The following is a 70,640-nucleotide window of genomic DNA, read 5'->3' as shown; positions in this document are numbered from 1 at the left end:
TTTTCTGGAGTTCATCTATTTTGTTACACTATTCTGATACTGTTTTAGCTTGTTCAGCTAGTTTTGTTCTTAACTCAGCTATTTCAGCTTTCAGCTCTCTAATGACCATGAAATAATTAGTGTTTTCTTCCACAGTCTCATTTGTTGTTTCTGCATTTCTGATGACAATTCTTTCAAAGTCTTTACTCACTTCTGTGATTATTTCCTTAACTAGTGTTTGGATGTTGACCTCATTATTTTGTGGTTCAAGCTTTGGGGGGGCTTTTAACTGGACTCTTGTTCTGGTTCATTTCTCTAATATTTCTTCTTGTTGGTTTGTCCAGTCTATATATTATGTTATGAGGTTCCTCTCTCAGTACTTTTCAAATTACGGACCACTCTTACCTGGATTGATTTGTGTCTAAGTAAGGAAATTAAAGGGTTCACAGTTGTGGAAGTTGATAGTTGTTTCAATAGTATTTTAATCCCTGAGTTGGCGATCAGTAGCTTAAAAGCCTCTTGTTCTTTTTCTTCCCTGTAGGCTATGGGAGCCTGAGGGTTTTTAAACTGTAAGTAGGCTTCTTAGCTTAATCACTGACTTCTGACCAAGAGATAAAGCAGGGTGGGGCAGAGATAATCCTGTGGTTATCTAAAGAGACTCTCACAGCCCCACCATTAGGCCACCGAGGTATAGATCTTCTCCTGAGTTTCCTTGTTAGTTCTCTGTCCCCTGGTGTCAGCACAGGGCCTCCCTGCTGCTGCTTCAGATTCTGAGGGCAGTAGCAATGGAGACTCACAGTTGCATTTGGTGAGTCTCAGGGGAGTCCTCTCCTCCCTTCAGCTGTCCCCTTATTGGTAAAACAGACTGGAGGTGGTGTCTCAACTGGTGAACTGCTGGACTGTTACCAGCCACTTAATCTCTCCCTAGGCTCCTCTCTGTCACCAGCCACATGTGTTTGCACTCACTGATGATTTGGTGGGTTCCTGAAGTCATTCTAGTCCTGTCTTGTTGCAGTCCCAGGTGTTCTCCTTTGGTATTCTTAGTTGACCCAGGAGAGGAGAGGAGAGAAACACTGTTGCCTCCCCCTTTTTTCTATTTTTCTTTTTCTCCCAGGTTGAGGACCTTTGTGTTTGGAGGATGTTAACCTTTCATGTGTTGTATCCATTGGCATGTCTTTCCCATCATAGATTTCTCAGTCCAATGACCCAGTAGGAGGCACCAAGGCTAGAGTGTTGGACTTGAAAGCATGAGGTCTTGAGTCAGATCCCTGACATTACATGTGCCGGAGTAATGCTCTGGTTCTCTCTCACTCTTCTCTCATGTAAATAAGTTAATAAACTTTTTTTTAAAAATATCTCTCTGTATCATTTATTCCTGGTTCAGAAAATTCAATACCCTTCACCATGTGGGAGAAGCATTCCTAGCCTGTTACCCATCTTCTCTTCAAACGGTTCATTCCCCACACCATAGAGTTGTAGCAAGGTGCTTTGCCGCTATGAAAGGCTGGAACTGAAAAGTCAGACTCCCTGAATGAATGACACGATTGGGCACAGGACTGGGGACTGGCATACATACCATGTGATCAGAGCTGACTCACACAGCACTTCACAGGATTTGCTTTCAAAGCAAATGGGAGGTATGAGCTGCCCTATGTTTTTGAAAAGCTACCTGCTTTTTGAAAGGTTACACTATAGAGGATTTACTTTTGATGCAAAAAGTTAGAGTCTGTAAAGACACTTATTCCATGAGGTGATTTTTTTTTTTTTAACAGTGCTTGCAGTGGCAAAAGTCGAGGGGAGGCTAGAAAGAAACTGTAACAAAGTGGAAAGTCATTTGTGGTGTCACAGGCAGGTACCATAGGAATAGGTAAAATTCTGGCTGCTGGGTGGGAAACGAACTGTAGGGAAGCAGACTGGCAGTGAGGAGCTCAGGGATGAGGCCATTACTGCAATCTGGGTGAGGGGCAGGCACAGTTTGGGCTAGGGTGCCTACATCCTGCATAAGGAGAGGGTGACACCTGAGTGCCTATCAACAGAAGACTGGGTGAGGGAGCCAGGCAATGGCACATCTGGCTGAGCGCACATGCTACCCATGCACAAGGACCTGGGTTTGAGCCCCTGCTCCTCACCCACAGAGTGGACACTTCACAGGCTATGAAGCAGGTCTTCAGGTGTCTATCTTTTTCCCTCCCTCTCTATTTCCCCATTCCCTCTCAATTTCTCTCTGTCCTATCAAATAAAATAGGGGGTGGGGTGGAAAGAATGACCAGTAAATTTGTTGTGCTGCCACCAAACCCCAAATGATAACCTGGGTGGCAATAGATAGATAGATAGATAGATAGATAGATAGATAGATAGATAGATAGATAGATAGATATGGAAAAAGATAAAATTGTGATATATATACACAATGGAATATTGCTCAGTTGTAAGAACTGATGAACTCCTCTCTTGCTACAATTTGGATGGAACTGGAGAGAGATGTGTCAAGTGAAATAAGGCTGAAGAAAAGCCAATTCCAGATGGTCTCATTCATAAGTAGGACCTAAAAGCAAAGAAAGACAAAATATCGCTTGGGAATTTAATGAGCTGCCATCTGTCACAGCAATCCAAGGACGACTCATAAGGAAGTTGGGTATGGAGGGGTGGGGAAGGGGAGGGGGTGAGGACCCAGTGTTTTTTAGTGAAGGAAGACAGAAGTTCGGTGGTAGGTGAAGTATACTGATGTCTATCTTGGAAGCGATGTGGAACTGCACTCCTCCTGCCCCCCTGTGACAACAACAACCCTCTAAATCAGTATTTCCTCAACAAAGTGTCTTAAAAAAAAAAAAAAAAAGAGGAGAGGCTAGGCCTGGTGACAGCTGGTGAAATAGCTCACTTAGTGCACTGCTTTGCCATGACTGCACAAATTTGGTGACCACTGCATTGAAGGAAGCTTCATTTGCTGTAGTCTCTCTCTCTCTCTCTCTCTCTTTCTCTCTTTCTCTCTCTCTCTCACTTCTCTGTCTATCTGGAAAAATAACTGGAGAGGCTGAAAGATAGGAGTCAGAGACACAGAGAGCGGGAGAAAGAGAGAAAAGGAGAGATGTCTGCAGCACTGCTCCACTGCCTGTGATGCTTTCCCCCTGCAGGTGGGGACCAGGGACGTGAAGCCGGCTCTTTCTTGAAGTGGTCTTTGGATGCCACCCCCACCTCCTTACCTTTTATTAATTTTCCAGTTCAGTCCAGTGCACACCCTCATGCCTCAAAGATGCAAGTGAATCTGTTCTTGGGAAGGGGCCTTCTTTCCTCCCAGATTCCATCAACATCCCTCAGCTCTCGCCTCATGTTTCCTTCTTGGCAGCTTCTCTTTGCTCTGTGCTGAAATCTTCCTTCTGTGGCCTTCAGTTGGCAGCTTCCCAGTCTCCTTTATCAGCTCCTCCTCACTCACGTTCAAGTCCCGGGTGATCTTCTCTTCTCTCCAAGCTCTCTTCCTGGGAGGCCTCATGTTCTTCCTTGGTGTGAAACACCATCCATTACCAATCAGTTCTAAATTCTTGTTGGAACTCCTCACTCTGACCTGGCTGTTTTGCAGATATCTATCTGTGTTGACAAGGTGAAGACTGAATCTTGCTTTTCCTCTGACACCCCTCACTTCTACCCCCAATCACTCTCACCCTCTATAAAGAAATAATGGTCACTGGAAAAAGGTGGAAAAAATAATGGTCACTGGAAAAATGCAGGCACTGAGCCCCAGAAATAATCCTAATGAAAGAAAGAAGCGGAGAAAGAGAGGAAGAGAGGAGGGAGGGAAAGAGAAAGAAAAAGGAAAGGAAGGAGTCGAGTGGTAGCACAGTGAATTAAGCACAGGTGACGCAAAGCACAAGGACCGGTGTAAGGATCCTAGTACGAGCCCCGGTTCCCCACCTGCAGGGGAGTCTCTTCACAGGCGGTGAAGCAGGTCTGCAGTTGTCTGTCTTTCCCCCTCTCTGTCTTCCCCTCCTCTCTCCATTTCTCTCTGTCCTATCCAACAACAACGACATCAATAACTACAACAATAAAACAACAAGGGCAACAAAAGGGAATAAATAAATTTTTTTTTAAAAAAAAGGAAAAGGAAAGGAAAGAGAGACTAGGTGGTGGTCTACCTGGTTGAGTGCACACATATTCCTATGGAAGGACCCAGACTCTAACCCCTGGTTCTCTCCTGCAGGGGGGAAGCTTTATGAGAGGTTAAGCAGTGCTGCAGGTGTCTCTCTCTTTCCCTCTCTATCTCCCCCTTCCTTTTCAATTCCTCACTGTTCTATCAATACAAAATAATAATAAAAGTAATTTTTTAAAAGAAAGGAAGGGAAAGAAAAGAAAAAAGACTTAGTTGTGGGTAAAGAGTTGAGGAACAGGGAGGCGGTGGTAGCACAGCGGGTTAAGCACATGTGGCACAAAGTGCAAGGACCAGAGTAAGGATCCCGGTTCCAGCCCCTGGCTCCCCGCCTGCAGGGGAGTCGCTTCACAGGTGGTGAATCAGGTCTGCAGGTCTATTTTCTCTCCCCCTCTCTGTCTTGCCCTCCTCTTTCCATTTCTCTTTGTCCTATCCAACAACAATGACATCAGTAACAACAACAATAATAACTACAACAATAAAACAAGGGCAACAAAAGGGAATAAATCAATATTTTTTTTTAAAAAAGAGTTGAGGAACAGAGTTAGGTAGAAAGAGTGTAGAGTCAAGAAAGAGGTGTTGTGTCTGCTTAAGCAGAGGTGCTTGAGCAGGGTGGAATGTCAGGTGACTGAGTGCCCCTAGCAGAAGCAAGGGAAAGGTTCAGAGCAGGAGGAAAGGGCAGGGAGAGGGTTACCGCTCAGTCACAATAGAGGGGACACAGGAGACCATGAGTCAGGTGAGGAAGCCTGCAGGGGAAGTGACTAGAAGGAAGAGCAGTCCTGTTTTAGGGGGAGTTAGAGGAGGGGGATTCTGGGACAGAGGCAGGAAGGGGAGTGAGAGAGAAACTAACAGAGAAACATTTACCAGAGCAGAAGAAAGAAAATGTTCTTCAGAACACTCCTGCATTGCTGGTGTCCAGCCCTGTGGAGAACAGCCTGGAGAACTCTCAGGAGGCTATAAGTGGGCCTTCCCTATGACCCTGCAATTCCTTTCCTGGGGATATATCCTAAGGAACCCAACACACCCACCCAAAAAGATCTGTGTATACCTATGCTCATAGCAGCACAATTTGTAATAGCCAAAACCTGGAAGCAACCCAGGTGTCCAACAACAGATAAGTGGCTGAGCAAGTTGTGGTCTATATACACAATGGAATACTACTCAGCTATTAAAAACAGTGATTTCACCTTCTTCACCTCATCTTGGATGGAGCTTGAAGAAATCATGGTAAGTGAGATAAGTCAGAAACAGAAGGATGAATATGGGATGACTTCACTCACAGACAGAAGTTGAAACTTGGACTGGAGTTGGTGTATTGCACCAAAGTAAACGACTCTGGAGGGTGGGGTGGGTAGGGGGAAGGCTCAAGTCCTGGATCATGATGGCAGAGGAGGACCTAGTGGGGGTTGAATTGTTATGTGGAAACCTGAGAAATTGGTATGCATGTACAAACTATTGTATTGTACTGTCAACTGTAAACCACTACTCCCCCAATAAAGAAATTTAAAAAAGAAAAGAAAAGACATTCCTTAGGTTGCTAAGAGCAAAGACAAATTGCTGAATACCCAAAATAAAGAGGAATAAGAGTGAGCTCCAGATTTTCCTTAAAGTAATGACAGTCATACTAACCCTTCACCCCCTCCAATCATCCTTCAGTGACAACACTAGATGTTATATAGAGGTGAAAGGAAGAAAAAAAACTTTTTTTCCATGCTGAAGTCTCGTGAATGCACAATTCCATTGTTCCCAGCAGAAATTTTATTTCTGAATATCAGATAAGGAAAGACAGAACAAGAGAGGAAAGGAGACACCACAGCCACTGCTCCAACACATTCATGGAGCTCTCCAGATATGAGCTATCTCCCAGACTTCTGAGTGAGTGAGCTATCTCCCAGACTTCTGAGTGAGTGAGCTATCTCCCAGACTTCTGAGTGAGTGAGCTATCTCCCAGACTTCTGAGTGAGTGAGCTATCTCCCAGACTTCTGAATGAGTGAGCTATCTCCCAGACTTCTGAGTGAGTGAGCTATCTCCCAGACTTCTGAGTGAGTGAGCTATCTCCCAGACTTCTGAGTGAGTGAGCTATCTCCCAGACTTCTGAGTGAGTGAACTATCTCCCAGACTTCTGAAATCTCTCTCTCTCTCTCTCTCTCTCTCTCTCTCTCTTTCCCTTCCTTTCCCACCTCCTCATCTTTTTAGATAGAGACAAAGAACCAGAGAGAGGGACTGCAAAAGACACAGCACCACCAAAGCCTCCTTTAGTGCAGTGGAGACTGGGCTTGAACCTGGCTCACACACATAGCAAAGCAGGGCACTCTCCAAGCAAGCTATTTTGCTAACACAAAGAAATTTAACCTTTGAGCTCAGTATTTTACACCAAGCCAAAGTATCACTCAATAAGAAAGCACAAACTCAAGGCATTTCAGTTATCCAAAGATTCATAAAGTTGACACACACACAGACATGGCTGGAAAATTTATCCAGAGATGAAGTCCCGTTAGTGAGAAAATGAATCCAGGAGAAAGATATGTGGTAAAGCAACTAAATGGAGGTAGAGGACAGGTTTATAGTTATGTATAAACAATTGCAGGGAAAAAATTGCAGGATTGAAAGCTGGGGGGTAGTGTATCTGGTTAAACGCACAAGGATCTGGGTTCAAGCCCCTGGCTCCCCACCTGCAGCAGGGACACTTCACAAGTGGTGAAGCAGGTCTGCAGGTGCCTATCTTTCCCTCTCTCTCTCTCTCTCTCTGTCTCTCTGTCTCCTCCCTCTCAATTTCTCTCTGTCTTTTCCAATAAAATGGAAAAAATGGCTACCAGATGAAGTGGATTTGTGGTGCCAGCACCGAGCCCCAGCAATGACCCCGGAGGCAAAATAATAATAGTAAGAATAATGATAATGATAATTGCAGGATTTTTTAAAATGGCAGTCTGGAACTCGAGATCAGATCGTGTATATATGAGAGGTGAAGGGGAAGTAAAAGAGGGGGGAGGAAGTGAAAGTCCAGTGAGTTCTTCTTGCTCAAGGATAGAAATAGATACTGATTGCTTCTTGATATTGACAGCAAAGTCTGGATTTGTAAGAATGTAACCATGGGCCAGGAGATAACTGTTCTGGTAGAGTGCTCACTTTGCCATACATGAGGACTCAGGTTCAAGTCCTCAGAGACTACAATGGGAACATCACGCATGGCAGCTTCTTGAACTGTTGAGTGGTGCTATGGTCTCTCTCTCTCTCTCTCTGTGTCTCTCTCTCTCTTTCTTTCTCTACCACTCTATCTGAAATTAAAAGGATTAAAAAAAAAGTCCTCCAGGAACAGTGGAGTTGCACATGCCAGAATAAATAATAATAAAATATAAGTATAGTCAGAGTCTTGGGAGATGTCTAAATTCTTTATTTCCAATTCCTAAACAACTAGAACAAAGAAACCCTATTAATTAAAAGAAAGCAAAAAACGGAAGGAATGAAGTGAGGAAAGAATAGTGAAATAGCTCATTTGTATAGTCCACTCCTCTGCCATGGGCAGACCCAGCTTTGAGCCTAACCCTCACTGCACTGAAGGAAGCTTCAGTGCTGTGGTCTCTCTCTCTCTCTCTCTCTCTCTCTCTCTCCATCTGCTTCACCAATGTGTGTGTGTGTGTGTGTGTGTGTGTGTGTGTGTGTAAGAAAGAAAGCAAAAAGCAAAAGAAAGACAAAAATAAATTATTATTTTTCAGGAGTTAGAAAGATGATATAAACTTTCTCACTGAGGAAGTGTAAGGATGAATTATTAGAGAAGCACAACAAACATTCCACTCTTTCCCATCTCAACTGGAAAACGTTGGGAAACACCTCCACTATCCACTTTGTTAATACATATGAACTCATAATATCGTGCTCCATCAGCCCAAAGTCTAATGGCATAAAAACAATGATTGCTTTTGCTCATGGATTCTGTAGAATCAAGAATTGGGGCCGTTGCAGGAGGCCCGAGAGATGGTTTGGTGGATAAACTGTTGGACTCTCAAGCATAAGGTGCCGAGTTCAATCCCTGGCATCTAATATGCCAGAGTCCTTCTCTGGTTCTTGTTTTTTGTTGTTTGTTTGTTTTTTGGTTCATTTTCTCTCTGTTATAAATAAGTAGGTAAGTTGGAGGCAGAGTACAGTGGACGTGGCCCTTTCTCTGCTCTGTGTCTGAGACCTTCACTTACATATGTATCTGGCATTTGGCACCGGCTGTTGCCTGGGAAGCTTGGGTTTCCTCTCTGTGTCTGGGTCCCCAAGGGAAGCATCCTAGCAGCCAAGGACTCAAGTAGAAGCTGGAAGTCTCACCACATGTCTCCATTCTACTCACCAGAGGTGAGTCATTAGGCCCCCTGATACTCAGGGGAGGAGAATAGGACCCTGTTGATATGCTTCTAAATTCTTCTTCTAAGACCCCTTCTGTTTCATTGGTTTAACCCCCCCCAACACCGTATTATATTTACATAACCACTGTTAACTAAGCACCGCCCTGCCTCCAGGGCATTGGTTTAATCCTCACTGATTTACACGCTTTTTACTTCTCCCCACCCACTATCCTACGTACATCCTCTTCGGACCTGACTCTTCCGCCTCAGGATATATAAAGACAAGATTGTGATTAGAGATAGTTTAGATTGTGCTGTGTTCCACATGGATAAAAACTGAACTGCGTACCACTCAGCCATGAGTCCCTGGTCGTCTATCTCTCCTGCCCTCGAAGCTAGCCCAACAGGACCCCATCTTTTGTGAGAAAAAAGATAAACTTAGGCAGGATAGTCATAAATATGTATGTATCTAATAAGAGAAGCTCAAAATATACAAGGTAAAAATTGACAGAACAGGGAGTCCAGCGGTAGCACAATGGGTTAAGCGCACGTGGCGCAAAGTGCAAAGGACCAGCTTAAGGAAGCTGGTTCGAGCCACCGACTCCCTGCCTGCAGGGTAGTCACTTCACAAGCGGTGAGGCAGATCTGCAAGTGTCTGTCTTTCTCTCCCCCTCTCTGTCTTCCCCTCCTCTCTCCATTTCTCTCTGTCTCAGCCAACAACAACAACATCAATAATAACTACAACAGTAAAACAAGGGCAAAAAAAAGGGAATAAATAAATAAATAAATATTTTTAAAAATTGACAGAATGAAAGGGCATGATTGGAGGTTGAGGATGAGAGGGAATATAATTTTCTTATTTCCCTCTTGCTTTTGCTGTCAAGGTTATTGTTGGGTCTCAATGCTGCACACAAATCCACCATTGCTGGCTTTTTATTATCCCTTTGTTTTCATTTGCTAAGAAAGACAGAAACTGAGAGATAAGGTAGGCATAGAGAGGGAAAAAGAACAAGAGACACCTGTAGCACTGCTTTACCACTTTTAAAAATATTTATTTATTTATTTCCTTTTTGTTGCCCGGCTCTTAGTTTTTATTTTATGTTTTGTTTGTTTTTTCCCCCAGAGCACTGCTCGGCTCTGGCTTTTTGTCATGCTGGGGGATTGAACCTGGGATCTCTGAGTCTCAGGCATGAAAGTCTTTTTGCATAATGATGCTATCTAGACCCATCCTATCTTTATAACTTGTTGATCTTTCATCATTATGAGACAGCCTCTTTCCAGAAATAATCTGCCTTGAAGACTATTGCATTAATGCTGTGATAACCATTCTAGCCTTCTTAGGTTTACATAATATATTTTTCCACTAATGTATTTTTAGGCTAGATGAGTCTTTATATCTAAATATATTGCTTAGAAAAGCCAGAGCCAAAGAGTCCACCAGGTAGAGTGGATCCATATGTCCTGCCTGCCACGGGGACAACCTAGTTTTAAGCCCTGGCATCACATTACTGTGACAATATGACACCAGAGGAAGCTCTGGGGTTGTGGTGTCTCTGTCTCTGTTTATCTCTCATCCCTTCTCAATTTGAATGAAGAAGCATCCTGGAGCATCCCTGGTCTCAAAAAAATAAATGAGTGAAGAAATAAACCACTTTCTGTGCTGCTCTTAGGTATATAATTGGGGCTTACATCTTATCCATGCTGTCGACTTTTGCCTTTTCATGAGAATGTCAATATTTCTCCGTATTATAGTCACTGATAGTTAGACCTCAGGCTGCAATTTTACTAATTGCTCTATTCCTTTTGATCTTTGTTCTGTTCCTCTTCCTGTCTTTTGATTGGCTGTGTTTTAGAATTCCATCTAACTAACTTATCTGTTGGGTTTTGTTTTTTTTTAGCTTATTCCCTTTTGCTTATCATTGACTATTGTTTGAGGATTATGACATGTATTTTAATTATTCTGCTATGGGTTTGTATTGCACAACTCCATAGAACCAGGAAGATAATTCACTCTGTTAGAGCTCCAACTTCCATGCCTGAGGCCACAGGTTTAATCCCCAGCATCATTTGATGCCAGAGCTGAGCAGTGCTGTGGTCCTCCTTCCCTCTCCCCTTCCTCTCTCATTCTTTCATAATAAACACGTTAAGTTTTTTTATAAAATATTTTTTCAATATTTATTTATTCCCTTTTGTTGCCCTTGTTGTTTTATTGTTGTAGTTATTGATGTCATTGTTGTTGGATAGGAGAGAAATGGAAAGAGGAGGGGAAGACAGAGAGGGGGAGATAAAGATAGACATCTGCAGATCTGCTTCATCGCTTGTGAAGCAACTCCCCTGCAGGTGGGGAGCCAGGGGTTCGAACCAGGATCCTTGTGCTGGTCCCTGCACTTTGCACCACCTGCACTTAACCCATTGCACTACCACCAGACTCCCAAGTTTTTGTTTGTTTGTTTGTTTGTTTGTTTTATGTAGACCTGTCTGGGAGGTAGTACAGTGAATAAAACAGGACTTTTGAGTATAACAGTTCCAAGTTCAATCCCAGAGTGATGCTCTGGTTCTCTCTCAAACTATATATATATATATATATATGTATATATACATATATATATATAGTTTGCAGCCATAGAAAACCATTTACATCCTCTGTCCTTTATGCTATATTTGTTATTATCTTCACATTCATTGTGACTCCAATAATACCATGATATCATTTTTGCCTTAAATACTTATTCCCATGTTAAAGAAATTGGGCCAGACATGCTAAAGATGCTGTTAAACTTGTAAAAGTTTAAACCAGTGAGCTGGGACATGGGATAGTAGATAAAGTATTGGACACTGGAGTATGAGATCTTGAGTTCAGTTCCCAGCATCACAACTGCTATAGTGATACTCTGGTTTCTCTCTCTTATATAAATGTTTAAAAAAAGCTTAAACCAAACTCAGTTAAGAATTGGACCCCTATTGTACTAGTTTAAAGAGGAAGTTCAAATTAATGGAGAAAACTGAACAACCATCTAGACAAACAATTGTCTTCATAGTTAATAGTACACACTAGGAAAATTCCAGATTTATCAGTAAAAAAAATTAAAATGATGTTCAGATGTCTCTTTCTATCTGCATGGAAAAGTTACCTAGAGGCTCCACCTCTACAAAAAAAAAAAAAAGGTGCCTTGTGCAAAATAAAATATAGCAAAAACTAAATAGAAACCCAAATGACAAACTGGAAAACAAAACAAAAAAAAAGGAATAAAGAAGAAATTGAGGGTTGGGGAGTCGGGTGGTAGCGCAGTGGGTTAAGTGCATGTGGCCCTTCAAAGCGCAAGGACCGGCCTAAGGATCCCGGTTTGAGCCCCCGGCTCCCCACCTGCAGGGGCGTCGCTTCACAGGCGGTGAAGCAGGTCTGCAGGTGTCTGTCTTTCTCTCCCCCTCTCTGTTTTCCCCTCCTCTCTCCATTTCTCTCTGTCCTATCCAACAATGACGACATCAACAACAATAACTACAACAATGAAACAATAAGGACAACAAAAGGGAATAAATAAATAAAATATTTTTTTAAAAAAAGAAGAAATTGAGTTGGATAGCTAGCATATTGGGTAGGATGCCTGTCTCTATCCAATAAGTAATAAAGATTAAAAAAAAAACAGAGCGAAAGAAAGAAAGGAAGAAGGAAAGAAAGAATCCAGGTCCTGGTGGAATTGGGTTTCAGAGTCCTCTGGTCATCTTCCCCTAACATTTCCCTCCTCTGCAAGTATGGACTAAAATTCTTTTTGTGGTGCAGAATCTCCCTCTCTATTTCTCTCTGTCTTATCCTTTATCAGAGAGAGAGAGAGAGAGAAAAAGAGAGAAAGAGAAAAAACAATGAATGCAATGGATGGGGATAGATAACATAATGGTTATGCAAAGAGATTCTTATGCCTGAGGCTCCAAAGTCCCAGGTTCAATCCCCCCCCCCACCACCATAAACCAGAGCTGAGCAGTGTTTAGTAGAAGAGAGAGAAGAGAGAGAGAAGAGAGAGAAAAGGGATACAATAGCTGCAAAGAAGAGTGGAGCTTTACAGGCACCAAACTCCCAGCCATAACCATGGTGACAAAAAGAAAGAGAGAGAAGAATGTAAAAAGGAAGGAAGGAAGGCGACTAGGCCATTGGTAGTTAGTAACACTTTAAGGAGGGTCAAAGCACTCAGCCAAGAGTCTCGAACCAGTTTCAGTGGCCATGGTCTTGGTTCTGCAAAATAGCTCGCCTGGATAGTGCATCTGTGAGATATTCTTTTTTTTTTTAATCATATAGAGACAGAGAGGAATTGAGAGGGAAGGAGGAGATAGCAAGAGAGACATCAGCAGCACTACTTCACCACTCAAAAAGCTTTCCCCCTCCGGGTGGGGACCAGGGGCTTGAATCTTAGTCCTTGTGCATTGTAACATATGTGTTTAATCGAGTGCACTACCGCCTGGTCCTGAGATAGTCTTACCATGCCTGAGATGCAGATTTGAGTCCAGCCTCCAATGCACTGGGGGAAAGCTTTGATCCTGTGTTGTAGTCACCCCCGTCCACCCACCGAGGCCAGGTGGTGGCGCACCTGGTTGAGCGCACATGTTACAATGCACAAGGACTAAGATTCAAGCCCCTGGTCCCCACCTGCAGGGGGAAAGCTTTTCGAGTAGTGAAGTAGTGTTACTGGTGTCAGTCTTTCTCCTTCTGTCTCCCCCGTCCCTCTTGATTTCTGACTGTCTGGATCCAAAATAAATAAATAAAATTAAAAAGGAAAGAAAAAAAAATCAGCCCAGAGCAGTGAAACCCCAGTCACACAGAGAGGAGGGGGGACCTATGGTGCCCTAGACACCCGCTGACTCCTGGCCTTTCAACCCTGAGTGAAGTCCATTATCACCTACTACTTCATGTCCCTCACATGGACCCTGATGGCTCTTGCTAGTAGATGCATTGTCAGACCCTTTCCAACCTGCCACACCCCACGTCTTGCAGGAGACAGTGAGTGAGCCTATACAGAGCATTCCCTGAGGGCATTCACAGACCACCAGGCAACTGATAAATTCAGCCTATATGCACAGTCTATGTCAGCCGCCATGGGGAAGGGGCAGACGCCTAGTGACCTGTTTTTCTTGTCACAGTTTCTCCCAGGCAGAGGCCAGGCCTGTGGGGTTTAAGCCTCCCTTACAGTTTTCCTTTTGAGAAAAAGCCCAGCTCTGTAAGCAGACAGTTACAGGAGCATGACTCATGCTGGGTTGTGTTTAAGGGTTATTGCCTCTTGGTGATGATAAAAATGACTGTGCCTGGAGCGAAAGCTAGGCTTTCTCACCAACTCTCCTCAAAATTAGCTCCCAAGGTGTGCTGGGAGAAGCTCTCGATTCCTGCAGCCACCGACTGTTGTTTACCAAGGAGTAGGATTTTAACTGTGCTCCCTGATTCCTGAGACTCTGCATTGGGCCATGTGTATGTTTGTGTGAGTTGGGGGGGGTGTTATCTAGCCAAAAGGGAGTGTCTACACAGCTTAGTGGGTTATGTGCTTTCTGAGTGACCTTTGGAATTTTGACTGAAAATGCCGGAGACAGAACCAATTGGAAGAATGAGGAGGAATAACCCTGCCCCCTCCCACCCACCTTGGTCTCTGAACTGCTGGATCAATATGGACAGGAAACTCCATTCTGTATTTGGGAGAAATGGGTTTATGTGGCAGAAAAGAGTTAGATGGTAACTGCCCTGTTTATAGGTTTACCTGGGGCGAGGGGAGGGGTGACCATGAAAATCAAAGACTAGGAGTTTGTAGGTGATTTCATTCTGTTTAATTAAACTGGGTTTCCATATTATCAGAAGTGTCTTGGGGGGATATACTCAGCAGTCACATGTTTTAGAATTTTTGAAACACTCTAGTTCCTCATTGTGTGACTATTAACCTCTCTCTCTCTCTCTCTCTCCCTCTCTCTCTTTCTCTCTCCACTTATTTTTTTACGTAAAGAGTCAGAGAGCCAGAGAGAGGGGCTGAAAAAGACCACAACACCAAAGCTTCCTTCAGTGCATTGGGGGCTGGGCTCAAATCTGGGTTGCACACAAGGCAAAGCAATGCACTATCCAAGTGAACTATTTCACCGGATCTAGTTTCTTTTTAAATTATTATTATTATTATTTACTTACTTACTTACTTATTTACTTATTGCCTCCAGGGTCATTGCTGGGGCTTGGTGCCTGCACTACAAATCCACTGCTCCTGGAAGCCTTTTTTTTTTTTCCATTTTGTTGCCCTTGTTGTTACCCTGGTTGTTGTCATCATTCATTGTTATTGTTGTCATTGCTGTTGATGTTGGATAGGACAGAGAGAAACAGAGAGAGGAGAGAAAGACAGAGAGGGAGAGAGAAAGATAGACACCTGCAGACCTGCTTCACCGCTCATGAAGCAACCTCCCTGCAGGTGGGGAGCCTGGGATTCAAACTGGGATCCTTACTCCGGTCCTTGCGCTTTGCGCCATGTGCGTTTAACCCGCTGCGCTGCCGCCTGACTCCCCCTAATTCATTTCTATGTCTTCATGCATCAATAAAAATAAAAAAGTTCTTCAACTATTTGCAAATCCCCCTCTAGTTTCCTTCCTGAGTTTTTTGGGTGGAGAGCAGCATAATGTTGACTTCACTTCTCCTCTTTTACACAAATGGAAGCATAATAGACACATCTTCTGGGGGGGGAAATGTTATTCATATGCATCGATGTTTGTATTATATGTATCAATAAATGAGTGTTAATATACAGATTTCCCCTTCTGTTTTTTTCTGTTTTGTTTTGTTTTTTTTCCCACCAAGGTTATTGCTGGCGCTTGGCACCTGCACGAATCCACCACTCCTGGCGACTACAAAACCTAAATGCACCAATCACAGACAAAGAAATTGAAACCGTTATTAAGAATCTCCCCAACAACAAAAGTCCTGGACCAGATGGCTTCACAAACGAATTCTACAAAACTTTCAGGAAACAGTTAGTACCCATACTTCTAAAGCTTTTTTTTTTTTAAATCTATATTACAAAGTCAGAGAGAGATAGGGAGGGAGAGAAGAGGAGAGATACTGAAGCATAGCTCCCCCTCATGCGCCCTCCCATAGGCACTCCCATGTTTTGGCCAGGGGTTCAAACCCAGGTCCTGACACGTGGTGAAATGTGCACCCTACTGAGCAGGGTCTCTCTCTGCTCTTCAGGATGGAATGTCTGTAAGAGGAGGTGCTAGGTGAAAGGCAAATGACATTTTCAAAGTAGATCTGAGTTGCCCCACTGTCCTCAAAAGAGTTGGGATCAGGAATCATAACTCTACCCGTTTGTCCTCTCCTTGTATCAGTCCAGCGCCTCATGCAACATTTTCCTTTTAACCGGTCTGACTAGTGTGATTTTCATCTACATATCTTTCACTCAGAGAGTTGATGCTTTTAAGCAAGCCTAAAACCCATTTGCATTTACAAGCCTGTGTTTAAATGTTTATTTGTGAGAGGGAAAGAGAAATAGAGGAGAGCCCATGGGGGAATTTGCTCCAGGTATGGGAGAATTTAACCTGGAGACTCACACTTGCAAAGTACGTGCTCTACCCACTGAGCACTCTCCCCAGCACAGAGTGTGTCTGGTATTTCTTTTTTTTCTTAATATTTATTTATTTCCTTTTGTTGCCCTTATTATTTTTTATTGTTGTGGTTCTTATTGTTATTGTTATTGATGTCGCAGTTGTTGGATAGGACAGAGAAATGGAGAGGAGGGGAAGATAGAGAGGGGGAGAGAAAGACAGACACCTGCAGACCTGCTTCACCTCCAGTGAAGTGACTCCCCTGCAGGTGGGGAGCCAGGGGCTCAAACCAGGATCCTTACACTGGTCTGGTTTTTCTTTAAGTCACATTTTTGCCCATGTCTATCCTCTTTTGGATTGTGATTCTTCTTCGTAGTCACTTGTCAAATTCTCTCTGTAGAAAGAATGGAGCTCTTACTGAAAATGATTATTTGTGAAAACATGGAACTGAATGTGATTTGTGTCTATAGGCAGCTGTAACTCTTCATAGGAGTAGAATCACAAATCAGGAAACCATTCATGATTAGAGAGTACATGCTTCCATGTTTGCTTATTTAGAAAAATGGGATCATTCAAAAGGATTTTGACCTGGATAATGAGCTGTTTTGCCATGTGTGAGACCCAGGCTCAAGCCCAGCTCCTGCTGCACTGGGAAAGGTTTCATTGCTGTTGTGTCTCCTCTCTCTCTCTCTCTCTCTCTCTCTCTCCCTCCCTCCCTCCCTCCCTCTCTCTCTCTCTCTCCCTCCCTCCCTCCCTCCCTCTCTCTCTCTCTCTCTCTCCCTCCCTCTCTCTCTCTCTCTCTTTCTCTCTCTCCCTCTCTCTCTCCCTCTCTCCCTCTATCTAGAAAAAAGTAGGTCATCTCAGGAATGATTCCCTCACTCCCCCCCTTCAAAGAAAGTATTCTGAAGTTATTTACAAAACACTACAATCCATTATGACTTTATTATATATTGGTAAAGTGAACTATGCTGACTTTAAAACATTTTATAGTTTATGAAACTATAAAAATTAAGCAACCATAAAATTAAGGTGGCTTAAAATATTTTGTGGCTTGTGAAACTATAAAAGTCATAAATGAGGGAATCGGGCGGTAGTTCAGCGGGTTAAGCGCATGAGGCGCAAAGCGCAAGGACCAGCCTGAGGATCCCAGTTTGAGCCCCTGGCTCCCCACCTGCAGGGAGGTCGCTTCACAGGCAGTGAAGCAGGTCTGCAGGTGTCTGTCTTTCTCTCCTCCTCTCTGTCTTCCCCTCCTCTCTCCATTTCTCTCTGTCCTATCCAACAATGACGACATCAATAACCACAACAATAATAACTGCAACATCAATAAAAACAACAAGGGCAACAAAAAGGAAATAAATAAATATTTGTTTTTTAAAAAGTCATAAATGCATACCCAGCTGTTGAAAAAGCCCAATATACATACACGGGGAAATTCAAATGTATGTATTAAGTTGTCTTCCTTCTACCAAGGGGTCCCACCTGTTATAGAATCCCTCCGACTTTGTGTGTGTATGTGTGTGTGTGTGTGTGTGTGTGTGTGTGTGTGTGTGTGTGTGTATACCTCTCATATATGCTGAAGTAGTAATTTTATTTGTTTGTTTGGGTTTTATTCTATTTGCTTATTTTTGCCTGAGAAGTGGAAGCCATATGCTGCTCAGCAACTGACTTTTTTTTTTCTTGCTGCTTCTTCTTCTAGCGTTTGTCCTTCTTCCGTAGCCAGTCAACAGCGTCAGGTTGAGCCTGATGTCAAGTTTCGAGACCTCCTTTGAATCTGGAGAGGTGGCAGTCGTTGACTATGTGGGTCATAGTCTGTCTGTAGCCGCAGGGGCAGTTCGGGTCGTCTCTGGCTCCCCAGCGATGGAACATAGCTAGCGGCGCACCGGCCATGGCCTGTTCGGTAGCGATTGCTAAGGATGAATTCCAGATGGCAAACTTTAGCACCTCTCTTTCTCTCTCTCCTCTCCCTCTCCCTCCCCCTCTTCCCCCCTCTCTCTCTCCTTCCCTCTCCCTCTCCCTCTCCCCCCTCTCTCTCCCTCCCCTCCCTCTCTCTCTCCCTCTCTCTCTCTCTCCTCTCCTGCTCCCTCTCCCTCTCTCCCTCACCACCAGGGTTATTGGTGGGGCTTAGTGCCTGCATGACTCCACCACTCCTGCTTTTCTTTCTTTCTTTCTTTCTTTCTTTCCTCTAAATAGAGGGTGAGAAAACAGAGATAGAAACAGAATGAGGGCGAAGTAGAGGAGACATAGCAGTATCGATCCGCCATTCATAAATCTCTCCCCCGCCCCAGTAGTTACTCTTAGGTGGTGACGTGGGGCTCCAAACTAGGTCTTTGCTCATGGTAACGTGTGCACCCTACCTGCGGGCCCTTAGTATTCGTATTAGTTAAACATGATGTTTAACACCTACAGGCTGAGAGTGTGTTGCCCCAGCAGAACCCCAGCAGGATTTCTGTGAGTGATCTAGTCCTAACTAGCTGATGAGACCTTTGCATAATAGCCAGTAGCCCGCTGTGTACACCTCCTTCCTTCTGCAGCTTCAATGCCTGCTTCTCACACTGTGTTCAGGGACTTACATCTAAAGGAGGGACTTGGTGGTTTCACACCCAGTAGAGTTCACATGTTACAGTGCGCTAGAACCTGGGTTCAAGCCCTTCGTCTCCACCCCACTGACAAAAGTTTTACAAGTAGTGCTGCTGGTTGCTCTTTTTCTTTCTCTCTATCATTCTCTTCCCTCTATATTTCCCTCCCTTTTTAGTCAATAAGTAAGATATTTCAAAAAAGAAATAAAATAATTAGATTTAGGGGAGATTAGATTGGTGGAAAAAACTGAGTAGAATCACAAAATCACAAAGAAAGAGAAATTAAATCTCTACTTTAAAAAAAAGTCATTTTATCATTTGTTAATGAGATAGAGAGAGAGAGAGAGAGAGAGAGAAAGAGAGAATATCAGAGCATGACTTTGGCACATTCTATGCCAGGAATTGAACTTGGGAACTCATGCTTGAGAATCTAATACTTTATCCACAACACCACAATCTGGACCACTTTTCTGTTTTCCTTTTTAAAGCTCTTTATTGTTTTTAATGAGATAGAGAGACCAGAGCTCAGTTATGGTTTATGGTGGTGCTGGGGATTGAATTTATGACCTCATAGACTGGAGCATGAACTTCTTGCAGAACCATTGTGTTGTCTCCTCCACCCTCCTTTTTTGTAATTTTCAAAAGACTTGGCTTCTCAACTTAAAGATTTCTTTATTATTATTATTATTGTTATTATTATTATTAGTTGTTATTGGATAGAGACAGAGAGAAATTGAGAGGAGAAAAGGAAGTAGAAAGGGAGTGATACAGAGAGACACCTGCAGCCCTGCTTCACCACTTGTGAAACTTTCCCCCTGCAGGTGGGGACCAGGGGGCTCAAGCCTGGCTCCCTGAGCGTTGTAATATGTGCTCTCAACCAGGTGCGCCACCACCCAGCCCCCAGATTTCTTTTAAATGTGTTTTGCCAGAAAAATCCTTGGAATCATCAAAGAGAATGAATGGGTCAAGTGGTGGGTTCACAGGAGCCCCACCTATCTCTTGAGTGTTGGGGTTCAGTCAGGTCGACTGGCCTCCTATGGTGGGGAAGTGGGAGTTCTATGGCCAAGATGGAAGGAGTTTCAGGACTATCTTGCCCAACTGAGATGTTTGTTCAATTCAGGAACCCCCAAGATTTGTGTCTGGCTGCATCTCTCCAGAGAAAGGAGTCCCTCTGTCCCCGGTCCCCAACAAAGAAAAACCCATGCTCCCATGAAAACAAGCCCTCCAGGAACCTGCATCATCCTGAGGGGTGCTTCTCTCAGAGCAGCTCCAAAGACACTGCACAGACTCTCCAAGCCCTGACAGTCTGCCTGGCACAGCTACAGAAGATTCCGGAAGAGTCTGCCCTAGGGAGGGAGCCATGACCCAGGGGGCTGGGTCTTCCCCAGTATCCTCTGGGGCCACCCTTGAACAGCCCTTCCCAGCTTGGAAACAAACTGAGTTCTGGGAGGGTGGCTGGGGAGCAGCTTTCTTGAATAGAATCCATTCTGTGTTCATTCAACAAATATTTGAGGCCCTACCATATGCCAAGGCCTGTCAGAGTTCTGGAAATAGGCAGAACAGGACAGACAAGGTCCTGTCTTTATAGAGCTGGCACTTAAGTGGGGGGAAGCCAGACAGGGAGCAAGTAAAATAAGTAAACAAGGCCATTTTCCAGAGAGTGTTAGGAGGAAAACAAAACAGAAGGCAGCCTAGGGAGGGACTGGGACAGGGTGGCAGGGGTGCACTCGTCCCCAAGAGAAGATGAGACTCAAGTGACTAGACAAGAGCCTGGTCAACATCTGAGCAGAACATTCCAGGCAGGCAGAAGAGCAAAGGGCAGTGGCTCAGAGGCTAGGAGACAATGGACTTTGCAGAGAGCTCAGTGGGGAGCCAAGAGGAGTCTGAGCTGTGGGGGCCAAATTGTGGGGGGGGGGGGGGAAGGCAGCCAGGCTGAGACACCATGAGGCTCCCTCCACCCGGGGCATGGGTGTTCATGCAGGATTAAGTGGGTGAGTGGCAGTACATGTCTAAAGGGACATGGAGAGACATGGGGGCCCAGGTGGTAGCAAAGAGGGCATGCACTGATGATACTGTTCGAGGCTGCTACAGTAAACCAGGAGAAAAAACATGGCGGCTGGAACCAGGACTTCTAGTGAGGTAGAGGGGGGATATGGGTTTGGAATCACCTCCAACTGACATGTCCTCCATGTCAGAATTGGGTCCCAGGGCCTCCACACGAGGCCAGGGCAGTGGTGTCACTGTCCTGTTTGTACTGGTGTGGTGTGGGCCTTGCCAGGGCACTTAACCTCACCCAGTAGAGCTCAGGTGCCAGCCTAAGACTCAGGCAATAGTCACGTTAGAGGGGCCCACTCATGCCCATCCTTCCCACCAGGTGAGAAGACAGCTGGAACATGGAATTTCCTGCTCAGAGTTCAGAGCTATTACCTGGGCCTACAGAGATCAGTTCAGCCGGCACTTACCAGTGGGCACACCCCTGGGATGATGAGAGGAGGAGTTTTTCAGGGAGAATGGGCATTATTTGAACCCTGTACTAAGAATCTCTACCCTCCTCCACCCCGCCCCTCCCCCATTAAAGACCATTCCTTGGGGGTAAGAGGGACAACTTACAAGGAGTGGGAAGAAAAGAGGGTAGTTGAGTCTCCTGGAACCTCTGTGTTCCAGAATCCAGTTTTAAATTAAAATCTGGCCTTCTAGGACATTACAAAGATATATTTGTTAAGGCCAGAAGGTAGAACATATTTTACCTAGCAGATTCCCATTTGATTGACAGTGTTTATATCTCAACAGATGGCAAGGAGGCCGCCATTTATATTCCTGTCCCAGATGCCACAGAAACTGGAGTGTGCCTACCCACTTCCACTACTTGCTTTCTTCAAGGTTCTCCAAATTCTGGGCAGGGGATTCTGAGGTCCATCCTCTATTAGAGGTGCTGTCTAACAAAACAGAATTTAAATTAAAAGAAAAAAGTTCAATTTATCAAACAAAATTTAGATGATGGATAGAATTTTCTGAATTTTAAACTTCTTGCCTCAATTTTCTTTCTTCTAAAGTCTGCAAGTACTGTAGGGCTGGGGAGACAGCATAATGGCTATGCAAACAATGCTCATGCTTGAGGCTCTGAGCTTTCAGGTTCAATCCCTAGCACCACCGTAAGCCAGAGCTGAGCAACACTTGGATTAAAAAAATAAATAAATAAATAAACAAAATAAAATCTCTAATTCCTGCTCTTTCTTAGTCTGCCAGTAGTTGCAAATAAATAAAAGGAAGAAAACCATGTACATCATAATAGATGAAAACGGAGAGCAAACTGGAAGCAGCTGATTCTCATGAGTCTTAACCATGTGACTTCTTTTTATGGACCCGAGCACTCAAGGGTGTGATTTTACATGGTATGACATATAATATAGTTGCTTTCCCTAGCAATTCAACCATTTCCTGAGCATGATGACTGAACTGGTTATTTCTTGTGATGTTGTGTGGCTTCAAGGTGCTTTGTCACAGAACAAACTGAGAATGTACTGAACAATGAATTATGGTCTCCAGTTTACAAAAAAAAATAAAAAAGGACTTCGAGAAGTCCACAAATGGGCCCAAGCTCACCTAGCCTGCAATGATGAAATCAAGATTTTAGTGTCTGTAAGGACTGTCCCTCACGCCTCCTGGTGAGATTGAGCATGCAGTCTACATGATTAGCATGGCCTCCATAGATGCCTGGAGTTTGCCAGTGAGAAATACAGAGCTCTTAGCTGACTATCCAATGGGTCTGTGTGACTCATATGTCAATATCTAAAGTGTGAATGAATTAGCAGCAGCCAATGCACTGGCAATAAAAAGCGACTAGCGTTTTCTTTTCTTGGACTAAGTTTGAGGAATAGTCTTTGAGCATATTTCCCTGATTTGTGGTACTAGATGCACTGGATTAGATTTTCATATGTCTTGGTCAGACACAAACTGTGCCTGAAAATGGAATCAGTAGTTCTAGCCTTTTAGCTTGTCTTAATTCATTTTTGTTTATTATCTTAACTAGTCTGCTCTGGAGTGGTCACTTTGACATGCACGTGGTTCTATGTCGAGTTAGAATTTGATGGGGGGTTGGGGGGACATAGGAGGTGACGCACCTGGCTGAGTGCCCACATTACCATGCTCAGGAACCCAGGTTCGAGCTCCTGGTCCCCACCCACGTTGGGGGTAGCTTCACGAGGCAGACATCTCTTTCTCTCTCTCCCCACCCTCTCTCTCACCTTTCTTTCCCTCCCCTGTTAATTTCTCTCTGTCTTATCAAATTAAAAAATAATATTTAAAAAAAATAAATCGATGACAGAAGCAGTTTTGCTCTTCAGAAGCTGACTAACTTTCAAAGTCACATACTAATTCCCACAGGTGTGTTGGATTAGAAGTTTCAATCCAGGTAAAAGAAAAATGTCCTAAGACTGTCTTCTCAAAATAACAAGCGTTATACGTGACTTTGAAAAACAGGTGCCAGCCTCCTCTCCTCACCTACCCCAAACTCAAGGACCAAAATTCACAGAGCACCCCTGCTCACCCCTACCCCACCAGCCCTGCCTGCCCTTAGCTCCCCCACCCCCCGCAGCCTCCTCTTCCCAGATGTTAGACTGCATAGTTCACACCTACGAAACACCTACTTCTGCTGCTGATTTTCTTTTTTTTTGTAAAAAAAAAAAAAAAAAAGGAGGAGGAGGATGACAACAAATGATGACCAGAGTCAGAGTTGACACTTCACTACTCTGGTCTCTACCCCCTCAACCACCCTTCTTGGTGGAAAAATCATGCCCAGTAAATTGGCAATCCATGGGAGCTGAGGTCCCTGCCCTTCTAGTCATTCCATTTGTTCAACTAATCAAGGGTATGCTAGAGCGCTCTCTCTCTCTCTCTCTCTCTCTCTCTCTCTCTCTGTCTCCCCTCCCCCCTTTAGGGACTGCAAAGTTGCTAGCAGTTAAGGGAAAAAGGGATTTGAAAAGTGGTCAGTGAAAGGATTGATATATTTATTAAGATACAGAGGCAGAGTAAGATAGCTAGAGATAGACCGACAGACTTCAGCACTAAAGCTTCCTTCAATGCACTGGGGTCCAGGCTCAAACATCAGTCCACAAAGCAAAGCAACACACTATCCAAGTGAGCTATTTTGCCAGGCCAATGAAAAGGTTTAGTGACTGTTCTAGCTGTGACAAGCCACAGAGCCATCCCCCTCCACACACACACACACACACACACACACACACACACACACACAAAGTGATTCCAGTCCAATGCCAACTGCTGACCTGTCCAATCAGGCCAGACCCCTCTCCCACCCTGGGGAACCTCCCACAGAAAGTGGCTCCGCTGACCCTAGGAACTCACCCAGGTTCTACCATGTATTCTTGCCAAAGGGTCTGGAGAACTGAAGACTCTGCGGTCTCAGACTCCCCTGTAGACACTTCCTCCCCTCTGGGTAGCCCACCCACTACACCTTCTAAACTGCTTTTGGGTCATCCCAAAGCATTCTTAGTCCTCACAGGGAAAAATCAGAAGGCTGGTGTTGGTGGCTATTCCTGCACCAGGGTCCTCCTCTCCCCCAGAACCAACAGCCAGGTAGGTGTCATCAGGGACCTTCTATTTCCTCTGCATATTATGGAGCAGTAACCCCAGCTAGAAGCCAGGCATTCAGCCCTTGTCCATGCTCTGTGTCTTCCCATCTCCATATGGGGTCTTGATTCTCCAGAATTTTTCCCCTGGCCCTTCCTTCCTCAGCCTCTGTGGCCCAAGTAGCCTTTCAAGAACCCAAACTGAACCACGAAACTTCCCTGCTAAAAGCTGGATGGCCCAAGTCTGTGAGATGGTTGTCTCCTCCACCCTGGGGTTGAACCCAGCCCCATCTGCAGATCCAGCCTTATCTAGGCCCCTCCCCAACAATCCCTACACTCCAGTCACACATTTTGTCCTTTGTCACCAGGACACACCAGGCACTTGCAGCCTCGCCACCTTTGCACCTGCCATTCTGCCCACCTATCCTTCTAGCAAATACTTGCTCATCCTTTAAGATGAAGCTGCATGAAGTGCACCTCTCTCCTTTCCCCTCTCTCCTCTCTTTCTCTTTCTTTCTCTCTTCTTTCTCTCTCTCCCCTTATGCATAGCTCAGTTCAGGCTGCCATACCAAAGTGCCACAAATTGGGTGACTTAAACAACAGAAAGGAATTTCCTCAAAGTTCAAGTTCAGGGTGCCTGCATGGTTGGGCTTCTGGTGAAAGCCTGCTTCCTGGCTTGCTGACATGACACTACTTTCTTCCAACCACCTTGCATGAGAAAGGAGAAAGGAAGAGAGTAAGGGAAGAGGAGAAGGAGGAGGGAGAGAGAGGAGAGAGCAGAGAGGAGAGAGAGAGAGAGAACTTTCCTCATCTGTGTTCTTCTTACAAGGCCACCAATGCTATCAGAATAGAAACCTACCGTTTGAACATCATTGAACAATATGATCTTCTAAAAAGTTCAATATCCAAATATAGTCACATTGGAGACTAGAGCTGCAGCATATGGTGGAGGGGATTGAACACACTCTAATCCATATCCCCTCCCCTCCCTATAAATTACTTCTTCCAGTGCCCCATGGTCCTATGGACAGGACGTCCCTTTACCATGCTTCATTTGTCCCTTGTCCTCATTGTGTTTCTTAACAGACATGTGTTGAACTGATGGACAACATTCTTCTGTCACATCCCCTCTTCTTTCAGTGTCACCTCCTTGATGAGGAGGCTCTTGTCCCCATCAGGTTTTGCATGGAGATGGATTAGTCTTCTCCACTGCCAGCTAAGTACTCTGCACCCATCAAGCCTCACAGGGAGAAGTCTCATTCTATGATGTAAGGACCTACAGTTCCAGAGGTGAGCCCCCCCCCCCCCCCCCCCCGCCACTTTGTGTCTCTCTGGAGAAGCGGCCCTGGGCAGGAGACCAAGCTTAGGGACTCTGAACAGGATACTACCCTAGACTCATTTTTTTTGGGGGGGTCACTATACTGTGAGACAAAAATGAAAACCCACTCTTTTTTTAATCTTTGGGGGGGGGGGGTTGGTGGTGGTTTCCCTCCAGGTCTCCACAGATTTCTGGGGGGTACAAGTGTGTCCCACTATGTCCAGAAACCCAGTCCTCTGCTGTCTTGGGTTTTTTTTTTTTTATTAAGCATTTACTATTTCTCTCCCTCAGAGCATTAAGCTAAAAATATCTTGTTATGAACTCTCAACAAAATAAAATTAAAAAAAAAAGAAAGAAGCAGTTGGATCATCAATCACTGGTCATATGTTGAATAGGAACCTGATTAAAGCACAGTGCCGCGCTCCCCACAAGCTGCCTCTTCCTTCCCATACACCCCAGTGTACCCCCCTCCACGCTCTCTCGCACCCTCGACCACAGTGGCAGCTCAGCCTCCAGGCATTTTCGCCTGTGCTCTTTGAGGGGCTCCAGGGACGGTTGTGGCACCTAGCCTTGCCCCTGGAGGCCGGTGGCGGGGGATACGAAGAGGTCCTCCATCTGCGCTGCTGGCCAGTGTCAGACACACTGGCGACCAGCACCCGGGAGCCGCAACTAAGGAGCTACCTGGAGCGCCCCTCCCCTACCTCGATGCAGAATGTGCTAGTAGAGCCTCCTTAAGCCCCCTTGCGCCTGGCTCCCTGGGCACCCCAGAATCACAGCCCCGCCAACCACCGCTCCACCCCACCTCCAGATGGATTATCTCAATAGGTATTCGCACCCTGGGCCACCGAGACTCCGAAGACTCCCCGGCTCTTTCGACAACCATCCCCTGCATAGGTGCCCACCTGGGTGAGAAATAAGGGGAGAAGATCAGACAGGATCCTGACCCCAAGCACCGCTAACCTCCCCCTCCCAACCAGTTCACCTCCTCTCTCTGTGTGTACCCCTTCGCCCTTGAACCCCGCGATCCGCTTTGACCCAGCCCGCAGGGGAAAAAGAAGAAGAAGAAGAAGAAGAAGAAGAAAGACTGGCCGCCCAACGCATAGCCAGGCTCGCCCGGAGCGTCTAGCAATCGCAGCGCTCCGGCTCCGCGACTTGCCCAGGAAAAAGTGTGCGGGCCGAGGCTGGGTCCCCGGGGCCGGCCGGCCTCCCCACCCTCCGTTTCCCGCTGGGTCCTAGCGCCGCGGCTCCTCGGCCCGGAGAGAGGCGGAGCCCAGGGGAGCTGCTTCTGTGCCTGAAAGTCTGAGATCAAACAGTCCCTCTGCGCCTTTCCACACCGCACGTCCAAACTGTCCTCTGCCACGCCCTGCGGTGCCCCTCACCCTAAGCCCCCTAGCCTGCGCCGCCACCTCCCAGCTCCGGGCCTGCAACCCGAGTGTGAGCCGCGGGAACTGGGGCACCCAGCGTTGCCTCCGCCGCCCCTGCGCTGGGCTGGGTGCCCTGGGGACAGGAGGGGAGGGGATGGTGGCTGGAGAAAGGGCCCGGGTCACGGATTTGGGAGAGCACGCTATTGCCGAGGGCGATCTCGGGGTGCAGCCCCGTGGGGGCCGCTCCACCGCCTGTGGTCGCCCCTCCAAGTGCCACCGCGCGCCTTTCAGAGACGACTGGCGCTAAGACCCAGGAGGCGCCGCTCCGGGCGGGTTTGGACACTAGAGGGCCCGCCCTTATAAGCGCGGGCCCTGCGCGGGCTGGGCCATTCGCCACGGGGAGCAGCGCGGGGCGCCAGTGGGCTGGGGCGCGGGGCTGGGGCGGGCGGTGGAGTCACGGCGCCCTTGCACGGGCCGGAGGCCGCCGAGGCTCGCCATGCCGGGAGGACTCTAGCTCCCCCATGGAGTCGGCCGACTTCTACGAGGCGGAGCCGCGGCCCCCGATGAGCAGCCACCTCCAGAGTCCCCCGCACGCGCCCAGCAGCGCCGCCTTCGGCTTCCCCCGGGGCGCGGGCTCCGCGCAGCCCCCAGCCCCACCTGTCGGCCCCGAGCCGCTGGGCGGCATCTGCGAACACGAGACGTCCATCGACATCAGCGCCTACATCGACCCGGCCGCCTTCAACGACGAGTTCCTGGCCGACCTGTTCCAGCACAGCCGGCAGCAGGACAAGGCCAAGGCGGCCGCGGCCCCCGCGGGAGGCGGTGGAGACTTTGACTACCCCTCCGTGGGCCCCGGCGGCGCCGTCATGCCGGGAGGGGCGCACGCCCCCCCTCCTGGCTACGGCTGCGCGGCGGCCGGCTACCTGGACGGCAGGCTGGAGCCCCTGTACGAGCGCGTCGGGGCGCCGGCGCTGCGGCCGCTGGTGATCAAGCAGGAGCCCCGCGAGGAGGACGAGGCGAAGCAGCTGGCGCTGGCCGGCCTGTTCCCCTACCAGCCGCCGCCGCCGCCGCCGCCGCCGCACCCGCACCCGCACCCGCACCCGCCGTCCGCGCACCTGGCCGCCCCGCACCTGCAGTTCCAGATCGCGCACTGCGGCCAGACCACCATGCACCTGCAGCCGGGCCACCCCACGCCGCCGCCCACGCCCGTGCCCAGCCCGCACCCCGCGCCCGCGCTCGGCGCCCCCGCGGGCCTGGCGGGCCCCGGCGGCGCGCTAAAGGGGCTGGGCGCCGCGCACCCCGACCTGCGCGCGGGCGGCGGCGGCGGCGGCGGCGGCGGGGGCGCGGGCAAGGCCAAGAAGTCGGTGGACAAGAACAGCAATGAGTACCGGGTGCGCCGCGAGCGCAACAACATCGCCGTGCGCAAGAGCCGGGACAAGGCCAAGCAGCGCAACGTGGAGACGCAGCAGAAGGTGCTGGAGCTGACTAGTGACAATGACCGCCTGCGCAAGCGGGTGGAACAGCTGAGCCGCGAGCTGGACACGCTGCGGGGCATCTTCCGCCAGCTGCCCGAGAGCTCCCTGGTCAAGGCCATGGGCAACTGTGCGTGAGGCGCGCGGCGGCCGCACCGCCCTCAGGGTTCGGTGCGGGGTTGGGACCCAGGGATTGGTTTTGGGGTCTCCGGAGCTCAAGACTGTCCAAGCCGCGCGGAAGCCGGGACGGAGAGAGCCCAGTGCCTCGGGAAAGCCTGGTCTGTCCCGAGTGCCCCGCGCCTTCCTTGGCGCGGGACTCCGCTGAGAGGTAGTTTCTGCCAGAGAGAGGGGAGGAGCGTCGAGGGGCTGAGCCCGAGCCCAGCAACTCAAGTATTAAGGGCTAACCTGTGCCTTGGAAACGGAAACTCACTGCTCCGATTCCTACCGAGTAGGGGGAGCAGACACGTGCCTTTGTCATTTTATTTTGGAGGGTTCTTGCAGCAGCCCCCCCCCCGCACTCCCCACGCCACCCCACCCGGGGAGAGAAGGAAGGGTGTGGGACTCACAACAGGCAGGAGGAAGGTTCTTTGGGGAACAGAAGTCCTGCCAAGCCAAACCCAACTGCTGCTTCGCGCATATCCTAGGAGAGAAGGAAACGCAGAACCAGTGACTCTGAACCTAAGGCTGGCTACAAAAGTGGAGAGCTCCCTTGGCCCCCTCATTCCTGGCTTTGAATCTCCCAGCCTTCACCAGGCCGGGTTTCTCGGAGCAGAGCTCATTGAGATGAGGGAGCCTGACAACCCCCAGTCAGTTCAGGAAGCGAAGTCACTGGTTAGCTCTAAGGAGTATGCCCAAGAGCTGGGGGGATTCTTGGAAGAGGGGTGGTGAGGAGGCTGGGAATGGAGGTGGGGGAAATGAAGGGTCACCCCGGCCTTGTCTGTACTGTATGCCGCCAGCCATGTCATCCAAATATGAAGCTCAGCAGTCCAAACCCCCCCCCCCTTTCCCGGGGGACTGGAGCAATGAGAAGCTTTCCAAATATTTTGCTTTATCAGCCGATATCAACACTCTGTATCTGGCCTCCCCCTGGTCCTGTCACAGCCTTGTGCAATGTCCATGCGTGCCCCATCTCTCCCCGTGCCTCGATGCGACACCACCATCTTCTTTGGTTTTTGTTTTGTTTGGGTTTTTTGCTCAGATACTTGCCAAAAATGAGACTCTTTTTGTCATCGTCAGCAGCTGCAGGGAGAGGCTGTGGGCTCACTTTCCTTTTGGTTTGGGGATTGCTTTAGCTACTCACCCTGGGATGGAACAGGCAGGGATGAGCTGCCCCATTACCCCTCCATTCCCCTACCCTGGGGGGGGTCCCATAGCCTTGTCCTCCCTTCCATCCACCCCAACCCTCAGAGGCCCCTTCTCCTCCTGCTCCCTTGCTTCCTCTGGAAGAAAGGCGTCTTCCAGGGATCCAGAACAGTACAGCCCCCCCCCCCCACCTGGCCCAGGAGCAGGGAAGGCCAGCCTGGTTCTCTCCTTGGGGATGGGGGCAGTGAATGCAGAGATTCATGCTCGATGTTTTATGTATTATATCTATAATATAAACATATCAAAGGAAGTTTTGGTGTCTCTTTAAAACCCAGAAGAGTTCCTCCTGAGGTCTTGGGGGGTTGAGGGGAGGAGGTCACATTTGTAAATAATCACAGCACACAGTTTCTGGCTGAAATCCTGACTCTCCACCCATCATGAGCCCCCTCTTTCCATTGGGGAGGGCGGGGGCTTGCTCCCCACTGAGGCAAATAAATGACAGAAGGACAAAGCTCCTAGCTGAGAATGCCAAAGCCCAAGAGTAAGTCTCCTAGTGGATCAGTAGGGGGAGGGGGGAGGGAGGAGGGGTTAGTGTTACAGGGTGTTGATGTGACCCTGGGATGGCATAGAGGGATTTGGAAAGGGACCCCTCCACTGAAGTGGTCACAGTCTCACGGGGTCCAGGCAGGCCTGACCCAGCAGCTGCAGGCTCCCTCTGGCCACACTCCCTCGCAGCTGCCACTCCAGGGCAGCCCCACTCAGCCTTGACTGGCTGGGTACAAGCAGGCTGAGTGGGCTAAGAATTCAAGCCCTTTGCTCCTCCCCATGTGCCCTGGGCCATCTGGATACAGGGCCCTGAGAAGCAGCAATCAGGCTGAGCACCGCCACCCAGGGCCCACAGCAGGCCTATAGCTAGTACCTGTCCCTGCCTCATATCCCACCCAGCAAGGAGATAGCCCCAACATCCACCACCCCCTATCTTGAAGCCCCTCTCCCCGATCCTGATGAAGACAGGGACCCCAGGGGCTCCAGAGCTGGCCCTCATGCTCAAGGGAACAGTCCTGGTGAAAGTAGCCCAGGGGGGCTGGCAGAGCTTAAGGCCCATCCTTTCACATACACACACCCCCAGCCAACATTCACTAGAATGGTTTACAATTTATGCCACCATGGGCTGGGGCCCTTGTTAGAGAAACTACACACTCTTCTTAAATCCCCACAGCTTCAGCTCCACCTGCCCCAGGAATACGAAGGAGTTGGACCCTGCCTCAAACCTCTGCCTGGGCCCTGCTGCCTTCTCACCCATGGCCAGCCTTGGCAGCAGAGGCAAGGAGCCCACTGAGGAGGTGGCAGCAGGCCCTGCCGCCCTGGGAACCAAGGAGGCAGAGCCGCAGCGCCCGCCCAGAGGCCTGGGGCAGGCCCCAGCTTGCTAGGCCCCAGCAAACCTTCTCTGAGTTCAGTGCTAATTCCAGTTTTTCTCGTTTAAGGGGGCCAAGCCTCGGCTTCCCCCTTTGCCCCCAGAACAGAACCCAGGAGGGGGAGGAGAGGCACTGTTCAGGCCCTGGCTCCTCCCCCTGCCCCATCCCACTGTCCCATTCCCCTGGGGTTCCTCTTTCTAAGCAGTCAGCTCAGGAAGGACACCCCTTCTTCTGCCAGTCTTGAAGTCTAGGGCAGGCCTTGTTGGGGACCAGACTCAGAGGACCACATCCAACCCAGGGAAGGAGTGGGGTGGGTGTGATTCCCGGGGTGGGTGGGATCCCCAACGTAACCCACAGCAGACCCAGCAAGCAGCCTGCCTGTGGCAGTGGGGTGTGTGTGTGTGTGTGTGGGGGGGGTTGTCATCACGGGGGGAACCTACTCACTCAGAGCTCGACCCTCCACACTCATCCCTTGCCACTGGCTGCTTTCTACGAGAGGAGAAGAAGCACAGGTACCATGTGTTGTAATCTGATTGTAGTCTTCATGAAGAACCACTCCAAGAGCCTGGCATCAAATGCACCCTAAGTTTTTATTGGCTGCCCACTGTGTTCCGGGGCCTGTGCCAAACAAAGATGGGACACACAATCTGAAACAAGCAGACAGACACAGCTCCTACTCTCGGGAAGCTCACAGCCCTGTGCCCCCTAGATGTGGTATTAAGAGTCACAAGTGTGAATAAATGGGGAGCCCAAAGAGGGTGGGGGAGAGGCCAGTGGGGAAGGCTTCCTGGAGGCAGGTTTCACCCAAGACAAGGGAACAGGGGTCCCTTGGAGGTGGCTTAGCAGATGAAGCACATTCCTCCATGTGTGAGAGCCTGGATTTGGGCCTCAGCACCATGGAGGACAGAGACAAAAGCACATAGAGGGGCCAGGAGATAACTCACCAGAGAGAGGGAGAGCACACACTTTGAAGGGCCTGATTCAGGTTCCCCAGCACTACATAAGAATAGCAGGCCCAGGAAGAAAGCTTCCCAAGTGGTGGAGTGCTGTCTCCTTCTCTCTCTTTCTCCCTCTCTGTCGCTACCTGGTAATGAATGAGGGAAAGGAGAGTCCTCTAGCAACCATGGTGGTGGTGGTGGGGGGTTACACACAGGCACAAAAGGCCCCAGTGTTACCATGTGCAAAGACCCAGGTTCAAGAACCCAGTCCCCACCTGCAAGGAGGAAGGTTCACAAGTGTAGAAGCAAGTCTGCAGGTGTCTGTTTTTCTCTGTCTCTCTATCCTCCCTCCCCTCACAATTTCTCTCTATCCTATCAAATATAAGAAAAATTTAAATATATTTAAATTATATATGTATATATAATTTTTAAAATATTTATTTCCTTTTTGTTGCCCTTGTTTTATTATTGTAGTTATTATTGTTGTTGATGTTTTCATTGTTGGATAGGACAGAGAGAAATGGAGAGAGGAGGGGAAGACAGAGAGGGGGAGAGGAAAACAGGCACCTGCAGAACTGCTTCACCACCTGTGAAGCGACTCCCCTGCAGGTGGGGGAGCTGGGGGCTCGAACCGGGATCCATATGCCGGTCCTTGCGCTTTGTGTCACCAGCACTTAACCCACTGCACTACTGCCCAACTCCCTATATTTTTTTCTAAGAAATCAGACTGTGGTCCAACATGTCTGCATACCTCTGCCTTGAACTTGCCTATCAGAAGTAGCAGTGAAGAGCAGGAACCTCACTCCCTCTCCCCCACCCCACTTAGCCCAACATCACCTGAAAGCCAAGCAGCCATGCTCATGGGACCCAGCCACAGGCAAAAGAACCAGGGCAAAAGGGAGGGAAGGAGAGAGGGAGGTTCTCTTTTGCTGCCAGGTGCTGCCTGGTGCTTCAGCTCTGTCACGGATGTCACCCTTATCTCCAGCATCTCCTGGGAATCTGTGAACACCGGGTTTGGCCCTGACACCTGCAATGAGCCACGGGCACTGGAGAGGTGTGCCTGCCGCTCCCTGGCCTCCCGCCCTCTCCTTCCCAGGCAGGGGCTGCCAGTTCTTCAGCAGGAGCAGCTGACTCCATGGGAGGAGAGGGGCCCTCTTGGTGCAGGTCAAGGAGGGCAGGGGGCAGGAACCTTGACGTTGTTCACAGGCCTTCTGCAGGCATGGTACAGGGGCCCAGTCTGGACAGCCACAACATCACATACTGGGCAGCTGGGAGAGGCAGGTTTTCTCTCCTTTATGTAAAATGAATAGCACACTTGGTTGAGAGCACATGTTACAGTGCACAAGGATCTGGGCTGGGGAGACAGCATAATGATTCTGCAAAAAAACTCTCATGCCTGAGACTCTGAGGCCCCAGGTTCAATCCCCAGCACAACCATGAGCCAGAACTGAGCAGTGCTCTGGTCTCTCTCTCTCTCTCCATATATATACCTCTCATTAAAATAGAATATATTTTTATATTTTTATTTATTTTGGACAGAGAGAAACTGAGAGGGGAGGGGGAGATAAAGAGGGAGAGAGACAGACACCTGCAGATTTGTTTCACTGCTCATGAAGCTTCCTTCCTGCAGGTGGGGACCAGGGGCTTGAACTAGAGTGTTTGTGCACTATAATATATGCGCTTAACCAGATGCACCACCACCCGGTCCCTAAAATAAAATATCTTTTAGAGATTATTTTAACAGATTTCTTTAAAATGATGAAAGAAAGAATGAATGAATGAACAAACCACTGGCACCTTTGAAAGATCGTGCTTTTCTCTATGAATGCCTTGTCCCATCTCCCTCTCTTGACACCCCCTCTTCCTACCTCCCTCCACACCCCACTGGAGCATCTGACATCAGCAGGGGCAGGAAAGATACCAATTCACTATCAAAGCCTCCTCGGCCCTATCCCAGAACAATTAAAAAGCCAGATGGAATCTCTGGGAAAATGGTATTAATAACGTGAACAGTCTGTTCAGGCCGGCAAGGACCCAGAAGCTGCAGACGAGGGCTGGGGGGCTGGGAGGGAGGGACAGAAGGGGAGACTGGGGTCCTGAAGCCCAGCTTACAGCACATCATGGCCAGTGGGGCTGAGGCTGTGGCAAGGGGAAGCCTGGGTTGTGCCCTCCAGCCTTTGCAAGGCCCAGGGACCATCTCGCATCCTGGTGGCCACAGACAGAGCCAGGCAAATGTGGAACACATTACTCAGGCAACCACAGCCCTGTTCTGGCACCCAAGTGCTTCGCTTCCCTTCACTTCTGTTGTTATTTATGATTTTTTCTTTCTGGCCTTCTCCCCCCCCCCCCCCCGGGTGCACAGCTCTTCAAAAGTTCCTTTTTTTTTTTTTTTTTTTTGTCTGCTGTATCCCGGCCTGCTGCCTGTGCCTGAGCCATGGTGTTGGGGGGCAGAGGGGCTTGTGCCCCAAGGGCTCACCTTCCATTACAGAGCAGGGTACTGGTAGCCAGAACAGCTGATTCAGATGTCAGCTTGATTGCTGGGGGGAGGGGGGTCTTGGACTCATGGGGTCCTTACTGCCTGGTTGACTTGAGGACCCACAGGGACTGGATAGAAGCCACAGAAAAGCTTTTCCTGAAGCCTGTTCTAAAGAAAGTCAAGAAGCCAGACTCTTCCAAAGTCCCATGTCCCAGATCCTGATCTGGAAACCCACTGAAGTGGGTATGAAAGTGGGGAAGGGGCAGGGCAGGGGAGCGTGTAGAGGAGACTCAGCAGGACAGTACCTGCCTTGAATGAGTGGGACTCTGGGTCTTATCCCTGGCATTACATAAGAGTGACAAAGAGAGGGCCCAGCTGGTGGCACATCTGGTAGAGGGCATGCATTATAGTGCACAGGGACCCAGGTTCAAGTCCCTGATCCCCACCTATAGGGAAGAAAATTTACAAGCAGTGCTGCAGGTGTCTCTCTTTTTCTCCTTCCTTCTCAATCTCTTCCTCTCTCAATTTCCTTCTGTCTCTATCCTATATAAGTAAACAAATAATTTTTAAGAGTGGCAAGGAAAACTCCAAAGATATACTTCTCTCCCTCCCTCTCTCTCTCTCTCTTATTATAAAAATTTAAAAAAATAAGCCAGAGAAGAAACAAATATAAAAAACCTTGAATTTTTATCTCCTTTGATACATTAAAAAAGAAATATATATATATACACACACACACATATATATATACACACACACACACACACATAGGATGCAAATAGGCTTGTTTTAAAATATATTTTCTCTACTTCCTACATACCCAGGGAACCATCGTCTGAACTTCATCTTTTCTGTCTTCATCCCTGTCTCGTCGTGCTCACCCTTTCTCTTCCAGGAAACTCTTCTCAAATTTTCTCCTGGAGCCAAATCAGATGAGCTTGACTGTATCCTGCCTATCTTGGCCTCCAGTGGAACTTGGTTCTAGCAGATGTCCAGTGCCTGGGCCCCCGGCAGAACGTCAGTACATGTATCTGAAAATCAGGACCCTTGAGAGAGATACTGGGAATAAGCTCAGTGCAAGCCCACTCTGCATGAGTCATTGCTTCTGCAAAGCAAACTTCAAGATGGGAGAATCCTAAGAGAGGTAACCTCCTAGGTTCTAGATAATTCCTAATATTACCACTGTGTGTGGGGGGGGGGGATCAGTTTTCCAACAGAACCAAGGTCTGGAGGGTCCCAGTCTATAGGAGAGGATGCAGGGAGGAGGTAGGGTATCTGGAAGTGGGAGAAAGGCTATAATACAGTATGCCCATGGCAGTTGGTGGGGGGAGGGCAGAGGCAGCTGGGATTACACCAGAATTGTTCTGCTATAAAATTCTTTAGGCCTTTGAAACACCACCTCCTTCTTATTCCTGAGCCAGGGTGACTGGTAAAATTGATTCTGAAGGTGGGAAAAACAATGACCATGTATGGTAACCTAGGACCACACAATGTCACCCAGTGACCTAGACTGGGATTGAAGGGACCCGTTACATGCTGTCTCAAACCCTCTAGATATGCAGACATTTCTGCTATTCAACAGTTGGCTGCCACACTCTCAACAGAAAGAGCCTCTCTCTTCACACACACACACACACACACACACACACACACACACACACACACACACACACACTCCCTGTATAGCCATGAACCCTCCTTAGACCAGCATGGGAGACCTTCCGCCACCTCTCCCCAAGCTAACTAGCATACTTGCCCTGGCTCCCCCCAGGAACCCTGCCCCTCTGGAGCTCACGAGCCCAGCCCAGTTAGGTCATGGACTGGATGTGGCAACACAGCCTAGGATCCCAGAAACCAGGGGACCAAGGGGTGACAAGGCTAGAGTGCCCCCAATCCTCTGAAGGAGCTCCTGTGACCTTCAGGTTAGGACCCATTTGAAGTAGCCTCCTCGAGTGAGTTACAATTTGCAAATACGTTTTATTTGATTCCTCTGTTTTGCTCGGGCAATTACAATGTGACTAAGCATGACAAATCACTCCCTACTCGGAGTCTACTCGCTCTCGGGACGTGTGTTTGCCTCACTGTTTTGCCCAGCGCAGCAATGTTTTTAAAAATAGACTCATTCACTGTCTTGGAAGGCAATTTGTTCCAAATTTTCCCACTAATTTGATTTTAATCTGATATTTAAAATCTGTGTGAGCGCATTCCCACTGATTTATAGGGAATGAGCCTTTACCTGGCAGCACCATTTAATTGGCCTCAGCTCAAGAGTCCACAGGACAAAGGATTTATTTCCAGAACAATTTGAGGCATCTGATGTCTGTAATATTTAAATACGGGGCTAATTGTAAGTGCCACTTGCCCAGGGCCAGAAACAGGAGGCATGGGATCAGATCACTGCCACAACCCTGCAGAACTTTGGGACTCAGTGGACTGACTATCCTGGGTACACAGATGTGTCAAGTCCAGCCTAGCACCTGCTGGAGGGGTGTGCTGAGCGAGGCTCAGGAACAGAGCCGTGTGTTCACCTGTGCTAGACACTTCCTTTCCCTCCCAGTGTGGGCTGTGCAAACTGGCTGTGCCTCTTACTGACTCTGACTCTCACCCAGTCTGTTTCTCAGTTTCCTTTTATGCAAAACGGATGCAAAACCAGTCCCCCACGTCATCATAGAATGGTTGTGAAATCCGTGTGCCTGGAATAACCAAGTGACTGAAGTCATTTTCACAGTGCTCAGACCCTCCCTCTCGTCCTTTCCTTCCCTCCCCTCCTTCCCAAAAGGATGCTTTTCATTTGCTTCAAACACTTAATGAACCCCTCCGGGGTACAGAGCCCCCTTGCCTATGTAACCCTGAAGGCTGAGTATGGAGGTCAAACCACTCTGGGCAAAACAGGCCAGCATGCCCTGTGTGCTTGTCAGTGTAAAATGTACTGCATGCAGGCCTGGGAGATGGCTCCCCTGGTAGAACACACATTTTTCCATGTGCAGAGACCTGGGTTCAAACCTCCAGCCACCACACAGGAATACTAGGCACACTATGAAAGGTCGGTGAGTGGTGGCAAAGCACTGTGATGTCTCTCCTTATCTCTCTATTTCTTAATTTTTCAAGATGTGTTTATGTATTTTTTAATGGGACACAGAGAGAATGACTCTGGCTCACATAATGTCTGGGATCAAGCTTGGAACTTCATGCTTGAGAGTCTTATACTTCATTCACTGTACCACCATCCAGGCTGTTGAAATTTTTTAATGGGAGGAATAGGGCTGGGGGTGTCTTCTAGGGTCATTGGAATCACACAGGCATGAGCCCCCAATTAGTACAAAGAAATAAAAGATCTTTGGTTCAAATCTTTGGTTCTAGGTGGCAATTCTCAGTCAGTAAGGACAAAACTCTCCACTGGACAGCAGCCTTCCCTAATCCTAACAGGCTCCATGCCCACCCCCACCCTCATGTCTGTCTGGAGCACTCTATATTCCCTTTGAGGGCAAAAAAGGGGCAGCAGATACAATTGGTGAGTGTGTACAGTCTCACCTCAGTTCCCTACTGGGTCCACTTAGCACTTGGCCAAACAGCTGCTTCCCATTGTCCTGACATAACCAGAGACCACAAGGAAAGACTGTCCAGGGACACTCCTGGGGGCCAGGAGAGGGTAGAAGGGGTCCCCAGAGATAGGAGGGAGGAAGACACGCTTGTCCAGAACTGAAGCCAGCAACAGAAAAGAGCTCCGGAAATTGACCCTCCTTTCCCCTGTCACTGCCAGGAATGCCACCAGAAGAGTAACTTGAGTTAATGAGCAAACTCCTCAGACAGGACCGGTTGGCAGGTAAGGGGGCACTGCTACCTCCCTACCCAGGCACAGGAAGCAGCTGGGGGCCACTAGGTATTTGGGGGTAGTGGTGGCAGTCACATACATTGAGTGAAACAGGAGACCTTTAGTCCCTGTCAGCTGGGCTGGGCACTAAGCAGCAGAAAGGAGAGTAGGCAGGCCTTTGTGTGTGTGGGGTGACAGTGGCCAGGAGTGTGGGGCCAGGAGTGCAAAAGCCAGAGGTCCAGAATCCAGGACAATTGGAGCCAGGACTGCAGGAGCCAGAGGTTCAGGAGCCAGGGGTTCAGGAGCCAGGGGTTCAGGAGCCAGGGGTTCAGGAGCCAGGGGTATAGGAGCCAGGGGTACAGGAGTCAGAGGTACAGATGCCAGGCATGTGTATGCCAACTGGAGGCCAAGTCAGCTGGAGGCGAGAGGAGCCTCCAGGCCCAGTAAGGGCAAAGGGTCCTCTGAAGAGAAACTGCAACCCTACCACCACCACGCCCCCACCCCAAGTTCACCAAGCCCCAGCCTCTGTGTTGTGAGGAGCAATCTCCTCTGGGAAGGCTGGAGGCATGTGAGTCACAGCCACGGCCCCTAAGCAGCCCTGGGGAGGTGGGGACCGTGGCTCCCAGCCCGAAATGTGTCAGCGGCGAGATGAGCATCTTGAGTGATGTGCAGTTTATATAATTATGTAGGGCAGCGCTGCCGGGGTGTGTGAGAGCCCAACGCCAAGGAGAGCAGCCACTGGGCCCTCTGACTCTCCAGGCTACACCCCGGTCCACCACAGGCCTGGAGCCCAGCCTTCCAGGGCCAGCTAGAAGGGTAGGTGGGGCAGCATCAGTACCCGAGGTACTTTAACTCTCTCCACGCCACCCTCCACGCCCCCCCCACCCAAATCCACCCAGGGGAGGGGACCCCTCCCATTTTCCCAAGACTCTCATCACTGGCTTTGTTCCACGGCACCCTCCCCTCCTCACCCCTACCCCACATCCCTCAACTTGATAAATCAAAAGCAAACTTGCATTTTTTAGTTCTTCCCTTCTTTCTTTCCTTCTTTCTTTCTTTGAGAGAGAGAGAGGCAGAGGGAGAGAGTGGAAGAGATCACAGCACCAAAGCTTCCTTCAATGTACTGGGGGCCAGGCTCAGACCTGCCTTGCACACAGGACAAAGCAGCGCACTATTCACATGAGCTATCTCACCTGTGTGTGTGTATGTGTGTATGTGTTTTTAACTATTCAAACCAGCTACATATTTGTTTGGAACATCTTTGAAGAAGGTCGCACATCGGAAGGCAGGTATTTTTCAGTCAGACTTGAAGACCCACAGGATACTCCATCTTTTTCATTATTATTATTATCATTATCATTATCATTATTGTTATTGTCATTATCAGGGCTTCAGCACTCTGGGTCAGTTTTTTCAGAGAGAAAGAGAGAGAGGGAGACTGACTTCACGGCACCAAAGCTGTGGAGGCTGGGCTCAAAACTGGATTCCGTGCCTGGCAAAGCAGGTGCACTACCCAGGTGAGCTATCTCGCTGGCTCCCACCCACGCCCTACACCTCTCTTTCCTCATTCCTGACCGGGGAGGAATCGCTACAGCTGACCCTGCCTCGGCTTTCCTTCAGGACAAATGTTGGGACAGTACCTTCACAGCACAGTGGCCTGAAGAGACCTAGCTCTGGGGATGGGGGAATCCAGCGCAGGCCAGAGGGCCAGGGCAGGCCAGAGGGCCAGGGCAGGCCAGGCAGCAACCAGCACCTCGGTCCCTGTGCTGGATACACAAGGGCTGGGTCCACTTTCCCACCCACCAGGGGCGTGAGACTGTGTGCATCCCGGCTGCACCACACACCTGCTGTGTGACCAGGCGCAGGTTTGGCAGCCTCTCTGTTTGAGCATGTCTGAGAGGTGTGCCGAGATTCCCAGAGGCAAGATGATGAATGGGTGTCCCTCCAGAACAGAGCAACCACGAGAACCTGATCCCGGGACGAGTCACACACCGAGGAGGACCAGGACTGGGCCACCTGGCAGCCAGGAGGGGAGAGCGTGAGTCACACAACAAGCTACCCACCTACCTGAGAGTTCACTCCCCCACTCACCTCCTGCCACCCCCACCTCCCGGGGCACAGGGCTGGGAGCCTGAGGCTGTAAGAGTTCCTTCCTGTCTCTGGATGCAGCTTCTAGATCCTTGTCATCCAGGTCACAGGCAATGCTAGTAAGGGACTGCAGTGCTCCTTGGTTCCTGTTGGGACCAGACCTGATCTGGCTGGGGAAGGGGGAGTGGGCAGCGTCTGTCAGTCTCCATCAAATCAGCTCTGTCATTTATATATTTATTTATTCATTTTTTATTTATTTATTCCCTTTCGTTGCCCTTGTTGTTTTATTGTTATAGTTATTGTTGTCGTTGTTGTTGTATAGGAGAGAGAGAAATGGAGAGAGGAAGGGAATACGGAGAGGGGGAAAGAAAGACAGACACCTACAGACCTGTTTCACCGCCTGTGAAGCGACTCCCCTGCAGGTGGGGAGCCAGGGCTTGAACCAGGATCCTTACGCTAGTCCTTGTGCTTTGCGCAACGTGCGGTTAACCCGCTACATTGCCACCCAACTCCCAGCTCTATCATTTTTTTTAACAGATTTCCATTCCTACAGTTCTCCTTCGTTTCTGTGTGTGTTCATTTGTTTGTTTTTAGATAGAAACAGAGAGGTAGAAAGACAGAGGCAGAGAGAGTGAAAGAGACCACAGCACCAAAGCTTCCTTCAATGCAGTGGGGACTGGTCTCAAACCTGGGTCATGCACAGGGCAAAGGAATGCATTTTCCAAGTAAGCGATGTCACTGGTCCCTAGCAGTTGTTTTTGTAAGCAAGTCTTTATATATATTTATTTTCCCTTTTGTTGCCCTTGCTTTTTTATTGTTGTTGTTATTGATGTCATCATTGTTATATAGGACTGAGAGAAATGGAGTGAGGAAGGGAAGACAGAGAGGGGGGAGAGAAAGACAGACACTTGCAGACCTGCTTCACTGCCTGTGAAGCGACTCCCTTGCAGGTGGGGAGCCGGGAGCTCTAATGGAGATCCTTATGCTGGTCCTTGCACTTTGTGCCGCATGAGCTTAACCTGCTGCGCTACCGCCGGACTCCCTGTAAGCAAGTCTTATCTCTTTAGACATTGTGAGCACAGTTCTTTTCTGGTCAGTACTTTCAAACTCTTTTTTAAAAATTTATTTACTGGTGATTTAATAATGGTTTACAAAATCATAAGATTACAGGGCTATGGTTCTACCACCACAGTGCTGTGCCTTATTCTCTCCCCTTTAAGTGCCCAGACCAGAACCCACCCTTAGAACAGGGAGACCAGAGAGAAGGGGCCCCATAGCTAAGGGGAGGATGTCATCATCAGGACAGAATCAGGGTGGGACAGAAACCTTCTTCTCCACTCACCTATGTTATTTACCTTCCCACCTCTGGGGGCTCCCTGGGAATGTGACACTCTGCTCCTAACCTGGGACTGGAGGAGACAGGACACCATGACTGTGGTCACCTCAGGGATGTCAAAACACTTCCTAAGAAAGCAGGGGGCAATGACAGGTGACATTTCCTTTCATTCTTTGTGACATTGAATTTGATATTCCACAACACAGGAGCCTTTGATGGAGAGTGAGCTATTTTGAGTTCTTCGTTGTCTGAAACATGGACTCATATCAGTAAACCCTCATATGGTTCAATGAAGGCTGGGGTAAGAGTTCAGCCCGGTAGAACACAGGATTTGCACGCCTGAGGCCCCAGAGGTCCCAAGTTCAATTCACAGTACCACCTTGGGCCAGAGCTGAGTGGTGTTCTAATCTCTCTCTCTCTCTCTCCATCATTCTTAAAAATAAATCAAGCTGACCAGAGGACCCTGAACTTTAATTTCACCAAGACCCAGAGAGAGAAGAGGAAAAAAGGAAGGACATTTGGAAATAGCCATAAATGTAGGTGTGACTTAGAAAGGAAGAGAAAGACGGACCATAGAAAAAAATAGTCAGGGCTGGGTGGTGGCACACCTGGTTGAGTGCATGTGCAAGGACCCCGGTTCGAGCCCCTGGTCCCCATCTGCAGGGGGAAAGTTTGACGAGTGGTGAAGCAGGGCTGCAGGTATCTCTCTGTCTCTCTCCCTCTCTATCACCCCCCTCCTTCTTGATTTCTGGCTGTCTCTATCCAATAAATAAAGATAATAATAAATTAAGAAAATTTTAAAGCTGTTTTAAAACATAAAAGAAAAAATAGTCAACTCATCTATGACCTTGGGAGAACGACTGCAGTTTCCAATGGAGAGAATGGGGACACAGAACTCTGATGGTGGAAACAGTGTGGAATTGTACCCCTGTTAACTCATAATCTTATAAATCATTATTAACTCACTAATAAGAATATTGATAAAAATGATAAATAAAATAAATCATGATGACATAAAAAGGCCTAGGCTTGGGGTGAGAGTGTTTTGCAGACAACTATCATGGGGAGATAGATGAGAAATGGCACCCATTTGTCAACATCTGCACTGTAAACCATTAAGCTCCACCATAGAATAATTTCAAAAAGAAACAAAGTAAATTTTTTTTAAATATTCTTTTTTCATTGTTGTTATAGTTATTATTGTTGTTGTTAATGATGTCATCGTTGTTAGATAGGACAGAGAGAAATGGAAAGAGGAGGGGAAGACAGAGAGGGGGAGAGAAAGACAGACACCTGCAGACCTGCTTCACCGCCTGTGAAGCGACTGCCCTGTAGGTGGGGAGCCAGGGGATCGAACCCGAACCGGGGTCGTTGCAATTCGAGCCACTTGCGCTTAACCCCCTGCGCTACCACCCAACTCCCCCCTTTTAAAATATTCTTTTGCATGCCAGGAGGTGGCTAGAGCAATGGATTTATAAGCATAACCTTCTCTCCCTATCATAAAGAAATAAGCCATTTTAAAATAAATAAAAGATTAAAAAGAAAAATCAATAAATGGCTCAGTGCATCCTCTGTGAATTTATTCATTAGTTCTAGAAAGTTCGTATTCATTAGTCCTGAAGGCCTTGCCTCGCCTTCCCTTCAGGGGCAATGTTAAACACGTGCTAACCCTGCCTTTCCTCTTCAGATCGTGCTGTCTGTAGCTCTCTTTGTGTTTTCCTTTTGTCTCTTTTGTTTTTCTCTTCTTTTTAAAAAATATTTATTTATTCCCTTCTTGTTGCCCTTGTGGTTTTATTGTTGTAGTTATTATTGTTGTTATTGATGTCATTGTTGGATAGGACAGAGAGAAATGGAGAGAGGAGGGGAAGACAGAGAGGGGGAGAGAAAGACAGACACCTGCAGACCTGCTCCACCGCCTGTGAAGCGACTCCCCTACAGGTTCCGGGGAGCCAGGGGCTTGAACCGGGATCCTTCTGCCGGTCCTTGCGCTTTGCGCCACGTGCGCTTAACCCCCTGCGCTACCGCCCAACTCCCCCTAGGAGTTGTTTTTATAAGCACGTCTTATCTCTTTAGATATTGTGAGCACAATTCTTTTTTTTAATTTTGTTTTTAATTTTTCTAATAAGACTAGATTTATTCAATACTCTAGTAAAAGTTTTGATTATAAGTGTCCAACAGTATAAAAACGTACAAAACAAAAACAACAAGGGCAATAAAAGAGAATTAATAAATAAAATAAATATTTTTTAAAAGTACAAAACAGATTTGTAGATTTCTAATATATTAATACAAAGTGCATGACCACATATAGTACTTCCTACAGGCAAAGAGTGGTGGAAGGAGAAAAAGATGACTGTGGTTGAGGTCAAGTAATAAATAAATAAATACAGAAGTAGAGATGATCCATATCAAAGTATATGCTCCCACCAAATACTGCAGCCAAATTGTACAAAAAAAAAAAAAAATTAAAAACCATTTCAAAGTAATGCAGGAAGAAGGTGGTTGTGGCCACACTCCTGGCCTGTGCCCAGGGGTGTGGGAGAGCGGGCCCGCTCACCGTGTGGTCTATGTGTATGGTGGCTCGTATTTTTTCCCAAAAGGAAGAAATATAAAATCTTAGATTAAGAACTATAAAACTGGAAGTCGGTTGGTAGTGCAGCAGGTTAAGCGCACGTGGCGTAAAGCCCAAGGATCTGCGTTTCGATCCCGGTTTGAGCCCCCGGCTCCCCACCTGCAGGGAAGTCACTTCACAAGCAGTGAAGCAGGTCTGCAGGTGTCTGTCTTTCTCCCCCCTTCTCTGTCTTCCCCTCCTCTCTCCATTTCTCTCTGTCCTATCCAACAATGACGACGTCAATAACAACAATAATAACTACAACAATAAAAAAAACAGCAAGGGCAACAAAAGGGAAGAAATAAATAAATATTTTAAAAAACCTATAGAACTGTAGGGTGCCCATAAAAAGCAGCGGCTCACTCCTTATTGTTATTTATACTAACCAATGTGAGCACAATTATTTTCTGGTCAGTACTTTCAAATTCTTTTTTAAAATCTGTTTACTAGTGATTTAATAATGGTTTACAAGATCAGAAGATGACAGGGTATGGTTCCACCACCACACTTCTGTGCCCCTCACCCCACCCCCAAAGATAACCAATACAGTTTCCATAAAGTCTTAGCAACAGTTTAGCTTTCTATTTTTATTTATTATTTTTTTAACGCTTTCAAGTCTTCAAGATCTGTGTTCTATTAAGTCTCCTTTTCTTGGATGTCTAACCATCTTTGATTACGTGCTGGTGGATTTCAAATTTTTTGAAAGAAAACATTTGAGATCTGGGATCAAGTTAGTTCCACCTGAGAGCCATTTGTCTGTTTTCGTCACCAAGGTTATTGCTGGGACTTGGTGCTTGCATAATTATGCCAAGCCTGCGCCCCCCCCCCCCATTTTTCTTCTCCTTCTCCTCCTTCTCCTTCTTTTTCTTCTTTTACAAATAGAGACAGAGGAAAAAAACATGGGGAGAGAAGGCAACAGCTTCAGCACTGCTCCACTACTTATAAAGCTTCCCCTCTGCAGGTGGGGTCTGAGGTCTTGACCCCAGGGCTTGGTGCCTGGTAACATGTGCACTCTACCAGGTGTCCGACCACCCAGCCCCCACCTGAGAGCAATTTTACTTGTTCCTGCCAACCCTCAAGGAACAGTGCTAGGCCAGGGCTCCTCTCCCCAGCCTGTAAGGCTTGAGGTTCTCTGGCTCACCCTGGAGATGAGCAGGGAAGCTTGCGCCATCCTGTGAGGGCGGATCCGCTTCTGGTTCACGCTTCTGAGGGTGTCACCCGTCGGAGCCCCACACCACTGTGGGCTGGTATCTCATTATATGCCCCACCTGTGTGCTCCTTGAGACAGGATTCCTGTCTCTCTCACTCCACAAGGCTGTCAAAATAGAATTCAAATTCACTGGGAGCGGAAAAAGCCTTTGGGGGTGGGTGGGGGGAGCGGTTTCTCCTCTTGCTTACCTGCCTGGGTGCCTTTTCTCTCCCATGTGGGCAACTCCCCTGTCCGCTGCCAACCCTTGTGTGCTTTTTTTTTCTTTTCTTAATTTTTTAAAATTATTTATTTATTTATTTTCCCTTTTGTTTGCCTTGTTTTTTTTTTTTTTTTATTGTTGTTGTAGCTATTGTTGTCGTCATTGTTGGATAGGACAGAGAGAAATGGAGAGAGGAGGGGAAGACAGAGAGGGGAGAGAAAGATAGACACCTGCAGATCTGCCTCACCCCCGCCTGTGAAGCGATTCCCCTGCAGGTGGAGAGCCAGGGGCTCAAACTGGGATCCTTACACCAGTCCTTGCGCTTTGCGCCACCTGCGTTTAACCCACCATGTTACCGCCTGACTACCCCTTGTGTGCTTTTAACATACCTCTCAAACATTCATCCTGCTGTTTAAGTTGCTCTCTGTGTCACCCAGCCCAGCAAGTCTTTGTGGGGTGCCTACTATTTGCCAGGTTCCCGTGGTAGAGGCAGTGTGGGGAGCCGGCCAGCCAGAGCAGACTCTTGTGGCACCCCAGTCTCTCTGGAGAGACAGACAATGAACACAGTTGCTCAATTGATTAGTTCATTAGAGCTGTGACGCATATAGTACAGTAAGGACAGTCAAATGACAAGAAGGTCCCCTCAGCCTCCCAACCCTGCCTGGTGGACTCAGGGAAGACACTCTTAGGGATGTATATTTTCAACTGATTGCTGAAGAGTCACTTTGTCAGTTTTTCCACCAGGGTTCTCACTGGGACCCACTGCCTGCAGGACTCCACCATTTCCAGTGGTTTTTTTTTTTTTTTAATTTATTGAGGGTGAGAGACAGAGAGAAGGAGAGAGGAAGAGACACCTGCCATACTGCTCCACTATTCACTAAGTTTCCCCCCACAAATGGGGACCAGGGGACTTGAAGCCACCACCACCCCACTTCCACATCCCTGAACTTGGTAATGTGCATTCTTCTTCTTTTTTTAAATATTTATTTATTCCCTTTCGTTGTCCTTGTTGTAGTTATTATTGTTGCTGTTATTGATGTCATTGTTGTTGATGCCTTTGTTGTTGGATAGGACAGATAGAAATGGAGAGAGAAGGGGAAGACAGAGAGGGGGAGAGAAAGATAGACACCTGCAGACCTGCTTCACCGCCCGTGAAGCGACTCCCCTGCAGGTGGGGAGCTGGGGGCTTGAACCAGGATCCTTATGCCGGTCCTTGTGCTTTATGCCATGTGTGCTTAACCCGCTGTGCTACCACCCAATTCCCTAACATGTGCATTCTAACTGGTGGTGGCACACTCCCTAGGATCAATGAGTTTTATAAGGAGTTGAGGCCTAGAGGGAGAGAACACAGGTGGAGGAACCCACAAGACCTCAAAGTGGACAGGAGCTTGATGTTCTAGAGCAGGGGTGGAGAACCTCTCTTTACACCAGGGACCATTTGGATCTTTGTAACATTATTTGCAGGGCATATAAAATCAGCAACTTAAGGGGGTCAGGCGGTAGCACAGCGGGTTAAGCACATGTGGCCGCAAAGCACAAGGACTGGCGTAAGGATCCCGTTTCGAGCCCCTGGCTCCCCACCTGCAGGGGAGTCGCTTCACAGGCAGTGAAGTAGGTCTGCAGGTGTCTGTCTTTCTCTCCCCCTCTCTGTCTTCCCCTCCTCTCTTCATTTCTCTCTGTCCTATCCAACAACGTCAACAACAATAATAACTACAACAATAAAACAACAAGGGCAAAAAATGGAATAAATAAATAAATATAAAAAAAAGAATTTTAAAAAATGAATGCTTAGTGTGGCTATGAAAAAGAAGCTCCTGGGTTGATTGAATTTTGAGTCCTGCCTGCAGAGCCAAACTAAATAATTCTGAGGGCTATATATGACCCCTGGACTAGACATCCTCCAACCTCTGCTCTTGAGTATGCAGCAGGGTGGGGGTGGAGAACCAGCACTGGGCTGGGAGTCAGGGGTCAGGGGTCAGGAGGCTCAGGCTACAGGGCTCTCAAGCAGTGGTTCAGACTTTGAGCAGCAGGGAACATTGAGGGTAGCCATTCAGGCTAGGATCACCATTGCAGGGAGGAGGGTGACTCCCGAGGGACGATCGGGTCCCAGCAGGCTGCAAAGAAGGCTTTGTGGTTCAGAGGTGGACAGAGTCAAGAAACATGGCGGGTGTGGTGGTGGGTAGTGTCCCACCTGGTTAAGAGGACGGGTTACCATGCACAAGGACACAATTTCGAAACACTTCTCTTCCCCTGCAGAATGGAGGCTTCAGGAGCAATGGTAGCAGATCTGGTGTCTATCTTTCTTTCTCCCTCTCTAGCTCCTCCTCCTCTTTCAAGTTCTCTCTGTCCTATCAAATAAAGAAGAGAGAAAGAAAGAAAGAAAGAGGGAGAGAGAGAGAGAGAAAGAAAGAAAGAAAGAAAGAAAGAAAGAAAGAAAGAAAGAGAAAAACAGCTGCCGAATTCATAGTGGATTCATAGTGCTGGCACCAAGCCTCAGCAATAACCCTGGCAGCAGCGATTAAGGAGAAGGAGAAAGAGAACAAGGGAGGGAGTAATGAAGGGAAGGAGAGAGGAAGGAAGGAAGGAAAGAAAGAAGGAAGGAGTATTAAGGAATGTGGAGTCCACACAATTGTCCCTGGCTGTCCCTTACATGCCTTTTTCCCACCTGCTGGGCCTGTGTGGGTCACCACCCCCCACCCCACCCCCCAGTGCCTTCTGACTTCCTGCTGGCTTTTGGCTAATAATGGGCCCCAGCATATCTGAGGAAGAAAGAAGCAGAGAGGAGCCGGAGTGCCTCTGCATGTCCGCCCAAATCCAGCCTCTCTCAAATGGCTTGTCCTCTGTCTCCCACAGCCCCAGTTCCCACAAAGCTCAGGGGGCATTTATGTCTCTCCTGGTCTCTTGGGTCCCACAGTGGTAGTTTAACCACTGCTGTTGTGACTTTCCTGGGGTCCTTCCTCAACATCCCTTCTTGGGCTCCCAAACCTCAGCTTCACTCTCCAGTCCCTTTGGGAGGAAGTAAGACAGCTAACAGGGCCAAGGCTGGCTTTCTTTTTCTCTTCTTCTTCTTCTTTTTAAATATTTTAAATTTTTTTAATATTTATTTATTTTCCCTTTTGTTGCCCTTGTTTTTTATTGTTGTAGCTATTATTATTGTTGTTATTGATGTCGTTGTTATTGGATAGGACAGAGAGAAATGGAGCGAGGAGGGGAAGACAGAGAGGGGGAGAGAAAAATAGACACCTGCAGACTTGCTTCACTGCTTGTGAAGCGTCTCCCCTGCAGGTGGGGAGCCGGGAGCTTGAACTAGGATCCTTACACCCAAGGCTGGTTTTCTTCTAGGATGCCCAGTGCTCACCTAATACTTAAGAACTTTTTATTTTTCTTTCTTTCCCTTTCTTTCTCTTTCTCTCTCTCTCTCTCTCTCTTTCCCTCTCTCTCTCTCTCTTTCCCTCTCTCTTTCCCTCTCTCTCTCTCTTTCCCTCTCTCTCTCTTTCCCTCTCTCTCTCTCTTTTTCTTTTCTTTTCAGACTCTGGAGAACAAATCTGCCCAGGATTCCTAGAGGGGGTCCAGTCCTCAGTGACAATCAGCAGAGTGATGTTAGAGCCCACAGGAAGACTCCACTGCCATCTGTGTTCAGTAAGCAAGCACGGTGAGCCAGAGCCAAATGACAAACACGGCTGTGACCATTTTCCAGAGGCCCAGGATCTGTGAGGACAGGGGTGATGAGGACAATCATAAACATAATCTGGTGTTTGTTGTCAAACTGTGTGGTGGTGGTGGGGGGGGTGTCCATCCAGGGTGGGGGGTGCTGGGAGGGCACTGCCTGACAGTCTACTGATTCTTAACACTTCCCAACTGAGGTCCAAAGGCATCTGATTTCTGGGGGTGGGCTTGGAAGAGGGGAGGCAGAGCCACACAATCCCAGGAAGAAGCGTGCCTGGACTTGCCTGCTGCCCTCTCCCCTACCTCCTCTCCTCTTTCCCACCTAAGATTCACTTCCTCCACTTTCTCTTTGGAGATGTGCTGGCGGTGAAGCAGGTCTGCAGGTGTCTATCTTTCTCTCCCTCTCTCTGTCTTCCCCTTCTCTCTCTATTTCTTTCTGTCCGATCAACAACAATAACAACAACAATAATAGCTACAACAATAAAACAACAAGGACAACAAAAAAGGAATACATTTTTTAAAAATCTTAAAAAAAAAAAACAGCTGACAGGTGCCTGCTGACAACCATTTCCTCTTCTCACCACTTACTACTTACCTGTCGGTGGGTGGGCAGGGGCTCAGACAGAAAGCCAGGAGCAAGGAAGGGGACAAATTGCCACCTCGTGGCTCTGAGAGGTCACCTGGCTGGTCAGAGTGGGACTCAGAGACCAAGGGACTTCTCCAGGCAGGGAGACAGAACACAGCTGTGATGTCATATGAGCATGGCCAGATGAGGTGAAGAAGCAGGAAGTGAGGCCAGAGAGGGGCAGAGACCACCTCTCTAAGTGCCTCGAATTTGGGTTGGGCTGGGAGGGGAGAGGAGAGGAGAAGTGAGAAAAGGTCTAATAAAATTCACGAATTACCCACGACACTTAGTGCTTTGGACCAAACAAGGTATTCACTGGACTAAGAAAGAGATGAAGACAAAAAAATGCCCTCATTGACCTTTCTCTCTCTCTCTCTCTCTCCCTCTCTCCCTCTCTCTCTCTCTCTCTCTCTCTCTCTCTCTCTCTCTCTCTCTCAATTTAACAACTACAAAATACACTGGGCTGAAGGGATGGCAGGATGGTTATGCTTGAGGCCCCAGGATCCCAGATTCAGTCCCTAGCACCACCATAAGCCAGAGCTGAGTAGTGCTCTGATTAAACAAACAAACAAATAAATAAATAAATAAGAATAACAGAAAAGAAAGGGAGTCAGGCAATAGTGCAGTATGTTAAGCGCACGTGGCACAAAGCACAAGGACAGGCGTAAGGATCCTGGTTCAAGCCCCAGAACCCCCACCTGCAGGAGGGGGTCGCTTTATGGGCAGTGAAGCAGGTCTGCATGTGTCTGTCTTTCTCTTTCCCTCTGTCTCCCCTCCTCTCTTGATTTCTCTCTGTCCTATCCAACAATAACAACGGTAACAACAATAATAAGGGCAACAAAATGGGGAAAATGGCCTCCAGGAGCAGTGGATTCATAGTGCAGGTACCAAGCCCCAGCAGGCAAAAAAAAACAAACAAACAAAAAAAAAAAAAAAAAACAGAACAGAACAGAACAGAACAGAACAGAACAGAAAAAGAAAAACCATGGGGCTACTTTAAAGGAGTCTATTTCCAAATTCATTCTTGAAGAAGGTCCCCCATTCTCACATCACCCATGTCCCCAGCTGTATGCTGTTAGCTGGGACTGGGTTCTTACTCCAGGTTAGACCCAAACACTAAGTGACTGGTTTGCAAATACTTGCAGATTCCCAACTTGAGCGGCCAAAGTAGAAAGGAACATTGGCACTAAGATAACTTATCCCAAACCCTGCCTCTGTGTCCAGGACTCATACACAAAGCTGAGCACAATGAAGAAAAGAAACCACAGAAGGCGAGTACCATCAGGTACGGCTGGCTCCAGCAGCCAGACTGTATTATCAAGAGTTCCCTTCTTACTCCATAACCTGGTTTTGCCACTGGTGATAGGATGGGAGCGCTCACCCAGTAGAATGTACATCGCCATCCTCAAAGGCCTGGGCTTGAGCTCCCGTCACCACATAGGAGCAACATGCAAAGAAAGGGGAAGCTTCGCAATCAGGGGATTATACTGTGTGTGGTGTCTCTCCTGTCTGTGTATCTCTTTCTCTCTCCTGGTCTCTCACCATCTTCCTGGAAAGGAGAGGGTGAGGGAGGGAGGGAGAGAGAGAGAGAGAGAGAGTGACTTTGGGGAGGTAGTGGAATCACATAGCTATGAAGCCCCAGCAAAATCCTAGCAATAATACCAAAGCAAGAAAACATTAGGAGGGTGGGCAGGCAGTGACATACATACCTGATTAAATGCACACATTACAGTGCACAAGGACGCAGGTTCAAGCCCCTGGACCTCACCTGCAGGGGGAAGGCTTCATAGGTGGTGAATCAGGGCTATAGGTGTCTCTCTCCCTCTCTATCTCCCCCTCCCCTCCCAATTTCTGTTTCTATCCAATAATAAAAATAAATTTAAAAATATTTTTAAAAGTTGGGAGGGGAGACAACCTAAGAGTTATGCAAATAGCTTTCATGCCTAAAGCTCTAATATCCCAGGTTCAGTTCCCAGCACCACCACAAAACAGAGCTCTCTCTCTCCCCCCGCCTCCCTCTCACTACGTCATTTTCTCTGTATTTCTCACTAAAAAGTAAAGTAAATAAAATATTTTTAAAAAGAAAGAGGGATGGGAGGTGAGGTCAGGAAAGAGAGGAAGGCCCGGGAGACCAGGAGAGCAAGGACTTTGGAAGGAGCCACCGAGGGCCTCTTTCCTAGGCTAGGGCACAGGGAGCCCCACCAGGGACCTGGCGGGGAGGGGGCCCCCTTCCTCTCAGTGTCTTCAGGCCACAAGATGTAAAATAATCCTCACATTTTTATGGCTGTCTGACTCATTTCCTACAAAAGCAAGGTTCACCCTCCCTCCCCAATGTGTAGAGCTTTTGTCTTAAAAAATAATAATAATAAATAGAAAGAAAAGATGTGTTGAAAATCTCAAGCTGACTTTTAGACTTAAACAGTTCCCTCCCTCACCCTCGTCCCAGGCCCCCCTCACCTAATTTCCTAAACGCTGGCTGCCAGGCCTTGGAAGGACTGGGTCCAAGTGGGTGTGGGATGACTCCCGGCTACACAGGCCCCAGGACCCGCCCACCCGCTCAGGCCTCCTGGCCTGTGAGACAGGCTGTTGTAGGGGATGGGGGTGGGGAGGAGACCTCCCTGACATCAGCTGCAGTGCCTCCACAGTGCTTCAGGTTTGGGGTCCCGTGGGGCCCCCAGCATGTCCCTTGCCGGGTGGCCTTCCCAAGTCCCTCTCCACAGATTCCCGGTGCCAGTAGCATCCAGCTGGCTGCTCTCCATCCTGAGACTAGACTTCAGGGAGCCCCTGGGGTGACCTCAGAACCCAGCTGGGACAGATCCCCAGCGCTTGCAGCCACATTGCTGCTCCCTGGGGCTGGGAAGAGTGGCACTGAGTCTCTTCACCTTTGGGGACCCACAAGATCTCTGAAAATATCAGGGCTTTCAATTACCTACACACAGGGAGAAAGAGAGAGAGGTGGTGAGGAGAGAGAATATAGGGCTTGGCTTTGGAGTTCCCCCTGATTCTTTTTTATTTATTTATTTTTTAGATTTTTTAAAAATCATCTTTATTGGATAGAGACAGCCAGAAATCAAGAGGGAAGGGAGTGATAGGGAGAGACACCCATACCACTGCTTCACCATCCATGAAGCTTTCCCCCTGCAGGTGGGGACTGGGGGCTTGAACCTGGATCATTGTGCATTATAACATGTGCGCTCAACCAGGAGCACCACCACCCAGCTCCTAGAGCTCCCCATGATTCTGCCTCCCCTAGCTCCCCAATGGTTCCGGGCTGTGGGAACAGGCACCCCACTTCACACTCGGGAAACAACCCTTGTTGACACAGGGTCCCCATCAGCAGAAGGGAGCCAGGTAGGCAGGTGGGCAACTTCATGGCTCACACCTGACACCCCCCCACACACGCAAAGAGCCCAGAAAAGGAGCCCAGGTTGGAAGTTCAGGTCCTGGGGGCCAGGTGGTGGCACACTGGCAGAACTTACACATTACAATGTGCAAGGACCTAGGTTCAAGCCCCCAGTCCTCATATACAGTGGGTAAGCTTCAAGAGTGGTTAAGTGCTACAGGTATCTCTCTCCTTCTCTATATCCCCTTCCCTCTTGAGGTCTCTCTGTCTCCATCCAATATAAATTAAATTGAATATTTTTGAATGGAGGGCTGGGGGTGGTCACACACTTGGTTGAGCACATACACTGCTATGCACAAGGACATGGGTTTGAGGATCCTGCAGGGAGGGTTCTTCAAGGGTGGTGAAACAGGTCTGCAGGTGTTTCTCTCCCTCTCTATCTCCCCCTCCATTTTCAATTTCTCTGTGTCCTATTGAATACAATGAAGAGAGAGGGGGAGAGAGAGAGAGAGAGAGAAAGAGAGAGAGAAGGAAAAAAAATGGCCACTAGGAGCGACAGATTCATAGTGCTGGCACTAAGCCCTAGTGGCAACCCTGGTGGCAAAAAAAAAAAGAGAGAGAGAGAGAACCGATCCAAGGCCCCTGCACCAGGTAAAGACCCACACACAGAGCCAGCCTCCCTGGCCCAGCAGGCAAGCCCAGTGTGATGTCTTTAAGGGCCTCCACTTGTCATTCAGCTGTGGCCCCTAGAAGTTCCCAACTTGTCTCCAAGGGCGGGCCTGCAGACCAGCCTTTGCTGATCTGGAACTCCTTGGGAGCAGAATCCTCAGTTCTGGGGTCCAGGCTCCCAAGCTGCACTGAGAATGAAGTCCATCCCCAGCTACAGAGATGCCCACTGGAGTCCATGGCAACCAGCAGGCAAGGGGCCATAGGCACCTGGGCACAGCTCCCTGAGAACTCACAGGGTCTGCCCCACATCTCTGTGCACTTGACCCTGGCTGCAGGCTCTCCAGGGCTGAACTCTCCCCTAGGAGAGGAAGCAGCTATGGAAGTAACTGAAAGGACAGAGGACTTGCTGTCAAAAGCTCTACCAGGAGAACCCTGGGGTGGGCTGGGGGTGGGGTATGCGGATTGGGGTCCCCCAGGTCCACAGGGTCATTGGCCTCAGGGGAAGGGCCAGAAGGACCTGAACTTCCTTAACCACAAGAAAATGACTCAGCAGCATTGAGGAAGAATTTCTGTTTCGGCAGACGACTTTTTCCACTACGGTAATAGTTTTACGTACCCACAGGCTCCAGAGGAGGTGGGTACCCAACAGAAGGGTTTGGGGAGTTTCGATTTGAATAGACAATGCTGATTCTTAATCATTATTTTGAAAAGGCAGCTTAGAGTTTTCCAGCAGGTGGCTGGGTACTGGGGAGCCAAACCAGGTGTGTGTGTGTGTGTGTGTGTGTGTGTGTGTGTGTGTGTGTGTGTGTGTGTGTGTGTGTGTGTGTGTGTGAGAGAGAGAGAGAGGAGGATATATATATATATATATATATATAGAGAGAGAGAGAGAGAGAGAGAGAGAGAAATAGAGAGAGAGAGAGGAGGAGGAGGATATATATATATGTAGAGAGAGAGAGAGAGTGAGGGAGAGAGAGGACATCTGTTGGGGTTTTCTGGAAGGGAAACTGAGTCAGGTGCATTGCCCTGCCCAGGTGGCAAACCTGGCCCCAGTCTGCAGAAATGATTCAGGCCCTCTAGCCACCCCCTCACCCCGCGCCCTGCAAGTTTGTTGGCCGATCTAAATACATTGATTGAAAGCCAAGTGCCTGCCAGGCTGGGCACAAACTCCTCCTCTCACAACTCTGGGAGGTGGCTCCCACTCTATATACCAGCTGAGACTCTAAGGGGATAAAGTGAGGCCACTCAGCATCACCCGCCTCCTGCCCTTTTTCTGGCTCCTGGCATCCCCAGACGCAGCCCAGGCTTATCTGTCACAGCTACCTGCAGCTCTGGGCTGGGTGAGCACCAAGGGTCGGGAGCTCCCTTCCTGGGACCTGGCTCCATTATCAGCACCTTGGTGAACAGTAGGCTGGGCTTCACCTGAATTCTAGGACTGAAAGTCCAGGCATCATCTCTTTGCTACGAGCACCAATAGCAGGGCAGGACAATAGGGTGGTGATCTCAGGAGTGCAAGGTCTGATTCTGTCCCTGTGACTTCCAGCCTGACAAGTGGGGTGATGACAACGAATCCCAGTCCATGTGCCTGGTGAGAAAGAAAGCTGACTGATTTGGGTCCGTCAATAGCCCAGGTGGCTTTCCCAGAGGAGGTCACTCTCAGACTACCTGGATGGCAACAGCAAGCACAACGAGGACCCAGGACGAGGACCTAGGATAGTGACTGCCCATGCAGGGAGGGAAGGGGTGCTCCTCCCCAGCCTCTAGCTCCAGAGGGAGACCTTCTGTCTGCTCCTACCTTGGCAAGCCCCACAATTTCTTTTCTTTTTGTTATTGACAGTTTTTTTCCTTTTTTAAAAAAATTTTATTATCTTTATCAGATTCAGATAGTCAGAAATCAAGAGGAAAGGGGGAGATAGAGAGGGAGAGAGACAGAGAGACACCTGCAGCCCTGCTTCACCACTCATGAAGCTTTCCCCCTGCAGGTGGAGGACTGGGGACTTGAACCTGGGTCCTTGCTCATTGTAACATGTGAGCTCAACCAGGTACACCACCACCCAGTCCCTATTTTTTCACTTGCATTTTATTTGATAGGTCCAAAATCGAGAGGAGAGGGGAGATCTAGAGGAAGAGAAACACTTGGAGCACTGCTTCACTGCTCATGAAGTGTCCTCCTTGCAGGTGGGGAATGGGGGGCTTGAACCTGGTTCCCTGGGCATGGTAGTGTGTGTGATCAACCAGGTGTTCCATCACCTAGCCCCAAGCCCCACAGTTTCTTGTTCCCCTTCCAGAGCATATTTTTCCCTGGGGCCTGGGGTGACAGGGTCCTTCTTCCCACTGTACTGCTGGCTAAACCTCAGTTCTACTGAGGGGACACCTCCACATCCTGCCTCATCCTGACTCCTGCGCTGAGTTTCCCAGCCTTCAGGGGAGCTGAGGTGGAGCCCTAAGTTACACCCTTGGGTGTTGGGGGGGGGGGATTGGGGGACTGGCCAGGACTCTAGGGATTTCTAAGGACAGAGTCAGCCGGGCCAGGGCAAGGGTTCTGCCTGGGACCAGGACACGTGTCCTGCTCTGTGGCCTCCCCAGGGCTCAGCCCGCTGGCCAGCCTCCGGGGGAGGAGCAGGGGCTGCAGAGGCTGAGGGAGGCGGGGAGGCCAGCAGTCTCCCGGGGGTGCTGGCAGATCCAGGGCAAAGGGCAAGACAGAGCTGCTCCAAGCAAGGAAGCTGGGCGGGGAGCAGCGTGCAAAGACCCTGATGGGTGATGGAAGGGCCTGACTCTAGGATTTACTGGGGGGAGGGGGTGATATCAGGAGGGGTTCCCTCATGGAGACAGATAATGAAAGCAAGGAAGGTGGGAGTCTGGCATGAAAAAGGATTGGAACTGGCCAGGCCAGGGAACGGATGAGAAAGAGAGAAAGACAACATGAAATGAGTGACATGTGGGGGGGAGGGCCCCCTAGAGGTGACTCACTAAAGAGGGACATTACTGATTAAGAGGCTTTCCCCAAGCCAGAGCCCTCAAGAGTTGGGCAGGGCCTGTGGGAGTCCCTCTGTTTATTGTCCCTGATTCCTACTCAGACTTCCCCACCCTGGGGTTCACATGAGATGGCTATATGCTGGTGTGTGTGTGGTGTGGTGTGGTGTGGTGTGGTGTGGTGTGGTGTGGTGTGGTGTGGTGTGGTGTGGTGTGGTGTGGTGTGGTGTGGTGTGGTGTGGTGTGGTGTGGTGTGGTGTGGTGTGATGTGTGTGGTGTGGTGTGGTGTGGTGTGGTGTGGTGTGGTGTGTGTGTGTGTGTGTGTGTGTGTGTGTGGCCATGTACACCCAGAACTCCCAGCCACCTAGGACAAAGCTCCTCCCTAGAGCCCATCCTACCTGGGGGTCCTGGAAATCTCATAGGGCTGAGTGTCTCATCCTCAGAGCAGAGACAACACCCCCTCCTCCTAGGGTTGGCCCCACCCAGTGGCACTATCAGAACTCCTCCCACACAGGTGAAGACCTTCTGACTTTTGCACCTGCGGGCACAGCTCCGGGCTTCTGCAGGCCCAATGGGGGTGTCCCTCTCAGATCAGGTCCCAAAATGGTGTGTGCATATGACAAGCACTGACATTCACACCCTCACCCCTGAGCCCATCTTTCTCCATCCAGAACCCTCATCGGCTCCCAAGATCCCAAGGCAGCAACTCAATTTTTTAAAAATGATTACCTTCCTTCCTTCCTTCCCGCCTGCCTGCCTGCCTGCCTGCCTTTCTTATTTTATTTATTTAGGATAGAGACAGAGAGAAATTGAGAAAGAAGGAAGAAATAAAGGGAGAGACAGACACCTGCAGCACTGCCTCACCACTCATGAATCTTCCTCCTTCCAATGCAGATAGGAGCCAGAGACTTGAACCCAGGTCCTCGCACACTCTAGTGAATGCATTCAACCAGGTGTGCCACCACCCGGCCATGCAGCAATCTTCAGCCCATCGCTACCTGGCTGAGCCAGTCCATGTCCCACCTTACCAGGGCCTCCTTTAACCTCTTACCACCACCAAGCTGTGCTCGGCACCCCTGATTTCTGGGCAGGACTCAGTAGCTGGTGTGTGTGGTTGTGGCATCTCCTAGGCACATCGTGCAGAGCGTGAGTCCCACAGAAATCCACATCCATCTGCCAGCACCCTGCCATTCTCAGCTCCATCACTTTCCCACAGGCACCCTGTTAGGTTATGGATGGAAAGGAAAATGATTTTTCCAAGATGTCTGTTGTTTTTCTCAGTTTCTGAGCTAAGAATGTTGGTTTTCATCTTCTATCAATAATTCAACAGTATTTTGCAAAAAAAAAAAAAAAAAAAAAGGATTTCAGTGGTCTAATTTCACACCCACACCTGATGTATGCCACTACACCACATCCCTCCACCAAAGTTCTGAGCCGCTTCTCCCTCCTCCCCCATTTTCACAAAGTCCAAGAGACTATTTGGTCACCTATTTTTTTTTTCCAATTTCAGAATTTTAGTCATCTAGATTCCATATATGAGCAAAGCTGGCTGGCTGGCAGTTGTCCTTCACCTCACTACTTATTTCACTTAGCATAATCACCTCTACTCCCACCCAAATGTTGTTATCTCACTTTTATTTATTTTATTTTTATTGTTTCATTGACTATATATATATGTGTGTGTATATGTGTGTGTGTGTGTGTGTGTGTATCCCATAACGTTTTTTTATTTGTTATTGGATAGAGACAAAGAGAAATTGAGAGAGAAGGGGGAGATAGAGAGGAAGAGAGACAGAAACATCTGCAGACCTGCTTCACTACCTGTGAAGCGACTTCCCTGCAGGTGGAGAGCCGGGGGCTTGAACCGGGATCCTAACTGGTCCTTGCGATTTGCGCCACATGCGCTTAACCCACTGAGTTACTGCCCAACTCCCTGTCCCATAACTTTTTTTTTGTTATTTTTTTTATTCTGTGAATGTTATTTTTTATTGATTTACGAAATTGTAAGATAATAGGGATATAATTCCATAACATTCCAACCACCAGAGTACCATTCCCTACATTAGAACCCATTCCCTACATTAGAAACTGTAGCAGTTCTCCCAAGGTCACAGATAAGGGCTGACATTCTATCTATCTATATATCTACAATATATTTTTTTTTTCTTGGCCTATTCTTTTTTTCTGTGACCTGCCTTTACTTCCTAAGTCACACCTACACCTCTTCTTACAGCAATGCTGTAAGTCTCCCTGGGCAAACCTTATTTGAAAAGAGGTGCCAAGGGCCAAGAAAACACTTCACCTGGATAGTGTGCTGCTTTTCTATGTGTGCCAACCAGCTTTGAGCTTGGCCTCCGCTCCCCTGAAAATCTAGTGCTCTGTTTTTGTTCCCCCCCTTCTCTGCAACTTTTTCTAGCCTTTTTTTTTTTTTTTTGCCACTAGGTTTATTGTTAGGACCACTCCTGGTGGCTGTTTTTTTCCCCTTATTTGACAGGAAAGAGAAATTGAAAGGTAAAGAAAAGGGGGGGGAGAGGAAGAGAGACGAGAGAGACATCTGGCAGTACTTGCTTCACTACTTGTGAAGTGTCCCCCTGCAGGTGGGGAGCAGGGGACTCCAACCCGGGTCCTTGCACATAGTAGCATGTGTGCTCAGCTGACGGTGCCATTCCCCTTTCTCCCACCTAGCTCTTTTTATCTGAAAAAATTAGTGCACAGCAGTAAAGCCCCACAGCCTACCAATTTTTTTTTTTAATTGTGTAACTTCTTGGTCATACATACAACCCAAGGTTCAAGTGCAGTCACTACTCATACCCTGGAGAAATCTTTTTTTTTTAAGATTTTTTTTATATTTATTTATTTCCTTTTTGTTGCCCTTGTTTTTATTGTTGTTGTTGTTTGATGCCATCATTGTTGGATAGGACAGAGAGAAATGGAGAGAGGAGGGGAAGACAGAGAGGGGGAGAGAAAGACAGACACCTGCAGACCTGCTTCACCGACCCCTTGTGAAGCGACTCCCCTGCAGGTGGGGATCTGGGGGCTCGAACCAGGATCCTCATGCTGGTCATTGCACTATGCACCACGTGCGCTTAACCCACTATACTACCACCCGACTCCCTGGAGGAATCTTTAGTGCTGTGGTCTCTCTCCTCCTCTCTCTCTCTCTCTAAATATGTATATCACTCCTTCTCTCTCTCTCTCTCTCCATATATATATCTGAAAAGTTGGCCTGGAGCAGTGAAGACCCCAGAAGTGATGAAGAAAAAAAAAACATAAATAAAATAAATTACAAAGAAAAAAATTTCTCTGAGGTTCCCATCTCAAAGACTAGAAGCCAAGGGAAGGGAATGGGGACACTGTGCCTGAATGAGACCAGGCAGTAGACCCACCCAGAATAGGGAGCAGGTGGGGGGTCAGAGAGACCCAAACACCCACACCACTGACCACTGCTCCAACCACACAGCTGAGGAGGGAGAGGGAGGCCTGGCCCATGAGGCCGGAAGAGGTCAAGGGGCAGAGAGGCCGTGAGGGGCCCAGTGGGCTCCAGCAGGCTGAGGACGCTTGGCCAGAAAGGCCTGTTTACTCAGAGGCCCACGAGGTCAAGGCCCAGGCTTGGTGTTAATAATTAACAGCCGCCCAGCTCATGGCTGCCCAGTGTGGTGTGGGCTAGAGGCTAGGTAACCCCCTTACTGCTGCCCTATACAGTTGGGGGGGGCTGGAGTGGTGCCTTGTCCTCAGCTGCAGACAACACCCACTCTCTGCAATCCCAGAGCTTCTGACACCCTCCTCCCCAACTTGGATGGACCCTTGGGGACAGAATGGAACTAAAGAAGGCTCAAGGTTCCTTTATTTTTGTTTGTCATTGCCAGGGTTTCACAGTTCCAGGTCAACTTCTTCAGACAGAAAGAGAGAGGCAGAGATTGGAGGTGAGGGAGAAGATACCACAACACCTCCAACGCAGTGGGGGCCAGACAAAGCTTCCTACACTGCATTGGGGGCCGGGCTCAAACCTGGGTTGTGTACAGGGCAAAGCAGGCACATCACCCTGGTGAGCTATCTTGCCAACCCTGTAGCAAGGTTCTTGCCTATCTCCATAGCCCAGTTTCTGGGTGTCACACACAGTGGGGAGGAAACGGAGGAGCCCTTCCTTGTTCAGAAGGAAAAGGGACCTTGCATGCACAAGGGTCCCAGGGGAAGCCTGTCTCTCCAACAAGAGAAAGATTCTGTATGGAATCTGCGAGGGCCAGAAACCCGAGGTCTGAGCACATGGAAAATAGAGTTGGAAATTCTCTGGGGAGTCCCTTGCTTGGACCGATCCTGCTCAGGGAGAACTAAGTCCCTCATCGTCAGCCTGGATGAGCAGGGGCGGGCAGGCAGGCGGCTCCAAGCCCCGAGGAGAGCTTCTTCCCAGAGCCATGCTGACAGACCTGCTCTAGCGGCATTAGCTGCCTTTGGGCTGCAAATCCCCGCTTTGTCCTACAGATTAGACTCCTAGGCCACCACCAGGCTGGAGAAGGGCACCACAGCAGCAGCAAGGCTGGCGGCCCTCCCTCTACCTGTTTAGCTCAGACTCCCAGCCCCAGCCCTAGCTCCAGGGCAGCCTCATCACCCATCCTAACCTCCACTGGGGGGTGGCAGAGTTGGGGGAGGGGTGAGACAAGGAAGGACAGACACCCAGCTTACTCCACACCTCTCAAAAAGTGATAGCAATGCCTCCAGGGGGACTCTGTTGAAGGCCAGGTACTGACTCAGTAGGGCCCTGCATCCTGAGTCCCATGAGGCCAAGGCTCCTGAACCCCATGAGAGGCAGGCACACCTTTGGAGGGGATCCCATGTGGCAGAGCTTCCCAGAGCTTTCCCTACATTCTTATACTTTAGCCTAAATGGTTTTCACTTGTGTCTGTTCATGGGCTTAGAAGGGATGGGGTTGGGAGTCGGGCGGTAACGCAGCGGGTTAAGCGCAGGTGGCATAAAGCAAAAGGACTGGTTTAAGGATCCCGGTTCGAGCCCTCGGCTCCCCACCAGCAGGGGGGTCGCTTCACAAGTGGTGGAGCAGGCCTGCAGGTGTCTATCTTTCTCTCCCCCTCTCTTTCTTCCTCTCCTCTCCATTTCTCTCTGTCCTATCTAACAACGATGACATCAATAACAACAATAATAATAACTACAGCAATAAATCAACATGGGCAACAAAAGCGAATAAATATTTTTTTAAAAAAGAAGGGACGGGGCTAGGGGTGACACTGGGGGGAGAGAGCCTGGCCCAGCCTGATAGTGAGCCAGTGTCTGGGGGTTGGGGGGTGGGAGGTGGTAAGGTCCTTGTGCTCAGACTTAGCTGTGTTTGGGGACAGCCATCCACTCACCCCTGTAGGCCTTTGCAAAGCTCCCAGCCCACAAGGCCCTGATGCAGGAGCGTTTAGGGAAAACTTGAAGCCACATCCTAGGAGGCTCCAGGGCGGTGGAAGGGGCAGGCAGGGAAAGCTCTCTGCAGCCTGTCAGGAAAGTCAGCTTGGGCAGCAAGTGTTCTGTTGTCCTTGGACATCCTGGAGCACCCCGAAGTCAGACCCTTCAGCGTCCACTTCAAGACACAATTGTTCCCTTTTCAAGACACCACTTCTGCCCAAGCAGGAAATCCTGAACACAGGCTGCCCGTCCCTCCCTGAGTCAACACTCACGAAGAAGGAGGTGGGGGAGCGGCCGTCACGGGACTTGGTTGGAGACACACATACGCACGCTCAGCATACATTTGCTGTCATCTGTGCACATGCAGGCACCAAGTGCACACACACACACACACACACACACACACACACACTCCTAGCCCCCACAGCTGCCAGACACCAGCATATGGACACGTACACTTTTTTCCTCACAGCACCACAGGGCACACACACACTTGGCACACACTCATTGTCACCCGTACAAACACAGATGCCAAGGCCTCATATGTGTGCCAGTATCCCACACTGTGGTCAATCAGATACCCAGGTCCAGATTCACATATACACATATCTTCACAGTGCACACACATACTGACCACCAGAAAATTCAAACCTGCATGAGCCAAGACCTGCCCCCCACCCCGACACACACATAACATACAGACCTGGACACACACACGCTCACACTGCCCAACCTGCCCAGTGTCCTTTACTTTGTGTCCTATCTCATGGGAACACAGCGCTCAGGATCCATCCTCCTCATGGCCCCCAGGGAAAGTGAGTCCAGAACTGAGTACTCACACCCCTCGCAATCTAGGATCTATGTCTCAGGGCCAAACGCTGCTCACGGTGTGGGCCATAGGGCTGGCGAGGGCAGAGGAGCTCTTTGTCCTCTGGTTTGGCCTCAGGGTTGCAAGAGGCCCCTCTCACTCATCCCAAGGCTGTCTCAGCTCCTTAGCCACGAAAGCCAAGCTCAGGTGAGCCAGCCTGCCCGTGGCTTCTACCCCCTCTTCGGGCGAGCAGCCCCAGGACGTGCCCACACACGGCTCCCCCGCGGCTGCACGCCAAGCCAACGCCAGAATCAGGCCAAGAGCAGCCATCTCAGAGCCTGCCCACCACCCACGGCCACCTGGCCTCTATGTCTGCACCAGACGAACCCCAGCCCTTGGCTACCCAGCTGGACCCCAGCTCCTGTCCATCCCGCACTTCTGGGGTCAGATGACTTGCCCTGCAGTTCTCACTTTCACCTCCTCACAAAACGTGGGCAAAAAGCCAGGGATCTTTCTCTGCAAATGTCACTGTACTTGTGTTCCCCTGCCCAGCTTCCCAGGAGCTCCCAGGCCATCACATCTGCCATCTTGTTCACAATGTCCTAAAAGTATGTGTGGCCTGGCCACTCCACCCATCTCCATGTCCACACTCTGTCCCTCCCTGGGGCCTCCTTCTTCAACATCTTGCTCCTGCCCTGGGGACTTTGCTAGGCTGGTCTCTTTCCTATTTCAGGTTTGGACCCCTGCGCTGCGTGTGTGGAGGGGAGGGGGATTCTGGCAGAGCCCCAGTTCTATAATATGAAGACAAGAGGAAGGCTGGGCCCTCCTGTTAAGCAGGTAGTGGTCCACCTTCCGTGTTTGTTGAATAAATTCATGATCGAGAGAGGGCTGTGCTGAGCCCCAAGGCATTAGTATATAGTAGGAAAGTGTGAGGGCAGGCCTACTCAAGCAGGGGTGCCTTCTGGTTTACATCAGCCAGGCCCAGCTGAGTGAGCCAGAGCAGGTGGTGAGGATTTGAACCCACAGCTTTTGCTGCTGGTGGGATTTGGTTCCAGCCCAGAGGTTCCCAGTCCAGTGCAGAATGGAACCCTTGCATTGATCTCCCACATTTACTGTGTCCCCACACTTTCTCTGCCAGCTCTTGCCACCACACCTTTGTCCAGGTGTCTGGAATGCATTCTTATCTGCCTGGACAAGACTTCAACACTCAGAGATGAAGGCCGGGACCATCTTGACACCAGGCCCTAAAAAGTCCACCCAACATACACAACCCTCTGTAATAAGGGGGGCCCTCGCAGCTTCTAGGCCCTTAATGAGCTTCCATTGGGCAGACAAGATGGGGGGAGGGACCGAGAGATAGTATCATGGTTCTGCAAAAATACTTCCATGCCTGAGACTCTGAGGTCCCAGGTTCAATCCCCAGCACAACCATAAGCCAGAGCTGGGCAGTGCCCTGGCCTCTATCTCTAGTGTTATCTCTGTATCTCTGTATCTCTTTCATTAAGGTAGAGAGACAGACAGACAGACAGATAGATAGATAAGTAGATAACAGGGCTGGGCAAGAAGTACAGAAAGCCCATCAGAGAGGGAGTCAGGCAGTAGCGCAGCAGGTTAAGCCCACGTGGCACGAAGTGCAAGGACCGGAGTGAGGATCTCCGTTCGAGCCCCCAGCTCCCCACCTGCAGGGGAGTCACTTCACAGGCAGTAAAGCAGGTCTGTAGGTGTCTATCTTTCTCTCCCCCTCTCTGTCTTCCCCTCCTCTCTCCGTTTCTCTCTGTCCTATCCAACAACAACAACAATAACAACAACAATAGTAACTACAACAATAAAACAAGGGCAACAAAAGGGAATAAATAAATAAATATTTTTAAAAAACCATCAGAGAATAAGTGATCAGTTGGAGCTGAAGATGCCCAGAGGTGGGGAGGCAAGGGATTCTGAGCCCGAGACATCAGGGCTTCAATACCTGGTTAGCTGGTTAGATAGCAGGTTAGTTCACTCACTCATTTGTTTGCTCCCTGCATTTGCTGAGCACACATGGTGTTTGAGCTGGGGTCCTGGGAGTGGGCTGGCTGAACTAGGATTAGACAGGCTGGGGACAGGTAGCTGAGTGCCGCCCCCCCCCCCCCCGCGAGGATTAACCAGCCTCACCCATCCCCATGCTGAATCTTACAGCCTGTGAGTTCAGCAGTGAGTTTCACATGGTTTTAGGGTTAGGAAAAAAAAAAGTGAGGAATCGTGTTTCATGACACTCACAAAAGTGATCTGAAATGAATAAATAACATTTTATTGGAAGAAAGCCACACCCTTTCACTGACAGACTATCTGGGGCTACATTTGCCCAGCTGGGGAAGCGGGACAGCAAAGCCAGAGAGATGGTCCACTGAGCCCCTCGCAGAAAAGGGGGGGCAACTGACTAGCTCCAGATCCCTGGTTTTCTCCACTCCACTCCACTCCATTACACTCAGTTTTCCCATTTCCTCATCTGCAAAATGGAGGTGAACATCCCTTCCCTCCAACAATAATGGTGAGAGCTGGGGTGAAAGAGTGAAGTGGCTGTGCAACAGACTTTCGTGCCTGAGACTCTGAGGTTGTAGGATCAGTCGCCAACACCAGCATGAGTCAGAGCTGAGCAGCGCTCTGTGGGGTGTGGGAGACATGGGGGATGCAACTATTGCCATGTTTAAGGATCCAGGTTTAAGCCGTAGGCCCCCCATATGTGGAGTAGGAGTCAGGAAGGTTCATGAGGGACAGAGTGGTGCTACTCCCTTCTGTCTCTACCTCTGCCTCTCAGCCTTTATCAAAAAGAAAGAAAAGGAAATGGCTGCAGGGAATGGTAGAGCCGTACAGGCACAAAACCCCAGCAATAAACCTAGTGGTAAAAAAGGAAGGGAGAAAGGAAGGGAGGGAGGGAGGGAGGAAATGAGAGGGGAGGTGAATGGGGGGAGGGGAAGGAATGGAAAGGAAGGGGAAAAGAATGGCAGTGAGTTTCAGCTCTGTCACTGTCATTATGTGACAGTCCCCTGCCTCCTGCTCACTCTTCCTTTATTCCAAGAAGTAAGAACTAAGGCCTGACTTCCTTGGGACCAGAGCAGAAAAGAGTCTGATGCCCAAAACCTGCCCTTAAGGGGCACAAACTCAGGGACATGGAGCCCCTTTAACTAGGGCACAGAGAAGGAATAGAAACCTGATTGGAGGGAGTCAGGCGGTAGTGCAGCAGCTTAAGCGCAGGTGGTGATAAGCGCAAGGACCGGCGTAAGGATCCCGGTTCGAGCCTCCAGCTCCCCAGCTGCAGGGGAGTCGCTTCACAGGTGAAGCAGGTCTGCAGGTATCTGTCTTTCTCTCCCCCTCTCTATCTTCCCCTCCTCTCTCCATTTCTCTCTGTCTTATCCAACAACATCAAAAACAACAACATAACTACAACAATAAAAAAAAACCAAGGACAACAAAAGGAATAAATAAATGAATATAAGAAATTTAAAAAGAAAGAAAGAAACCTGGTTGGAGGTGCCTAGGCTGGTTAGAAGGCTCCTAGGGACAGGGGTGATGCAAGTTAAGTCTTACAGTGAAAATAAAGGGGCTGAGGTGGGTAGGGCATTTGCAGTGCCATGTGCACCATCTGGTTTGAGTCCTGACACCACATGAAAGGTGCTATTACTTCTGAGGGAGTTCCAGTGCTGTGTGTGGGGGGTCTTCTCTCTCTCTCTCTCTCTCTCTTTCTGTTGTTGCCTCTTTTGGGGGGGGTTCTATTATTAGTAGTATCTATTTTATTGTTGTTTTCCCCTTTATTTGATAGAACAGAAAGAAACTGAGAGGAAAGGGGTGGGTGGGGAGAGGGGTGTGTGTGACACCTACAGCACTACTTCACCACTTGGGAAGCTTCTCCCCTGAGGGGTCTGGGGTCTTGAACACAGGTCATCATGCATAATCAGCTGGGTGCACTACCACCTGGCTCTTCTCTGTCTGTCTCTCTCTTTTAAAATATTTTTTATTTATTTCCTTTTTGTTGCTCTCGATTTTATTGTTGTTGTAGTTATTATCGTTGTTGTTGATGCTGTCGTTGTTGGATAGGACAGAGAGAAATGGAAAGAGGAGGGGAAGACAGAGAGGGGGAGAGAAAGATAGACACCTGCAAACCTGCTTCACTGCCTGTGAAGCGACTCCTCTGCAGGTGGGGAGCCGGGGGCTCGAAACGGGATCCTCACTCCAGTCCTTGCGCTTTGCACCACATGTACTTAACCTGCTGCACTACCACCCAACTCGCTCTGTCTCTTTTTATCTAAATGGGGAGGGGGCTTGAAGTATTGAAATCATACATGTGAAATGTCCTGATTCTAATAATAATAATAACAACAACGATGATAAATACAAGTAGAAAATTAGCAGAAGGGAAAATCACTATCGTCCCAGGTAACAGTTTTAATGAAAGAGTAGTAGGCCTAGACTGGGGTGGGGGTTGGAGGGTGGGGCCAGGTCCTGGGGGACTCCAGACAGTCAGAGGTCACCCCTTATCAGTCCCATGCAAGCTAGGTTTGGCTCCAAGCTGGCAAAGGTGCCCACTATGAGCAGCTCTAGGATCCAGGGGTGAGGGAGCCACTGAGAGCAGAGCGGGAGCCCAGTTCTGGGATTCAGCCCACAGCTGCAGCACTACTGCATTGGAGGAGTCCCTTGGTGGATGGGGAATGGGGGGTGGGGTTGGTCAGGCCAGCGGGTTGGGGGCTGACAGAGCTGGGGCCGCCTGGTCCTGCTCTTGGCCCAGGGCAGACACCAGAGTCCAGGGACCAGGCAGGCTGCCACAGGCAGGGAACTGGCAACAAAGGCCTATTCTTCAAGATTCAAGAAACTCTGAAAGCCCTTCCAACTTTTCTGCACTCTTTGCTCCGGGATGTTTCCCCTTTGCAGGCGGCTGCAGATACCTAGCCGATAAAAACCTGATTTGTAGAGACTTAATTATGTCCCCGGGACCTCAGTGTAAACAAGCAAGCAGGGAATGTTTGTTCTATCTACCCTCTCCCCACCAGTGTTAATGGGGAACATGAGCCAGGTGCCAGGAATGGAGACCGAGTGACCCCAGGTTCTTGAGTTCCTCTTGTCTCCCCATGGGGCACTGTGGCCAACCAGCTCTGGGTCCTGGCTCCACGTGGCCACAGGCAGCTCATGTGATGGTGTCCATGAGGGTCACGGGGCCTTAAAAGAGACACCTAGAGTGTTAAAGTGCTCAAAAAACACTGGACTGTGTTGAGCCAGGGGACATCACTGTCCCCTGGGATGGATATCTGGCTCTTTAGCTCCATTCTCATCAGCTGAAGAGCAGGATGTGGTGTGAGTTCAGTCTTTTTTTCTGCAGCCTTTCTCACCGGCCAGGCCCCAAGTCCAAGGTGCTCCCTGTCTGGGATGACTTGATTGATAGACTGCTATTGACTGAAAAGAGTTGGGGGTCTCACTTGCATGTGATTTCACTGTTGCAGACCATTCTGTCATTCAGACAGAGAGAGAGATACCTCAGCACCAGAGCTTCCTCCAATGCCTCCCATGTGGTACCAGGGTCCATGCGCATGACAAAACACACATCCTACTCAGGGACCTCTCTCGTGGCCCTAGGGATACACCTGCCCATGGAAGATACAAGGAGCCTCTTATAGGACATCTTACACCAACAGTGAATCAGGTGACAGCTTAAGAACTGCCTTGTGTCCCCTGACTGGTGCGTGCACACACACACACACACACACTCCACACCATGGCCTGTCTTGTGGCCACACCCCACTTTGTAGACCCTGCACGACTATGCCTTCACCTGCCTTAGGCACCCCCTGAGGAGTCAAGAGGATGAGGGGGCCATCTTGTGCCCCCTGAAGGTGGACTCGGGGACTTGGCAAGAGGAAATAAGTTGTTTCGGGGGGAAGTGCGTCTAGGGAGAAGGTGATGCCCCCCACACTCACACAGACATGTGCTCTCTAGGAAAAGCCCCCTACATCCACATCCAGGGGTACACATCCTACACAACCCCACACACGCACACACACACACACACACACACACACACACACACTAGCCAAAGTTTATGTCTCATTGCCTCAGGCTCCAGAAAAGTTTGTGTGTGTGTGTGCGTGTGTGCGTGTGTGTGTGTGTGTGTGTGTGTGTGTGTGTGTGTGTGTGTGTGTGCAACCTAGGGTTGAGGTGGTGCTGCACCTCCCCCCACCCCCAAGAGACCATGTCCAGTGCCAGCACCCTCTGGAAGGAAGTAATAAGAGGGAGAGAACAAGAAGACCTCCAGACTCTCTGTGTGAGGCAGCCAGGGGACACAATGACTCAAGGCCACTCCAGCAGCAGGTTGCAAACCAACTTGACCTCGAGCAGTGCTCACACCAGAGCTTCCATCCAAGGAGCTGGGGCAGGCTAGCAGGGCCTCCTTCTACAACACCATGGGGAGGAACACAGGTCACATATCAGTGCCCCACCCTGGGAATGCAGAGCACTCCCTCCTTCTACAGATGTCTTCTAGGTTGGGGTGAGCAGCACCCCCCACACACACACATATACACACTGGGTCTTCAGCTAAGACCAGTAAGCGATTTTGAACCATAGTGAGAAGAGGAAGTTCCTGCAGCCCCAAAACAGAAACAGGAAGTTGGGGGGGGTACATGGATAGGGAAGGAGGTCCAGGCTCCTGCAGATGCACCCAGCACACCCGGTCTCCCTGGGCCCCATGCCGGCCATGGTGTCTGGGTGTCTCTCTTTGCCTACCCCATGCCACTATATTCTCTGTGACCAGCAGTACACACCTGAATGGCAAAGTGGCCAAGTGGGCTCAGGCATGGAGAGTGAGCTGAGTGGCGTCAACTGGCCAGGCTTCTCTGACTCTGGTCAAGAAGGCTCAAGCCTTCCCATCCATTCAAGCACCCCTATCTGGCCACGTACCTCTCCCTGGACCCTTTGTGGCTCCCTGCACCTCTGGCTGGACTGTCATCCACCTTTACTGCTGACCCAGCATGGATCCCCAGCCCCAGCCCCAGCCCCACTGGGTCACTGCACGCAAGGCTATGCTCAGTCCCCTCCACAGAGGCCGGAAGCTCTGTCCCACACACACCACTGCCCATACCGCATCCTGGGCCAGGAATGGCTCCACCTCAGGCCTTAGTCTCCTTTCCTATCTGTGGAGCCAGAGATGGTGTCTGAGAAACATTTGGGGGGGGAGAGGTCCTAGCGCACTAAACAGAGAAGCTGCAGGGTACAGAATATACCCTGGTCTCCAGAAATGGGAACGCTGGCTGAGCTGGGCTGGGCTGGGCTGGGCTGGGGTAGGGTGCTGTGAGTGGGGTGAAGGGGAGGCAGAAAACCAGCATTCTAATCACCCCTGGCTTGAAGGGGCTTCTGCAGGAAGACTGGGGTGAAAGGGGTGGGGACAGGAGCCTAGGGGCCAGGGAGGCAGATGTCACCAATTTCAGTTCTGCCCCGGCTGGCCTG

General features: G+C 49.1%; 1 protein-coding gene and 3 long non-coding RNA genes across 6 annotated transcripts; 2 read left to right on the top strand and 2 right to left on the bottom strand.

Annotated features, from left to right (window-relative positions):
• Window positions 1-21,229: 21,229 nt before the first annotated feature.
• On the bottom strand, window positions 21,230-26,976 carry LOC132536791 (uncharacterized). Of its 3 annotated transcripts, XR_009548325.1 has the most exons (4): window positions 26,902-26,976; window positions 26,309-26,375; window positions 25,960-26,115; window positions 21,230-21,499 (listed from the first exon to the last, which is right to left on the bottom strand). It is a non-coding gene; the product is annotated as an uncharacterized LOC132536791 (long non-coding RNA). The 3 variants fall into 3 exon arrangements; XR_009548324.1 differs by lacking the exon at window positions 25,960-26,115; XR_009548326.1 differs by lacking the exon at window positions 25,960-26,115 and having other exon boundaries at window positions 26,853-26,942.
• A 236-nt stretch (window positions 26,977-27,212) lies between these two features.
• Window positions 27,213-29,921, top strand: CEBPA (CCAAT enhancer binding protein alpha). Its single transcript, XM_060185679.1, has one exon. It carries the CDS (start codon window positions 27,359-27,361, stop codon window positions 28,445-28,447), a length of 1,089 nt encoding a protein of 362 aa, XP_060041662.1. The 5' UTR covers window positions 27,213-27,358; the 3' UTR covers window positions 28,448-29,921.
• A 9,908-nt stretch (window positions 29,922-39,829) lies between these two features.
• On the top strand, window positions 39,830-49,449 carry LOC132536789 (uncharacterized). Its single transcript, XR_009548322.1, has 2 exons — window positions 39,830-40,289; window positions 49,225-49,449. It is a non-coding gene; the product is annotated as an uncharacterized LOC132536789 (long non-coding RNA).
• A 951-nt stretch (window positions 49,450-50,400) lies between these two features.
• Window positions 50,401-55,452, bottom strand: LOC132536790 (uncharacterized). The gene is made up of 2 exons (XR_009548323.1): window positions 55,319-55,452; window positions 50,401-51,535 (listed from the first exon to the last, which is right to left on the bottom strand). It is a non-coding gene; the product is annotated as an uncharacterized LOC132536790 (long non-coding RNA).
• Window positions 55,453-70,640: the final 15,188 nt, after the last annotated feature.

The sequence above is a fragment of the Erinaceus europaeus genome, chromosome 2 (genome assembly GCF_950295315.1).
Source record: "Erinaceus europaeus chromosome 2, mEriEur2.1, whole genome shotgun sequence".
NCBI lineage: Eukaryota > Metazoa > Chordata > Mammalia > Eulipotyphla > Erinaceidae > Erinaceus > Erinaceus europaeus.
This window is presented reverse-complemented; position numbering and strand designations above follow the sequence as displayed.

Bases quoted from the DNA above. Each gene is read 5' to 3' on its own strand.
- CEBPA (XM_060185679.1), top strand. From the start codon at position 27,359: ATGGAGTCGGCCGACTTCTACGAGGCGGAGCCGCGGCCCCCGATGAGC.